The sequence below is a fragment of the Ochlerotatus camptorhynchus genome, unplaced genomic scaffold (genome assembly GCF_037179485.1).
Source record: "Ochlerotatus camptorhynchus isolate MF236.1 unplaced genomic scaffold, CSIRO-AGI_Acam_v1.1 ptg000088l, whole genome shotgun sequence".
Classification (NCBI taxonomy): domain Eukaryota; kingdom Metazoa; phylum Arthropoda; class Insecta; order Diptera; family Culicidae; genus Ochlerotatus; species Ochlerotatus camptorhynchus.
The window spans coordinates 708,167-780,255 of record NW_027040578.1 but is presented as its reverse complement, the minus strand read 5'-3'; the positions used below and the strand labels follow the sequence as shown (position 1 = coordinate 780,255).

Below are 72,089 nucleotides of genomic sequence, written 5' to 3'. Positions count from 1 at the left end.
GACTGTAACAAATTGGAAAGGTATCGTTTGGATAATTTCGTAGCGTTTATATTATAATTTCATAAATTGGGACCTACCGGGCTTTAAAGAGGTTTGCTTTTACTTGAAGCAGTAATTTGGTACATTCCTGAGTTGAACTAAGATCCTGAGCGTTGGTCAAAATTCATTCCCGCAGACGCTAAATATTGCAATATTTAATTTCCAAATGGGTATGTGCGTCTCTTAATAGATGTTATACCTAATTGAGTCTGAAAAAAATTAACCTTCGAGTAGATTGGTTCGTCTGCTCAATCCAGCTGTGTCCAACAAAAATCAATCCTTTGAGCGCCTTTGAGTAAATGCGTAGTAAGAGTTAAGAGAAGAGGATGTTTTTTTTTTCTTGATTCAAATACACGTATGCAAGAATTGCCTTGACAGCATAGAATGGCTTTATTGAGTATTCTAGGTCTTCCGGCTAGCTCAGAAAATTAGCTTCTCAGTGAAGTTTTAGTATTGTCATGTTGCTACTATTGCAATTGAGATGAAATTAACTTACAGAATCTTGGAGATGAAAGTGCTGTGGAACTGGGTTTCGAAATGTGCTCAAGTGAGAAAAAATATAATGGGATTAAAAACAAATGTATCATATGTAAGGTGTAGGAGAACTGGGTGAATTTCTGCCCCTAGCGTTGAGTTCAGAAACAGTCAGAAAAGAACTTGTAAGGATGTGAAAATTGCCATGCCAAGGACCTCTTCTCGTATCATGGAATTAATCGAGGTAAAAAACGGATGATAAACTTTCTGAAAACTTTTAGTAAAGCATTTCTTTTTTGATGAATTTTATTGAGATGGTTGCAGTTTCCTTCACACATCGATATCAATCATAGTAACATCCTGGTTACTGCTTGAACTGATTACCTAGCGCTTCCCATGTTTAAAATTAGTTAATTTAGAAAAATGCGGTGCCTTCCGGTTTTTAGCAACATGCAATTATTGTCTTTTTTGCATTCTATAAAATGTATCGAATGCTTTATTCCATTTGCGATTATACTGGACCACTTTCATGGGTTGGAGTTCCATGTAGTATTTCATGAAAAAATGTATAGAAGGGCTAGTACCTATCTGAGGAAAGTAATAGATGATGAGCTCGTGTTGCAAAAACCGGGTAGGCATGACATCTAAATTTTTTTTTTTGGAGATTACTGGAAAATCAGGGAATATCAGGGAATTTGGTTTTCTACATTGAGTCGATATCCTGCTAAACAAACGAAGTCTTATTTTTAGACTACTCCTAGACCCTAATTTTACACAAAAACACTGTAAGTTGTGATTTAAGAATAATTTACCGTCCATACCACTATGAACGAAAGCGCAAAATTTCACGATAAAAATCAATATCTCGAAAACTATGCACTAATATGCACTTTTTTCAAAATATTTTTTTAAACTTTATTTTTAAAGTTTAGGGATACTTGCATCTACAAAGTTATAGATAATTGAATTTCAAGCTCAACAAATCAAAATTCTATCCCATCAACACATCATTCGATGTACATTTTTGAAATTTAGTTAGATTTTTGTTAAGCTTTATTAAGGTGATTTTTAGCCGCTTCTGAGCTAGTTCATCACTAAAACATTAAGGTATGGTTTTTCTGATAAAAAAAAATCCATTTTTTTTGCTGTAGCTGCATTATTTCGATTTAATTTTGAGAACTATCTTCAATGTATTTTAAGAGCATGTGAAGACGCATATTTTAAAGGTTGTTGAGAATTGATAGATGTTGTTTTACGAAAGTTATTACCTTTTTTTTTGTGTAAAAACTATATATAATGTTTTTCATTTCAGTCATATTTTTCCATCAAGCGCCCGAACGCAGGTAAAGAAAGGAATGGGTAGGATTGTGTTGACGTAACACTCGCTTTGATGGAAACCGAGGAGTCCTCTGCACTTCCACGAGCAATAACTGAGATGTTGGTTAAGAGGGTTGGATTTGCAGCAGGGTTCGCTTTGTTAAACGATAAGCTGAATTGATGTCCTAACTATCATATAACGCGAAAGAGCTTGAGATTGAACCCACGGTCTTCTGCTCAGTAAGCAAAAAAACGTTTACAACCAGGAAAATGAACTCCTTTTAATCATCGAGCTACTGTTATTACCATGTAGTCATATTAACAAATGAAACGATTGACGAATTTTATATGTGGATGGGTCGAGATTAGACTCATGATGTTCTGCTCAGTAAGCAAAAACGGTCGCTCTAAGGCCCCCGAGCCCCTCATATCACATCATGCCGTTACACGAGTTGTTGTAACCATTCATACCCGGCACCGACAATGACGACAAGTTTCGCAAAATACACGATAGACAAGCGATTTGACCATAAATATTTTTATTTTGAAAGGACCTGGGCCGCGTTTTTCTGCTCAACAGACGATCTTTCAAATCCGAAAACTAACAGCTACGAAAAAGTTCATTAATAAATACCAGCAACAACCACTTTTACCTTGCACTATAGTAGATAAGCGCTGAGCAATTTACCCAGTGAAGCTTATCCAAAAGTATCCCTAAATTAGGTTCAGAATTTAACAGCGATTGCGACTACTTCTGTCACTATTAACAAGGCATAAAAAGTAACAAAAATTAAAATAAAATGTGTTCCTTTGATTACTGAAAAATCCTGTTCCCCTAGTTTGAACTTATCAGAACTAGGGTAGATCTTACACCAGTAACGCATCGCGAAAAGGTGATCTACCAGCGTTACTGGTTTGTCTTATTTTGCCATCAAGGGTTCAATTGTAATTTTAGCTATTCTAACGAGGGTTTACGATAATTATTTACGTGTAAGCTTGCTACATGTACTATATAATTAATTTGCTTGATCTTCATTCGAAAATTGGTCTTCAGCAAAGTTACACCTGCAAATTCAAAGAAGTACAAATAGCAAGCTTACCCGTAAATCATTTTACCAAATGGCTAGAATGATGAAAGCGAAAAAGTTCCTTTTGACCAGTTTCAGATCAAATGGATAAAAAAAACTCGATCTTCTCCGATTTGCATGAAACTTTGCATAATTGTGTGTTAGGAGCAATCATTCGATTTTTTGTAAAAGTTCGGCCATTGTGAATCTTGCATTTTTAAATGGTGTATTTAACATTTTTCAGTAAATTATTCTCTGATCGAAATGACATCTGAGCCAAAGTTGTTTTTTAATTATTTTTTAGTAAAAATTCAATAAAGTTTTTAAAACTTAATTACATCAAAAATCATATATTCATGTTTATAACTGTATATCAAAAAGCATATCTTCAGCGGTTATAGTTGTTTTTTTAGAGTATCAAAAATGCTCGTTTTAGAGTATTTAAACCATGCACACTTGACAATTGACAATAGTCGTACCGGGGATATAAGATTTGCTTACAATAATGAGGGATTCATCATCGCAGGATGTTAGTGGAGACCGCATGAAGGAAGAATGAGATATACCGAGCTGCAATCCAATGCAAGAAAATGGAGACCAAAAAATGTGGAGTGTATAAGTGAATGAAATTAATTATGTCGAAAAAAAATAATAGAAAACAAGGTTGCGGGCTGGACTTCGAACCACGAACGTTGCGATTCCCAGACTTGTGATTTCTCCACTAAACTACGACTATCTCCATGCTTTGGAACATGGATAAACTAAAAGCGAATAAGAAGCACTCGTTTCCTCTCATACTCGATTTCGTAAACTTTTTCTGCTGAACGGGAATTGGAGAGAATCGTAGCAAATGTGTTATAAATAAAAAGCACGAGAGAACATGAATAAAAAGATGAAAAAAAAAATCCTTGCATCGTCTACAAGGTCAACTTACCGTATGCGTAATATTGTTTCTGTTAATTCCTGAAAGGGATAAAGTGAATACGGAGGTGTGTATCGGTATTCTTAGGAAGTAAGAATCATCTTCCGTTCCACAGTGTTGCTTTTTGCCGTTTTCGTGCGCTTTAGCTTCTCAAATATTGCAAAAGCAACACTGTACGTTCTGGCCGAAAGATATGTGGCCGAAATCCAGCCCGATCGTAATCCCTTGGATTATTCAGTGTGGCGCGTCATGAAAGCCAATTCCACTCCAGTACAGCAAGCCTCACACAAACATTGACCCGAGTCTGGAGAGATATGGATCCGAACTATATTATCAAAACATGTCGAGCATTTTGGAAGCGTGTTGAGGCTGTAATTGCTGATGATTAACATAGATTTAAGTTCTTATAAACATATACCTTATGAATAATGATTTTTTTCCATCCCGAACATTTTCAGATTTTGTTTTGTTTTCATAATGTTTAATGGTGCAAACATTATCACGCATACGGTATATCATTCGCTGCGGAGAATGATAGGAAATGCAAATAACATTCAATGTAATACATTTTTGGTTTGCGTGTAAAACATTTGGTCATATTTTCAATCTGAATAATTGTCAATAACACACAATTATGCAAAGTTTTATGCCAATTTTAGGAGAGGTATCAGGACCTGATTTAGAATCGATTAAGCTTGGTTTATATTTTCAACCTCCCTAGTATATATGGATATGAAGAAGAAAATTTTCACCTCGCTGCATTTTCTCAATCGGAAGGGGAATAGACGTATTCTATGACGGGAATAAAAACAAGTGTTTTTTTGCAAGGTGAAGGGGCACCGGATGAATTCCTGCCCCAAGCGGAAGGCCTTTGTCAGCCAGAAAAGCAACAACCCCAAGTAATATTGTAAGCTTTATGGAGGATATATAGCATTCTACAAGTTTAATTCATGATGTACAGAACCCTCATAAAGCCAGCATTGTTACTTGGGACGGAACGAATAACGCTGGTGTAGTGACTGGACTGGAGGTACATCGTTGGACAAGAGCAATAAGGAAACAGAAGAAGCAGCTGAGTTGCTGGAAAAAGAGGGTGTGCTTGAGGTCCCCCGAGACCGAGAAATACAATGAAGAGAAAGCAAGCTATGCCCAGAAACATTAGCCGCCTATTTTCAATAATCGGAATGATGCGTATATCTTGCATAATATTTGAAAAGGGCCTATCTTCGTGTATCGATTCTCTTCGTCGACTTTCTTTTTGGTTCACCACAACTACATACACGAATTTATCGCTATGCTCGCAGCGCAGTTCAACAGAAGATGATGTTAGCGTTTGCCCTAAACAACACACTCGATGGAAAATGAATTATGTTGTAATGTTATTCGCGAAAGAGAAAATCGATGAAAATAATCGATCAACTATAATATGGCCTTTTCCCGTGTTACGCGAGAAGTTTACAAATTTGGAATTGTAGATTATAAGAAGAAGCACTGGGAGGAAGACGAAGAGAAAGCCAAGTGGCGGCAGTGATGCCACATATACAAATTTATCTGTAATCATACAGATTTTTTTCAATATTGTGATACAGATAACTGTATAAACAGGTTACAGACTTTAGAAAAATATACAGATTTTGCAGATTTTTCAAATAAGGGGAATATGTTTATGTATATATATATTTTATAAATTCCGACAAGTAGTCGTTTCTTCATTTTAAGCAGCTTGAATTAAATCTTTGAGCATAAAACCGAAATCGTATTTTTTATTACATAAAATATGAATGAGTTGTCTTCAAATGGGCTTGGAATCATTTGAATGGACTTCTGATTTCTCATTGGAAGGGATATTAGTTTCCTTTTCTTTTTGTTTAATTAACCTTGTCACATGGTGACAGATACGATGGTTAATTCACTTTATTTTTGTCAAATCGGTAAACAAGCCATTTAACAAACTCATTGATACAGTTTATATTTCATATAAGAGAAAAAAAAAATGAATTATGTCTTCAATTTGACTAAACTTCTAGGAAACGTGTTAAAACTTAAAGAAAAATTAAGATGTTGACAAAATATAAATGTCCTGATAGAGATTTTCGTAATCTCAGAAATAAGAAACTTAAATTCTAGGGAATTGTTATTGTTACTTCATTTAGGAAATTTTCAGCGGGAAGCAGATTTGTCTCTCACTTTTGACTCATTTTTTTGTTTTTTTTTTACGGACTTGAAGAAAAGATACACATCACTCAAAATAAAAATCAAGATTGTAGAATTTCAAGATTTTTTAAAATTAAATTCTTAAGAAAGCAATCTTTAGTCATTTTTCAAGATTCTAAACTTTGAACAAACTTTTTCTGAACTATGTATGAACTCAATGAAAATTTACGTAAATCCGCTCTGAGACCACAATAAAGAAATTATACGGATTTTTGTCAACCATAAATCCACTGCAGTTATTTGATATATTGTGGTATACCCCGTGTCCTTAGTTTAGTGCATGTCGTATTACTCCATCACTATTGAGAAATGATGAAGTACATACTTAGAAAAAATAACGTAAATTTAGGTGCTCTGAGACTGACATATACGAGCGTCAATTTTGACATAAAATTGAGTCATAACAGACGCTTAACTCAATCAAACGTACTTTTCGTCAAGTAACGAACTTTTCAGTCTCAGAACACTTAATTTTACATGACATATTTGTTTACGTCTCATCCTTTATGTCAAAGATGTATTCCGTCACGTGTAAAATTAGTTATTTCTAAGTGTGTATTCGGTTTAGATACAGTTGTCATTCTTGCCTTTATCGCAAGGATTCGACTCTAACTGTATGGTTAGGTCAGGTGCGAAGTGTTGGTGCCCCCTTGTCAGTCAAACACTGATTCCTTCGCAACTAAATCAAGCAATAACACCGATAATGACCATGTATCAGAATCCTAGTGTTAGCCACTTCAAACTAGAGAACAGTGAATAAAAAATTAGGAATCACGTACACACTTAGAAATAACTAATTTTATACGTGACGGAATCCATCATTGACATAAAAGATTAGACGTAAACAAACATGTCATGTAATTTTAAGTGCTCCGAGACTGAAAAGTTCGTTTCTCGACGAAAAGTACGTTTGATTTAGCTATATTTCACGTCTGTTATGACTCAAATTTATGTCAAAATTGACGCTCGTATATGTCACTCTCAGAGCACCTAAATTTACATGGATTTTTCTAAGTGTGTAGATGAAAAATTACTAAATGACTATTTTTTTCCTTTGGTGGTAGATCTTGATGCCAGTAACGCACCACGAAAAGGTAATCTACCAGGCGTTACTGGGCTGTCCATATACCACGTAGACAGTTTTTGAGAGGTTTTAGGCATCCTTCCCACTGCGTGGACAATCATCCATATATTTAAACAAATCAACTATTTTCTTAAAATAAAATGATCATAACTTCTTGAAATTTTGCTCATTTTTAGTCGTACACACTTAAAAAAAATCATGTAAATTTAGGTGCTCTGAGACTGACATATACGAGCGTCATTTTTGACATAAAATTGAGTCGTAATAGACGCAAAACTCAGCTCAATCAAACGTACTTTTCGTCGAGTACCGAACTTTTCAGTCTCGGAGCACTTAATTTTACATGACATGTTTGTTTACGTCTCATCGTTTCTGTCAAACATGGATTCCGTCACGTGTAAAATTAGGTATTTCTAAGTGTGTAGTAAGGACCAACACTGTTCAACCACCAGCCACAATTTAAAAAAAAATATATGTTCACCATGTTTCAAAAAATGTCCTCGGTCAATTTTGAGATACACTGTAGGTGAATATGTGCGCTTGAGAGTTAATGTAAATAATATTCGGTCTAATTCCAGCAGTTTGGTTATCGGGCCTTATTTTGAGAATCAAAACGATGTCAGACCATACATAATATGGTCTTAGGTATTTTCTGCATAGCAGTCGTTTCCTAATTGTCAAACCACTCCGGAGCTCTATGTCAATACAAACAAGTCAGTTTGCTCAGCTGACAAGCGAGAATTAACTTCTCTTACTATCTGTTATGTTCAATATCTTAAATTTCATACAGAAAGATGATCTCAATTCCAGTTTATTTGTTTATTGTGAGAATATAATATTCACGAATAGCAATTTGCGTAATTGAAACAATCAATAACGTTAAAATATGCCCAGCACACTCGCAATGTTTTTTCTTCGCCTAGTTGCACTACTAGGAAGCACATTCCAATATATGTACACTCCGTCTATCCATTACGTAATCCGAATGCATTTGGCTAAACTTCTGTAAAAACCGTACATAGAAATTCTCGTTGTGTATCGTCGTCCATACGCTCAACATAACCAATTATCCACCCTTTCGTGCTCATAGCATTCGTCTGCTCCTCCGTGTGAATCACATGTTCCGATAGGTATCTGTTGCAAACGGCGGGCGCTCCTGCAGAACTAAACAGTGCACATTTACCTGTCTGTCGAGCATTGCAGAGGACTATTATCAGAAAACACTTGATTTCGTTCAAATCAACGGACGGTTCCGTATCCACTCATTTTTTCCTGTTTCCAATGTCTCACACACGTCAAAGACTGACGAGATTGAAGAACTGGAGTGACCATGACCGACTACTGTAATTACGGTGATTGATACGACCCCAAGCATGAAGGAACGAGCTAACCATTTTCAGCGTTTTTAAGGTCAGAAGAGAGGCAGCAACCGAATGAGGAAACAAATGGGGAACCGTTGGGGTAACAAGGTTCGTGTCAGAGAAGCAGAAGAAAAAAACGGAAAACAAGAACATGAACGCCGGCTTTCCGCAACACTACTGGCGGACTCGTTGAGGGTGGAGAGATTTTCCTTTTCAATGAAACATACAAGTGTGTAACGTACCAAGTGTTACGTAGAGTGGCGAGAGAGCGGAGAGAAAAAAATCCTTGTATGAACGGAAACCTTCCAACAGTGGTGACAGCATGGGCTGAACGCCCACAACACAAACTACTATACGGATGACCAGAGTATGTGTATGTGGTATGCCGAGAACGCAGTGGAACTCTTCAGCTACGTAAAGATTCCTCACGATTCACGAATGCTGTATCGGTTTGGAGGCACACTTCTCGCGGAAGGTCACCCGTTGATAGAACGAGAGAGTGACCTCTCGGGAGTGCAGTATTGCTAATACGTCCTGTCATCGTTATTCTGTATTCTGGTGTAGGTTGGTGAGTGGATCACAACTGAGTTGATGAGTGATTGGGGTGCGCTCTCAACGCTTCGCAAGAGTTGGTCTCCTTTTTCCTGAAAAAGCATTCCCCAACGCCAGAAGGATACCACAATTTTCATGTTTTCCTCGCAGTTATTTCCGAGTACTTTTTCACAATCGCGCGTACACTATACCTGTGTGGTATCGTATGAATGGAGTGCAAGAAAGAAAAATGGAAAAGCATGTGTGTGGTTTGAATCGTTCTTTTTGTGTGGCTCCCTTCTCAATACCCCATACTATATATAGGCAATGGAAGTGTTCCCATCTTTCGTACTAGTGCCTTGGTGCAGATGCCAAAATTGAGAAGTTTTTTCAACATTTCGAGTTTATACAGTAAGAGAACCGTTTCTCAATCGATGATTCACCAAAGAGTCACGGGCTGCTCTAAGATGGGTCATAGGAATGCAGACTACTAGGTCGTAAATTGTATGGAACTGGAATTTGTTCGAATGTTGTTGGTTTGCATGGACATGCTGCAATTCGAACAAAAAGGGCATTACAAGTTTTGTTTACAACACCTGATAGAGAGGTCCTAGGATATTGTAGACCCTAGAGAGGGTCTTGCATAAGAGAGGAGCAGATTCAAAACAAATTGCCTTGGCAACATATGCCTAGGTTATTTCGAATAAAGCTGACTCCTTCTTGTAGTACGTATCAAAGGACCACAATTATTGCTTAATTTCTAATTACTTATGTTTTAGCTATTTATTTTCAATTGGGGATTTTTTGTATTATAAATTAAAAAAAGGTCGTAGGGTCTCAGAATCCTCCTCCGTGGAAATTTTCATGGAAAGCATTTTTCAGTTTATGTTTTTTTTATGGATTGCTGAGATAATTTCCTTATCATTTCACTAAAATCGTTTTTTCTATGATACTTGGTTTATGATTTATGGATTTATGGAAAGTGCGTACAGTCAACTCTCCACAACTCTATATTAAGCGATGGATTAAGCGTTCAATTTTCCATCCATCGTCCTATCCGTAAGTCGATATTTCCACAAGTCGAAGCCTCCTTTAGTCGATGCCCAAGTAACCATAGGCCCGTTATTTCGCCTTTTCGACCATATACGGCTCAACAATGGCTATACCAGTGTTTGTAAGTTCTGATGAGGCCCTTTTATAGCCAAAAAGGTGAAATAACGTGCCTATGGTTACTTCGATGTTCTAAGTAGTGTTAATTAGATTATATAACTCGATATGTCTAAGGTAGAGCTTCTGAGTTCTGTGATTTTGATCTTAAAATAATAAGAATAATAATGGAAACATGATAACTGGTGTTATAGGGGCCTCCCTTAACTCAGTCGGTAAAGGCGCAGCTACAAAGCAAGACCATGCTGGAGGTGGCTGGGTTCGATTCTCGGTTCGGTCTAGGAATTTTTCGGGTTGGAAAATTTCTCGACTTCCCTGGGCATAAAAGTATGATTGGACTTGCCACACAATCATATCAATGCAAAAATGGTACAGGCATCGAAAGCTCTCAATTAATACCTGTGGAAGTGCATCTTAGAACACTAAGTTGAGAGCACGCAATAAGGTTGAAATGCGAAGAAGAAGAAGAAGAAGAAGAAGAAGAAGATGATGATAACTGGTGGTCATAGTTTGTACCCAAGAGCCATAGGCCTCATCAGAACATGTTTCTGGTGCCCTCTAGAAGCAACACCCTTTATGTGGAAGATCAAATCTCATGATTTTTAAATGATTCAATCATTTGTGATTATATTGAACTGCATATATACAGATTTTTTTGGGACCTTGGGACAAATGGAAGAAAACAAGAACCAGATCCTTACAAACGACAAATTAAATTTTAAGAATTGGCTGCATGATTTTGTTCAGTGTTGGAAAAATATCAAAAAATCAAATCTCACCAAAGAACAAGATCACGCTTGATAAAATCAACAAGCAAACAACTGCGGTTGATATTGCAAGCAGTGATATCGCAGCACGGAATATCAAGCTAACAAAGCTCACCAAGCTGTGGTGAGATTGAGTTACACCCGAACGCGACCGAAACTTCCATAACGCCTACCAGCAGTCGCTTTGTGTCTGCCATAGGTGAAGATAAAAAAGAGATGGCATTATTATACTTTCTCTTTCTAACAAAACGAGGTGAAACGGAATCATTTTTCAAAAATTCCAACTGAAATGCTCAAAAATCATGTCTTTCTCCTTTTTTGTATCATGAGCTATTTATTAGTTATTTCTCTTTTGAAGTTTGACTCCTTATTTGGTTATGATATGCTGTTCTTTGAAAGATAGAAATTTTCAAACGCTTCAACTGAAATCAAATATTATAAACTAACAATATGGTTCACTTCCCGAATTCCCATATGTTTCTGATAAGACGCAAGAGTAATACCAACCGGTGAACACTCGTGTTTATTTCAGTTACCATGGAGACGTAATTTGTGATTAGCCCCGGTCCCTTTCAAATTGTATCATTATTTATGAACGGCCTTATATTTGAAATGACGTTTCACATTCATCTAGTGATGTCCGATTTTCATTCGAATAATCGTTTAATCGATTAACGAACCGAAAAGTAAACTATTTATAATCGGTTAGATCTTGCCGATATAAGCATTAACATCTCCACAGGATCATCACCGATCGTTTCAAACATGTGCTGCACTCTCATTGGTGGAAAAATGGCAGCACAGCGAACAAAAAAATAATCGATTAGTTGTCAATCGAGTAATTAAAAAATGGGACATCTCTGATTTTGGTGTGATTTTTTTGATAAAAATGAGCGCAAAATTTCATCTCTTCCGAGGGGGCAGCAAAACCACAAAATTACCTTGAATACGGGGGGTTCTCCTTGGATGAAAGGGACCGTGAAAGAAGACACTAAAATAGAAAGTTTTTCTTCCGACAGTTTCATCTTAGTATTCATCTTTGGTAATACACTCTCCCGGTGAGAAAGGTGACCAATACCATTCGTGGTATTATTATTCATATGTTTAGTAAAATAGAAGGAGTGGCAGACAATATTAGCTTTCTCATGCATTCTTATACGCCTACCCTGACGTCATGACATTTTACTACGTTCAGACTATGTCACTTAATATAATATGATATCAAGAAAGCCTATATTTTGTGATATCAGCTATAGTATGAACGTACTATTAGCTTAAAGGCGAAACAAACAAATAAAAGAAATGCAGATTATATCTGCCACCCCTCTTAACATACCAGATTGGCAACTGATAGGAAGCAAACTGTCAACGAGCTAAGAATCGACGACCAAAATTTGGGTAGTAGATTTACACCGATTTGAGTTCACCAGTACATTCTCGAGCAGCATGTGAAAAAGGCATACAAGCCAAACGTAAACAATGCAGTTAAGCGTCGATTGTTCACGAATTGCAACACCCCTACATAAACTAACTATATCATCTGATAGAGCAAACTTTCTCTCAGATGTTGGTGTTGGTTTGCCAGAATGAGTGTATTCACGAGAAATTGACATTTAAAGTCATTGTTTACATTTGGCACATAAGTACTTTCCAGTCTTTAACATCCAAAAGTGATTTAAAATGAGTAAGAGTCAATTGAATCTAATTTGCTTCGAATTCGGGAACTCATAGACTTCAGCACCGTCCCGAGTACCGAAAATACTGTACGTGAGCTTCTGAATTGGAAGCAAATCATATTCAATTGACATATTTTACTTTATTTATTACTCTCACTCACTTTAATAAAATTTCAAACCTTTTTAAATTTTATTATATAACCGGAAAATTATAGTTGACTCTTATTTGATTAAATCTATTGAAAAATCCAATTGAAATAACCACACTTTTTCTCTCTTGTATTTCACTCCTTTATGGTTACAGGGGTGTCATCTCCTATACAGTATGTGCCTTAAAAAGAATTCAAAAATCTTCAAGCATTTGTATGAATTTTTTTGATTTTTTATGGCACATACATACTGTAGTATCGTCCATGTCCATCACATATATTTATTATGTGGATGTAATATTGAATTAAAAATCAAATGTCCGGGTCCGGATGGATGAATCGAGCTTTTTGAAAAAAAGGCTTGATGATGCAGATTTCAAAATGCTGCACAATGAGGTACACTGTAACATGAAAGTACCCATTAATGAGTACAATTTCACCCATTTTGGGAAAAGTTCGTATACCCATTAATTTTTTTAGCCTATAATGAGTAACTGTTACCCATAATGGGTACAATATACTCATTAAAGGATAACAGCTGCGCAATAATTGGTGAAATATTACCCATTTAATGTGTATACCCAGTTTTCCTCAAAATAGGTGAAATTGTACTCATTAATGGGTACTGCCAAGTTAGAGTGTATGGCATTGGAAGTTTAAATTGCTTTTATTCCTCAATTAAAGCATTTATTATTTCGTTCGATGATTCTACGGGGCATAAAACGCAAGGCCTGCTCAATAGACGTATATGGCTCTAATGTTGGCCTATGGATCTAAGATTGGACCCATCGCTAAAAATCATATATTTATCAATTTATCTAGAAGAACGCGTCATTGCGACAGTACTAATGGATATATTTTGGCCGCTATTGAAAATTTAGTCGATTGCTAAATTTATGTATGTGTCCAAACTAGGGGCATTTAGGCCGACATTACATCCATTTCCCCTATGTTATGTTATTATGTTTTTTTTTAATATTTGATGAAAGTGGGTCATTGGTATATTTCGACTGTTTAGCCCCCCACAGTAACACTCAAATTAATTAAAAGTACTTCATTCGAAAAATATAAGCGTTTAAAACTTCTCTCCTATACTTTATAGTGCAACATTTTGGAATCTGTCATCTAGCCTTTCTTGTATACGGTGTGCGGTTCTCAACCAAATATCAAATATTTTTCTTCATATATTGTAAATGTCACCACTGCAAGAACATCAGCTACCGTGGAGAAGAGAATATAATAAATTCATTGAAAACAATAGATCAAAATTGAATCGGGATGTCAAAACAAGTTCATATCTACACCATTAGGGTAGAGCGCTACTTCGTCGTAATCATCTATTTCCGTTCTATCGAGCAGAAAACAGCAGTATAATCAATGATTTCACCGTGCACAAATCAGTAATACGTTTGTACCGATACGTTAGATCACAAGCTACAACACAAAGCCTATTAGAGCGTATTGTGCGAATATTTACACTAATTGTTCCCAAAACAAAAGAAGCGCTCCTAGCGAACTCGCTTTTTCTACCTTCATCCGTAGGACGAAGAAAATCTAATTGCGTTTCAATGCGTTTGGACGGAATTGAAACTCGTAGGACGAATTTGGCAGTGTTAGATTTTTAACAATATCTCAACAATGTGTGGCTCTTTATCAAATTCAACGGTACTTATGAAAAGGGTAATAAATTTAGAAGTAATTTTTGATAGAAACATTTCATTTATTGTTAAGACCCGTTCAAGTAAGAGAGGTAAAGCGTGGGTAGTAGGACAGAAATTAGATCAAAAACCCTACTATTATTTTCACTTTCTCCATCATTCTCAAATATCGCCACTAATTTTTCTTCCTTCTTTTACTTTTTTTTCAGGTGAGTAACGTACAAACAAATATTGACATCAGATAAGTATGGTTTGTGAACATTAAGCAAACAATTCTCAAATCGCTAGAAAAACCCAAAAGAATTACAGTGATTTTTTGTGTTTGGTATTATTTTAAGTAAGTCAAGATTCACAGGGCTGTTACAACAGGCGTGGATCGCGGATTTTCTACGGGTTTGAACTTTCAGTCGTAAAAATCGCGGAAACATTAAATGATGTCGCGAAAATCGCAGAATTAATTTTAGTTCTCACGATTTTCTTTATATCGTGTATAATGATATACAGAGTAGTGATACCAACATTCCAGTTTGAAATCTTCCAGTTTTTCGAGAATTCCTCCAGTTGGCCTGGATGTGATGCCTAGGGAATCCAGAAGTAACAGTAATAGGGTTTGATTATTCACCTTTGAATCAAACTATTTGTTGGTAATTAGTTAAATATGACTCAAGTCAGTTTCAATTCCAATTTGTTTGGTAATTTGAAAAGAAGCATTGGTAGGGGAAATGACGGCTTCGGCATGACAGAATATTTTCGGCAACCCAAATTGAAACACTATTTTCACTGGATTTTCACTGGATTTTCTTACGAAAACACTTCGCTGAATGCATGCAAACGATTCTTTATGCTTTCAGCTTCAATTTGACTATATTTTTACCACTGAGAAAAGCAATCTAGCAGGATTTTCTTGAAATGAAACACACGCACTACAAATTGTAGCTGATTTCGAGTTGCCGATAATAGAACAGCAGATTTACATGCAGTTCAAATGGAACGGTTGCCGAAGAAAAACTGGTTGCCGACAATACTCGCTCTCACTAGAGAAGATTGGAGCTTTGTAAAAGCGTTTCAAAACAGTTTTTGACAATTCTTTGGACTGAAATTGTTAGAGCAGCTGGCAGCAAAAGATTGTAAACAAACCAATACTGCATATGTGTGCGTTCCATAGAGAAAAAGGCTATAGAAAGAAGGTCGCTGCTTTGGTTGCCGAGAATACGTAAATTCCCCTATATCAATCACATCTATGACACAAATGTCATTACCATAAACTTAGTGTGAAGCCGAAACATCCTGGTTCTCTGGTTCGATTTTACATCAATATTTGACAGTTGCTGCAAAAATTCGCAAGCAAGCTCTGTTCATGCGTGCTACGTTGTTAGGAAAGTTTGTCACGAGTGACGAGAAGGATTTTTTATAATCTTTGTTGTGTCTTCAACTTTAAATATAAGACAGCAATAATGTATAACGGAAAGGATAACTCGGCTCTGTAAAGTTTATTCGAGCCTGTACAAATAAAGTAATTATTAAAAAAATAGGCGCTGTTTACTGTGTTTAACAGGAATTATCGATGCCCAAAATGTTACTTACCTTACCAATCAGGCTAAGGCCTTGTTGTCCTCTGCTGTCCGAAGAAGTCGTCTCCACTCTACTCGATCCATGGCCACAGTTCGCCAGCCTTGTAGTCTGCGAAGGGTCCGCAGGTCGCCTTCTACTTGGTCGATCCATCTTGCCCGCTGCGCGCCTCTTCTTCTTGTACCTGTTAGGTCACTTTCTAGAACCATTTTCACTGGGTCGTCGTGCGGCATTCTTACGGCGTGCCCAGCCCACCGTAGTCGCCAAATTTTTGCAATGTGGACGATGGATGGTTCTCCCAGCAGCTGGTGCAATTCGTGGTTCATTCGCCTCCTCCACGTTTCGTCATCCATCTGCACTCCACCGTAGATGGTACACAACACCTTCCGTTCGAAAACACCAAGGGCGCGTTGGTCCGTGGTCTCGTGGCCGTAGAGGACCACCGGTCTAATCAGCGTCTTGTAGACAGTCAACTTCGTACGGCGGCGAATTTTATTCGACCGGAGCGTCCTCCGGAGTCCAAAGTAGGCACGATTCCCTGTCGTAATGCGTCTTTGAATTTCTCTGCTGGTATCATTTTCGGCGGTCACCAGTGAGCCCAAATACACGAACTCATCGCCCACCTCGATTTCGTCACCGTCAATCTGAACTCGGGGTGGGAGGCTAGCATTGTCTTCCCTAGAACCTCTTCCTCTCATGTATTTTGGCTTTGATGCGTTGATGGCAAGTCCAATCCGTCTAGCTTCAGCCTTCAGTCTGATGTACGTATCCGCCATCATTTCAAAGTTCCGTGCCATAATGTCAATGTCATCGGCGAAGCCAAGGAGCTGGATGGACTTCCTGAATATCGTGCCACTCGTGTCTATCCCAGCTCTTCTGATCACACCTTCTAACGCGATGTTGAACAGCAGACACGAAAGTCCATCACCTTACCGTAACCCCCTTCGAGATTCAAAGGGACTCGATAGTGTCCCCGATACTCGAACAACGCACATCACTCGATCCATCGTCGCCTTGATCAATCGCGTCAGTTTGTCCGGAAATCCGTACTCGTGCATAATCTGCCATAGCTGATCTCGATCGATTGTGTCGTATGCGGATTTGAAATCGATGAACAAATGTTGTGTGGGCACGTTGTATTCGCGGCATTTTTGCAGAACCTGCCGAATCGCAAAAAATTGGTCCGTGGTAGCGTGGGCACCCATGAATCCCGCCTGGTATTGCCCCACGAACTCTCTTGCACATGGTGACAGACGGCGACATAGAATTTGGGAGAGTACCTTGTAGGCGGCGCTCAGCAGTGTGATCGCGCGGTAGTTGCAGCAATTCAACTTGTCGCCCTTTTTGTAGATTGGGCATACGACACCTTCCATCCACTCCTCCGGTAATATCTCCTCCTCCCAAATCTTGGCAATTACCCAGTACAGCGCTCTAGCCAGTGCTTCTCCACCGTATTTTAATAGCTCACTTGGTAGTTGATCTACACCAGTTGCTTTGTTGTTCTTCAGCCGACCGATCTCCTCAACTTCTTGAAGATCAGGGGCCGGTAGCCTGTCGTCTTCTGCGCGTGCTCCAAGGTCTGTTGCCGTGCCACCTTCGTTTTCTGCTGCTTCATCGTTGAGGTGTTCGTGATAGTACTGCTTCCACCTCTCAATTACCTCACACTCGTTCGTGAGAAGGTTACCGTCCAAGTCCTTGCACATATCGGCTTGTGGCACGTAGCCTTTGCGCGAACTATTTAGCTTTTCATAGAACTTCCGTGTGTCGTTTACGCGGTAAAGATTTTCCATCGTCTCGCGATCTCGGTCTTCCTGCTGACGCTTCTTCCTTCGGAAAACCGAGTTTTGTCTGTTCCGCGCTTGTATGTATCGCTCCACATTCAATCTCGTGCGGTGTTGCAGCATTCGCGCCTGTGCTGCATTCTTCTCCTCTACTAACAGTTTGCATTCGCCGTCAAACCAGTCATTTCTTCGGTCCGGGATTGCAGTACCTAGTGCCACTGCAGCAGTACTACCTGCGCCAAGCTGCTCTTCCGTGGGTAGTGCAACTTCCAGCTGCTGCGCGTAGGACGTCCCGTTTATTTTTAAATTTTTCTTTTCAGCCTTAAACCATGGTTGTGCAAAATCGCTCAATTGTTTGTATCAGACATAGACATGGACATAGACACTAAATTTCCCTTAAAAAGATTTCCACTGTTTTATCAAATGGAGCATTACTTTGAATAATATTTTTTTTTAATTATTTAAGAGTCTTAATACTTGAGAACTTTATTACTGTCTTTTCACTAAAATCTTATTACAGCTTCTGACTAGGAATGTACATATAGTATTCACAAATGGTCCTAGTTCCTGTAAAGTCGCATCAAATTGTTGCCGCAATGGCAAACCACTCAATGTGTGCGGATAAAGCAGCATAGCGAATACAGGTCGTTTTTCACTACCGTTGCCGCCAGGCTGTAACCCGCAAGGGTTGTAGTGCTGAGAAAAGAAGAAGCATCTTTGTCATGTCGTGTATCCTCTGTCATATGACTGCTGTAGTTTTGTAGTCTGCTTCAACTACATATCACTAGGTAGGGTGGAAAATTACTTCGGTATAAGCGCATATTTCCGTTATATCGAGCACAAACATCAACATTAATATGATTTCGACGTAAATGAATCAATCATTCTTTTGACATAATAGTTTAGTAGTTACAAAACAGAATCTATAAGAACGCATACTATGAATTTTAACATCAATTATTCTCAAAAACAAAAGAAGCGCTCCTAGCAAATCGAATTTTTTCTACCTTCATCCGTATGCTGAAATGAATTCGGAATTGAAACTCGCATGACGGAATTGGAATAACAATAACACTATTATGGAATTGGAATAACAATAACAATATCTCAATAATGTGTGACTCTTCGTCAAATCCAACGATACGTATAAAATGGAGAATTATTTCGGAGCCACATTTGATAGGAAAATATTTTTTTATATTAAATGCGTTCGTAAAAGAGAGGTACCAAGCATTTTGTGCTTAATATGACGGAAATTAGATCTTAACCCTACTAGGCGTTAAATGGACTGATTTTGTTCGTAGCCGTTTCGCTGTGTTGCACTCTAGCTGTTTCCTGTTTGGAAGCTACAACTGGTATACCATTTTTCTGTCTACACAAACACACGGACACGGACGAATGAGATGTGATACGGCAGGCAGTCGATTGTGTATAGTTTATTTATGAATTGAAAATGTGGGCCACCAGGAGAATGCATGCCGGAATTGATATTTTGACGTGTAACAGAAACGATAGTACCGGAGCCCGTGTTGTGTAACTGTGTATTGGCTGTTATTAGACATTAACAGTGTTATAGGAATCGATGCAGCAGCAGCAGCTGCAGTGGCAACATCGGTGGCAACAAACAAAAATTGCCCTTGTATACTTACAACATAGGTATAAGTGTCCATATGAACATCGACAAGTACCTGTTTTCTTCCCGATAATAATGCTCATTTATTGTTCGGTTTGTTTGTTTTCCGGCCTTTTTCGCCCCCTGTTTAATCATAGCAGTTCATGTGAAGTACACTTGTTTGAGGCTGAAGAGTACATCGTTGATTTGAAAAGTGCGAATTGAAATTGAAAAAAGCATGGTTGGTAGCATGTGTAGTACCAGTCGTAAGTGACTGATGGTTCATAAATTATTCAAGCTTTATCGGTACAGTTTTGGGTTTCATGAGTCTATAAGATCTCACTGCTGAAAAGTGGTGAAATGGTCGAATCAATATCAATCAATTTAATTATAAGAACATATGGATTTTGATTAGTATTATTAAAATCTTCTTTATTTATGGTTTTGAAGTGTGGATTAAATGGTAGTACAGGGCAAGTTTTTAGCCAGCACTTCATCTTCTGACTAAAAAACACAGGCGGGACAGTAAGTCTGAGTAGCTTCGCAATAAAAGAGCAGTTTTCGCATTTTTTAAACATGACCCGTTAACACATTATTTGTAGGTAAAAATGTTCTGTACACCTTAAGAATTATCCAAACATTTTTTTTATTCAATGTAGAAGTAAATCTTCGAAAAAGTGGTTTTTTAACAATTCATTTATTTGGAAGGCACAATTGCGTTAGCTTTAGCGATATTTATTTGTTTGTAATTTAACAAGAATAGGTTAATACAACGTCTAGTAGGGGTGGACCAATTAGGGGAACTAGGGGCAACATATCGCTATGTGTTATTTACTACACAGTTTTGTTACTAATTTAGCAACAGTTGCACATTGAAGCAAATATAAATAATAACTTTTTTCTTCTTAAAAAAAAAAATTTGAAAATTTGTTACATTACACTGACATCGTAAAGCTAGCGTTGCAAAATGGACATATCTACGGGGTAGTATGGATACCTTCAGTCTACCCCAACGGAAGAACATATTTTATCGTTAGTTTTTGATTATTTTAATGTACCTACCGAAAATTAAACAACGATATATGTGGGAACAACAAAAACAATTAAATAGTCCACAATAAACGATACTTGCAGTCTAATTAGCTCCTTTTATTACAACACACCAATGATCGATTTATTGTTATTCCTATGTATTCAAATTGACAAATAAAGAATCTTGAATGTGGAGGGGCTTGAGATTAAACTCATGGTGTTCTACTCAGTAAGCAAAAATGGTCGCTCTAAGGCCACCAAGCCCTTGATATCACATCGCGTTGTTGTTGCAACTATTCAAAACCGGCCCCTACGTTGATAACGTGACGGTGATGTTGATAATGATGTTAAGTTTCACAAAACACACGATAATCAAGCGATGTTACTATAAGCCTCTTTAATATGATAGGACCTAGGATTTATTCAAACTCAAACTCGACGGCGGTGCCCTTTACACAAGAATTAGCCTCTACGACCGATGATCTTTTAAATCTGGAGACAAATAAAGTTACGAAAAAGCGCTTATGCCTTCATTAAATTCTACTTTTAAGTGACGTTCCGATTTGGTCCTTATGTCTAGGGGCACGCATTAACTCCAACGCAGGCAACGGCTGTAATTAAATTAATTCCATTAACTACTGCTTTAATTACATTAATTACACAATGTAGAAGATTAACTACTTTTTAAATCCATTAATTGCAGTTGAAATTTCGTAATTAAAGTAGATTAATTACATTTTCAATACTTTTAATTACAATAATTGCGGATGGATAATTTGAATTACCGTCAGTACCACTTCAAAACGCATTAATTACTTTAAGTATTTTTGATTGCATTTTAACTTCAACGCACCGGTTCTTTGTATTGCGTGCCCCTCGCCTTATGTAAGACGGAAACAAAATCCATAAAACTTTCACATTTTGTTTTTTTTTGGCTACCGTGCCCCTTACTTCACAAAGTAAACTACGAATGACTCGATGATTTTACCAGCGTACAAATATTACATATCTTTTAAGCTATCTCGACTGAACCCTATTGCGTTTTAAATCGACTGTTTTCTCCTCTAACTACCGTATCAAAACCACGGCACGGCATTTATTTTCTTAACGAATTATGCTTTAACATGATAAAAAAAAATAATAATGAAATATTCGTACGCACCTAACGGTAAAAAACGAGGAACATGCCTCAAGATGAAAATAAATAAATTACTCGTTCGAAGGGACGCATCCGCTCCCGCAAACAATGCATCCGACCCCAATCCAGCGCAACCGGCATCCCGTCCACGCATGCCAACACCACCATCAGATAGGGGATTTTTTCCCCTAGCTGATAGGGGCGCTAGCACGCGCTGCCTACAAAAGCTAGACACGCCCCTCGAAAATGCAATCGAGAAATGTATTAGAACAATCGCGAAATGTATAAGAACACATCGCTAAAACCTAACAATAGATCAGCGTGGTCGAGTCACATCGGCAACAAAGAGAAGTGAGAGCACATCAGGCACCTAAGCAACAGGGGAGGGGGGGGGGGGTGCTAACATCAGCACAAACCATTCCAAATCGAATTATCGCTCCCGGGACACAAAACTATTCAAATGCAAGCACCGAAAAACAGTTTACTACACGCCAGCACAAAGCAACCCGAGCTTTAAAAATAAAATAAAATAAAATAAAAGCACGCAGCGGAGCAAAAACACACAACCGTTCTCGAACGATTTTCAAAGCGAACTCTCTAATTACCGTCATCTGTTGCTTGCGATTTACTCGAGGTTAAAATGGTATTTTTTTTAAGAATCAGGAGAGGAGCATGGAAATGGGGTATCAGAAAAGAAATAGTGTAAATTAAAAATCACTAGATGCCTACCGTAAAAAATAATGTAATTGTGAATGCTCGTTTTGCTTCATATTGACCGCAATGTATAACAAAATGTATAGAATTGATAGATATTTCACAGAGGTTCAGCAAACTTCAGAGATCTTCAGCAGGTAAGGGTTTTAATGCGTTTCTTAACTAAAAATTGACATTTTCTCTCTCTCTCTCTCTCTCTCTTTTAATTTAAAAAAAATTAAAAGTTCATTACAATGCTTTTCGATGTAAAATTTGTTAAATGGTTTGATAGTATTTTTATAGGCAAACATAAGAGCAACTTATGATACATGAATCAAATTGCTACATTACCAGCTTCGTGGTCATGGGAAAAACAGATTTTGTTCGCCGGGAACTATGATTTGCCGGAAAAAAAATCGGGAAACCCAAATCACACCGGGAAAGATCATATATGCCGATCCCAAGTAACAATTTTGGTTTTGTCATAGTTTTGGAGGTTATAATTTGGGGAATTGGGAGGAAATGCTATACTAATATCAACATGAAGCTTTAGTGCGATAATTTATTAGCTAGAGAAAATTCTGAAGAGAAGTTCTGGGTTCACTCTAATTATTCTCATTTTTTTCAGTTGCTTCCGATCGTAAATTCCACTATGACACTTACTCTGATTAGCTCTAGTCAAGGTTTTTCGTTCATGGAAACTTTTGAGAACATCGTACACAGAGGATTTCAAGATCAATTTCTTCTTTAGTCATCAATCTGGCAAAACTTTATTTTTTATTCAGGAATCAGGAGGAAATTTTCAGCACTGAAAGAGGAGCTCTTTCAAAACAATCTTCTGTCAATATCCATAACCTACCACTAGGATCGATGCAATACATTAAACTGTGTTGCGTGATTCCAACTGAACTTTACACTGAAAACGGAACTAACTTAGAGAGTGAGTTACTTTTACTCAGTTGTGAGTCACTTTTACTCATTCGTATGGAGAAATTTTAAAAGAGTAGGGCATTCAGCGCATGAGTAACCTACGCTTTTATAAATGTCTTCATACGAATGAGTAAAAGAGATTCACTCTCTGAGTAAGATTCGTTTTCAGTGTACACTTGAGCTGGATATATTCTAGAAACATTCAAGATTTTCTAGAAATACCTTTAAAAAATCATAGATGTTTGAAATGTTGATACTGTTTATGAACCGTTCCAACAGTTTACGTGACTTGAATCAAGCCTAGGGCACTGGTTGTGGGAATCCGTTTGATAATTTTATAACATTTATTTTCTAAAGGAGTAAACACAGAAGAAGAACAGAAATGACCTTTTGTTCTATCCCAAAGATGAAACCATTAGTATTTAAATAATTCCTCATCTTTCTAAATTGCAGTGGCAATGTTTATTGTCTTTCCCCTGTCAGTTAGGTGTGAAGTAAAGTTGTTTAACATGGGATCCATAATGATGTTATTAAAAATTCGCTGCCATAACATCGTCCAATGCTTCAACGCTTATTTTATAAAATTATATTGAACTCATGCTGTGATAATCATCGATGTTATTGTTGAATCAAATATTGATTGACTCAATCGAACGGCCATCGGCATTAGAACTTGTGACCGCGAGATGTCATGTCAAGCAACAGCGACGACCCTGGTTGCTGATAGGCGATTTACAAAGTGTTCAATCGTCGATGTTGGAATAAACCTTTTCATTTTAGTTTTCACATTTCAACATCGACGGCGGACAATTCGGACAGAGTTCCATCAGCATGACATTGATCCATGCTTGAAAATTATGTTTTCATAGCTTTCACAGCTGGTAACGTATAGCGGAATTGATTTGTACAGTATAATATAGTGAAACGAGAAACTTTTCGTATTGGCAATGGCTCAAAAATTGTGTAGTTCAGCTGCTCGTTTCTTATCTGCTTCCATAATTGTCATACATGATAGATGAGCGACGGCGACGAAGCTCATGGAATAGTAAATGCGACTCAGTTGCATGATGGGAATCAATGTTTTTTTTTTTATTTTAAAATGCTACACTTCAAGATGAACAAACGGCTGACATAGACTAATTCAGCATAGCATAACTGATTTAATCCGCCAAATGTAGTTTTTACATTTAGCCCAGCAGTTAACATAAGTATTCCCTACCACGTGTATTTTTCGTCCCATCCTAATCACCACGTCTGAAGCAAACGTACCTTCACAATTTCTCCATAAATTCCTGTAATCTATGCTGTATGAGAGCATAATTCACCACCGATGGAATCGGTTTTCCCACCCCGAGCCTTTGACGACCTTCTATGTCGGATAGATTCTAACCTCCTAAGTATGGCCTGTGATGCCGAACAAGGCTGCGGATGTGCTTTCGCGGCATCTTTTCATTCCTTCTTCATTTCAAATTCACGATGAATCTAGTTTCTCTACATGCTTCCATTGCTTGATGCGATGATTCCCACCCTACATATCAGCAGTTCTATGTGAGAGTGATACATATCGTAGTAGCACTTCGCTTGGGTCGGGAAAATGCAGAAAAAATAGCGCCGAGGTCGAGGCAAGCAACATCGACAGTGCATCATCGGAATTTACGATGTTTGTCGATAAATATAATGGGTACGCTATAGTACTCTTTCCTGGATTTCAACCGGATAGCTGCCTTGTTCGGATCTGAAAATAGTGAGGGTGAAACGTGATCTTCTGGGGACTGAATTGCGGACTCACAAAAACGAGTCTGCTGGAACCATGATTATTTATCTAAAATTGGTACTTTTACAAACTTTAGAGATCCTAAGCTTGGAGTACTTTAAAAAATGTTTCGGAGAGAAATATTCAAGGTTTTAAAAATAAATAACCAAGATTATGCATGCCTTCGAAGAATTTCCAGGATTCTAACAATTTGAACAATTTTCTAGAAAATTCTGGTGAAAGGAATTTGGATAGGATGTAAACTGATAATTACAAAGGAATTCTGGAAAAAATCTAAGGGAATTTTAACCTGATTTCAAAGGTCTCATAAGTGGCTTCAAAGGGAATTTTGTAGACTGGACTTGACTTCTAAAATTATTTTGAAAAGAATTCCAAAGGAATTGTGGCGAAGAGCTTCAAGAAGTACCAGGTAGGTCTGAGTTAAATTCAAATGTGATTCTGAAGAGAATCAGAACTCAGGGAAGACGATGTGCAAAGCGCGAACATGCCCCAGCGTTTTGCTATGGAGGTCATCATAAGTGGCCCAAATTAATCGAACTCAATGTGTTTTTTTTTGTGAATGGTGTTGAAAACGCATCAAGTCGTGGGTGTGTTGCAATAATTGGTAGTTGTGGAGTTATCCTTCCATTCTTGCATATTTTACAGTTCCTTATCACATTAGAATAGTATGGGAAATGTATGTTATGTCGGCCATAAGTGTCCCTAATTTGGGCCCATACATAAATTCAGCAATCGTCTAAATTTTCAATAGCAACCAAAAATATCCATTAGTATCCTCCCAATGACGCGTTCATCTAGATACAATTGATAAATTGCAGATTTTTAGCGATGGGCCATATCTTAGATCCATAGGCCAACATTAGAGCCATTTCCCCTATATACGAATCCGTGGAATGTAGTACATCTGGCACAGCTTATTGATAGTGGTTTCATGATTCCTATGGTGATATTTGTAGTGGGAATGGGGAATAGCAAGGTTTTTGGTGGGATATTCTCGTGGTAAGAATAATTGGCTTCTTGGCTGTAGCATATTCGAGTCTACTCCTCACACTCGTAACTCCCTTATCGTCGAGCCTAGGACCTCATAAACGACAAACTTTTCCATATAAGCCTTCATACTAAAAATGCTTCGTTTAGACCAGCGCAATGAAGCCCTTGCTATTTGGGAAGAAATTACCCCGCGTTTTTCCTTACGTACAATTTCTAAATTCATCGAACGTGAGTGACTCAGTGATGATTTGCTGTTTTTAGCATTACAACGGCAGTAGGTCTGTCATGGTGGTTACTCATCGTTACTCAATAAGTATGGTTACCCTTTTGATAAAAACAATCTCGGCGCAAACATATTTATCTATATTCGCTTCTTTTATAAAAGTACCAAAATGCTTGAGGGAATTTGTAGACGCCGATTAATTAGTGTGCGCCTATATGATCAAAATTACGCTGCAAACGTAAAGCATGAGCGCAGATTCAATCAGCGCCTTTAAATGTGGAATTCAAATATTACATATTCAAAAACAAACGGTTGAACGTTTGCCTACAAATGTGCTATGAAAAATGTTCTGCACTCATCATATTGTATGTTGCACCCAAACAGTTTGATTTTATTTGAGCTGCATTATGAAAGCTCACGTGCTCCTGTCAAGACTGGTACCTAATGCAATTAAAAAGAAGTTATGAAATATTGGCTATTAGTGATAACAGAAATCGATTGAAAAAATTATGCAGGATTAAAAAAAATCTGCAATTGAATTGCAATATAACTTAAAAAAAAACTCTGAGAAATTCAGAACTTCAGAAAAAAAGAAGCTGAAAACTCTCTTGGGCAATTTCTAAAACTTCAAGGATGTACCAAGAACTTTAGGGAATAGCCAAAATATTCAGAGAAGTATAAACAACTTCAGGGAAGTTCCGTGAACTACAGAAAAAACCAGAACATTGGGGACGTTTTATGATCTCTAGGGCAGTTACATAAACTTCAAGAAAATGTCAAGAACATGATAAAGCTCAGATAACTATATGACAGCGTTAGCGTTGTTATGATATACTTCGTAGATTGGATACTAGCGAAACTCACGACTCTTTTGAAATTCTCAGTCAGACTACTCGTCACCGTCAATCTGAACTCGGGGTGGGAGGCTAACATTGTGTTCCCTAGAACCTCTTCCTCTCATGTATTTCGTGTTCGATGCGTTGATGGCAAATCCAATCCGCCTAGCTTCAGCCTTCAGACTGATGTATGTTTCCGCCATCGTCTCAAAGTTCCGTGCCATGATGTCGATGTCATTGTTGATGCCAAGAAGCTGGTTAGACTTCCTGAAGATTGCCACTTGTGTCTATTCTAGCTCTTCTGATCACACCTTCTAATGCGATGTTAAATAGCAGACACGAAAGTCCATCACCTTGCCGTAATCCCCTTCGAGATTCAAAGGGACTCGAGAGTGTCCCGGATAGTCGAACAACGGACATCACTCAATCCATCGTCGCCTTGACCAATCGCGTCCGTTTATCCGAAAATCCGCACTCGTGCATAATCTGCCATATCTCATTTCGATCGATTGTGTCGTATGCGGATTTGAAATCGATGAACAAATGATGTGTGGGCACGTTGTATTCGCAGCATTTCTGCAAAGCCTGCCGAATCGCGAAAATTTGGTCCATGGTAGCGCGGGCACCTACGAATCTCGCCCCACGCACTCTCTTGCGGTGACAGGTGGTGGCATAGAATTTTGGAGAGTACCTAATTGACTTGACTCACTTCCTCTGATAATCGAGAGCTGCCTGAGTCTCTAAACTCGGCACAAATTATTCAATGTTTATAACAAATCTCACGAATCGATTTTTGAACGCGATCGATCGCTGGATTTCTATCTGAGTTTTTTTTTATAAAGGAGTCTTGAGCTAGTTCATATTTTTTGAATCGTGTACGGTAAGCCCCCAGACAGTCAGTCGAAGTCTCGTTGAGTTTGGCGCTTCCGGTTAAAATTGATTTTCATTTTATTCACTGCACGCGATTCGATAAAGTTCTCAAATTATTGTGCATTTCGCATCAAAGTAGACTCCTGCGGTAAAAATAATCCCTCAGTTTTGTTTTCGCTCAGCCCAATAAAAATAAAATTTAACAATAGAGTATAAAATCGACATATTTACTAGTGGGGATAGAACTTTGAAAATTAATAATAATAAGTGTTTGAGGTATTTTTCAAACGCAGGAGTCAACGCAATATCATCACCAACTAAAGGAATTTCACGTTTTCCACACCTAGTACACTGCCTATAATCCCATATCAGTCCCAAATGGAGAAAATAGGCATTGACAAAATGGCACTTGAAGTTAAGAAGTTCTATTTCCATGTAATTTCCGTGTAAATATTTAAAAAATCAAAGTAAATTAATCGATAATTTTGTCAAGTTAAAATCAGTTGCCATGAACCCTGCAAGTTTTGTTATATCATCAAAAAAATATGGCGATTCAAAAAGCAGAGCTGTAACTTGACTTCTGGACGATTGAATTTCATTATGTGACTGATATGCGATTACTTTGCTTGATGGGACAAACTGACTTGATGTTGTTTTCATGTTTTTGTCCGTAGTTTGATCATGTAATATGAAAGAAGGTGCCAATTGATAGTAGATGGCGTTATTATCTTAAAATTGAAGAAAATCCATATGGGACTGATATGCGATTATAGGCAGTACACTTCATACAAATCACTAAAGAAGCGCAGCAGCAAAACTAAAATCAGTTTTCCAGTGTGGCCTTCTTTGGTCCATGACTTTTGAGACAAAGCTGATCACACTAAAGGCCTGTGTAGAGATCAAAGCGAAGTAAAAATTTCACATAAAATACTTGTTTTGTCACCAGCGTGTAAAATGTAATTAACAAAAATTTCACTTCGCTTGGAACTGTAAACAGATACGATCCAGCAAAAACCAATGTTGTGGATCTCATCTTTTTCCCATACGTTTACTTTTTTTCACGCATGCATGCACACAGCCTAAGCACCAGCAGAATTCCGAATATATGTTGAATAGAAAACTATCTTCGTAGTTTAAGGACAGTTTAATGCAAGCATAAGTTCCAGAAGAAATACACTAATTTAGAAAGAAGAAGAATCTTGCCGTTCAGTGGAAGAGTTTGAATTGATCCACTAGGTAGCCAGTATACATCTTTAATGGTAATCCACTGCTGCAAATTTCAAAGAACGGCTCCTAATGAATTGTCTTACATATTTGAAAGCTTACCACTTTATTTAATACCGTCCTACCGAAATGAGTAATCTCTCAATCTGGTACCGACCGTACACGGCCCAGCTAACACGGCACAGCGGCGGGGGCGGAAACTAATTGTTATCCAATGAGCGATGTTGATTCAATTAGAGCAAATAACCGCTAAGCGACACGGTGCATTAGAGAATTAGAGAAACTACCGGCAGTAGTAGATACGGGAATCGAGACGGGATATAAATGCAACACATACAACAAATGCCCGGATGCCCTGGACTTATAAACAGCCGGTAAGTCCAGTTCGCTCTGTAGGACCATTCCTGTACTGTACATATCTCCAACGACGCCAACGACGGGCAACACGGCCGGCGGTGGCCGGTGGTAGCTTTCTGGCTCGAGTGCATGCATGCATGTTTAGAACTAGATCAGCAGAATGACACGAACGAATTATCCTTCGACGGCAATAAAAAGCGACAAAATTTGAACTCGATCCACCCGACCGACAGAGCTGTATGCATATCTACAGCCATACGCAGACGACATCCTCCCCTATAAATGCTGCGATGGTCCAATCTATCGAGCCCAAGAGGCGTCCGTAGGCCGAGCCTGCTGCACTATTATTGCTGTTTGTTGGCGATGCATACGAGAGAATCTCGCAATTATTGCAATGTCGTCGCCAATATACACCGAGCGAGGAGACTGCTTGTCCTGACTGGATGCATCATTCTCTGATGCCAGATCCGCATTTTTTTTTGCATCCTGCATATACGTACGGAGTTTCTCCTTCCAAAAACCGATGATGGCCTCGTAGTTGAACTATCTAGCCGACGAAAAGCAATAATACGACGAAGTCGATACTATTAAAGTGCATACATATGCTACCGTGTGACTCCACATCCTCTTAGGTATTCCCTCAACACGTGGAAGAGCCCGGCTCAGCTTGGGATCCCACGTGACGCGAAGTCTTGTGCTTTGCCGTTCATATACTATAGTAAAGTGAATGTTTTGAAGTAGTATACGTACACGGTAAAAATCGGTCCCATTAAGGTTTCATGGATTTTTCGTCTGCCCTTGAATCATCCTGTCAGGATATGCACCGGAAATTGGAGGTCGGACTTTACTGTGTACAGTCTCGTGAATTATTGACCGATGTGACATCAATCCCCGTACTACGCAAGAGTGATATGAATATAATTATTATTTGCACATCTGTGTACGTACACCACCTCCGCTGGGGGATCTGGGCAGACTATCTGATGTTTTCTTCCTGAATGAAAGATAAATGTTGTTATTTAATACACTCGCTTCACCGCAATTGTACTCTGGAACCTGCAGAAAATGACCAAAACATACCTGATTCTGTAGCCTGAAAGGAAAGGGCAAACTTCAATAATTTATTTATTAATAAATTAATATGGAATCTTTTTTCAGCCATGAAGTATACATAACTATCTCCACGCGTGGTAGCTTCCTACCGTTTTTATATTACGGGACGGATTCCATTCTAGATAGAGAATCCCTTTCATCTGACGGTCATGCGGCTGCTGCCATCGCCAATGGTGCACATAAATGATTCAGTTTTTCAGTGCCCGGAATTGCTTCATTATTTCATGTCGTGGAATATTCAATAATAAAAATAGTTAATAGCGCAATCATGAGTGTGCAACCACAAGCGGGTGCATAATTGGCATTTATGTGACTTAAATGAGAAATGAATGGTAGCGCTGCTGGTTTGATCTGCCAATAAATGAAAATCGACGGTCACGACAGAGACGTGAATCTGACTTAGAGATAGACTGGAGTAAATAGTTTCTTTTTAAAATTTGTTTTGTACTATATTTAAGATCCACTTTTGCAGAGATGTGGCAAAATTGAACTTTTTTATTTTTGTAAAACAAAAGTAGGCAAATTTTTATACAACTAAAAATAAGTTTCCGGTCATGATTATTTTTTGTCAAAAGTGAAATTACGCTCTGATGAGACAATAAAACCTCACCTCAAGCTTCTTCCCTGACTCAATCCATGGAAAATGTACCCCTCTAACCTCGGGTAAGCCATGAGTATTCGACCCAATATCTACTAGACATAGAAATTAGTGAATTTTGTTACAAACAATGAACAATGAATTATCGGCTCCGTAAAACTAACGCTATTAAGCATTCAAAAGAAACGAACTAGATAAAAAAGCAAAGTTTGGTCTACAGCTAAGTAGTTGAAAAAAAAATCATAACAACTACAAAACTACAGAGAATTTCCATACCAACTGGCAAATCGACACCACGCTACCTTCTCTGATTTTTTTTTTATCAAACAATGCATAGAGTTTTTCTATCGGAAATAGCGTGGTCAAGTTTGTATGCCGATTTACAACTACCTGGTATTTCGATCTGTATTGAGGTGCCCAACAAAAAGCTCTTCCGTAGCGAACGTCAACCACGTTAGTTCCAATTTCCTGGGAAACAAACGTAGAAGGATTTCTGAGTGAAAGTTACAAGAAATTTCTCAGAGGAGCCAAAAGAAACTTCTAAGGAAAAAGTTTGAATTAAGGTGATATGACATGCACAATAAGCTTTGCAATATGCAATAAGCTTGACATGCGAAGAAGAAGAAAGAAAAAGAAGTATCTGCTAGCAGAAAATATACAATAACAAAACTGCTTCGCAGCAAATATGGTGATGCAAATTTAATGCCTGAAATCGCAATAGTGTCCGAGGATATCTCACTAGAAAACTTTAGCAGACGACATTTCTATGCGAAGCCAAAACGACTAATCAAGGAAGTCGGAAGAAACTACCAATGAAAGTTTTAAGAAATTTTCTGAAGAAGTTGGATGAACCTTCCAGTGGAAGTCAGAAGTACTTCTGGACAGGCATGGAAAATCATTTGCATTCATTTCATACATTCATTTACATTCATTTGCCTCCAACTTTTTTCATCTACAGCATTCCGCAAAATGATGTATAGAGTTTTGTAGGTTTTGTTATTTGCTACAACTTTTGCTCATAACTCAAATCTTGATCTCCTATGCATCACGAACTAGAGCGAGCAGACCTTGTTACTGTTTTTCAGTGAATGTAAAATACGTTCACTGAAAAACAGTAGTGGCTTCTGTTCGCTCTGGTTCGTCATGCATAAGAGATACGGATTTGACTTGTTAACAAAAGTTGTAGCTAATAACAAAACCTACAAAACTCTATACATCATTTTGCGGAATGCTGTAGATGAAAAAAGTTGGAGGCAAATGAATGTAAATGAATGTATGAAATGAATGCAAATGATTTTCCATGCCTGTCCAGAAGTACTTCTGACTTCCACGATAGCTTTTTTTGACTTCATTTTGCGGAATGCTGTTTAAGGAAAAAGTTAGAGACAAATTAATGTATATGAATGCAAATGATTTTCCATGCCTGCTTCTGGAAGAAGCTTCCGATCAAATTAGATGAAAATTTTGAGGAAAGTTGGGAGAGACTTCTGGGACAATTCGGATAAAAAAGTCGGAAGACAAAGGCAGCTTCTACAGATGCTAAACAAAATTAAATCTGATGATTAACTTTATACTTTTCTGATTTCAGAACTAAAATATTTCCTGATTCCCGAAAATTCCGGAGAAGAGCCATCATCTGTTTCCCGTTTCCCGGGAAACCAAAAAATCAGAAAATGTAGTTAAAGTTCAGGAAAGTTTCTTGAAATGTAGAAAATTCTGAAGAAGTTCTGCAAAGTTTATGAAAGTTTATGAAAGTTTATTGAATTTTATAGCATTTAAGAAAACTTTGTTAACGTTCAGTGAGCTTTATAAATTTTTCAGCTAAATTTGTGCATATTTTTTTCAAATAGTCTCATCTATTACCGAAGACACCAAACCGATCGGACAAACAGTTTTCGAGTAATAATTTTCTGAAGATAAGCTTGATATTTTTCAACCAAATAAAAAAATACAAAAATAAACTGATTTGCGAATTCGTAGGGAATTGCTCATACTGAAAAGATCGGATAACAATGCTCTATAAAGGGTGAAACGGTCAAAAATTGGTCGATTCAAATTTGAAGATTTTTTTAAATCGTGCATTTAAAAACTTGAACACCCCTCATTTTGTAGGTCTGTTAAGCAGATTTAATTTTAAGCAGAAAAAATTGTCAAAGTTCCCGAAAAAATACTTGTTTTGGCAGGCTATTTGCACCTGGCGGCTGAGGAGCGAAATTTTATTGACAACATGAATTGTCAATCAAGATATTTATGAAAAGAAATGTTTGCAAAAACGATTTTTGCATTTTGTTTAAAGAAACACAGTTGTTCCGTGCTGCTTTGACTAGAAATGCCTTGCTGTCACTACGGGAAAATGGCTCAGGAACGGTATACCGTCAACAACGTGCAAGTCGTACCCAAAGACAAAAACCCTCCAAACACGCCGGAGCTGCACCCAATTGAAAAATATTGGGCAATCGTTAAGCGGAACCTCGAGAAAACTCAGAAAACAGTTGGACATGAGAAACAGTTGAAAGAAAATTGGCGTTCAGCATCAAATAAGGTTGATACAACAGCGGTACAAAATCTGATGGAAGGTGTGAAACGTAACCCGACAGTTCGCATTTGGAAAATCGGAAGGCTAATCGATTATTTTTTTTCTATATTTTGTGATCATTGAACTTTAAAAAGAAATATAGATTGATCATTTATTCAATAACATACTCAGTGTGCACTTAATCATGGTTGACCAATTTTTGACCGTTCGACCTTTTACTTTTTAACGCTTAATCAAAGCTCACAAAGTTGTGGTATCAATTCAAATTAGACTGTTTTTTAACATCGTGCAAAATCGCTCAAAATGATTGTTGCAAAAACGATTTTCTTGCCTCTGCTTTCTGCTGCTCTGTTTGTAACAAATGTGCATACATTCAACAGGTTTGAAGTATTTATTCCACATAATATCATTGATTATGCTAAATTTAGAATTCGTTCAAATAGTTCGTCCATTTCAATGTTTTTTGCAATTATTATTCAAACATATCGTGGTAAAACAGTTAACACATTCTGTAATATTCAGTAATGGCATTTATTGAGCATTAATGACACATATGTATGGAAGCTTTTAGCGAATAAATTGGCTGCGTTTATTTACGATCTTTCGAGATCTAGTAACATAACAATATTGAGCCATAATAGATAAATCTTACACAAAACAATCTAACATGCTGTTACTGACCTCAACCTTTGCATGAAATTTTTTAGATCGTTTTTGTTATGCTAGTCATGAAGATTTTTGTATAAAATTTGATGAAAAATGGACATGCCTTGTATTTAGAGGAGGGGAATAAAAAATATCGCAGAAATTTACATGTTGTACACAGTGGTAAGGAATCAAGAAAAGTTTTCTTTAGTTAAAATCAATAATCAAACAGTAGCGGCTCCGGTGGTGTAGTGGAAGGGAAGGTAGGGAAGTAAAGCCGTTGGTCCCCGGTTCATGAGTTGATGGGTCGATAGAAAGGGTCCAGGTGTGGGAGGTGCCTCCCTGGCGTCGGTAGCATTGGTGCTCAGCATGGAAAACAAGATTGACGGAAAACAAGAAAAAAAAATCATACTGTGGTTTTTGGTGCAACAACTAAGCTAAAAATATTCAAAAAAAAAATTATATAATTTTCTATTGATTTGGTTGTTCGACTGGTTTTATGGAGATTTCGTTTTTATGGCTTTCTCAGTCTAGGGTAATTCAAAGTTAGTTTTGTATTGCCCTGAAAAAAAAGGGCAATGCAAAACTAACTGTTTGAATTACCCTAGACTGAGAAAGCCATAAAAACGAAATAATTTTCTATTGTCACGGGTGTTTCTTTAAGTGTACTTTTTTTTATAGTATACACTGTTCTCCACATTTCACGGCAACTTTATCACAAAATTACTTTTCAATGCAAAAATTTTCGAAAAAAAAATCTTCAGAAATAGACCCTTCCTCCCAGAACATGACCCAGTCCCTGTTTGACCTCAAATCGCTATAAGTATCTAATAAATAATGTTTTTGACGAGTTGGGGTAGTTTAATATTTTTGGCCAGTTAGAATGAAAAAATATCCCACTGTGCATCGTAGAAGTTCGGGAACCATAATAGAAATTTAGAAAACAAGGTAGATATTATGGAAACTTCGTAGAGCTTCAAAGATTCAGGGAACTTTAAAAATTGCCAATGGCTGAAAGTCTCGAAAAAATATTGAAAACTACTGTGAAGAAGTGGAATCTTTGTGAATGTCTATAAAGCTTAATACATTTTCGGGGAACATTATTTAATTTCACGATACCTCAAAAATGTTCAGAGATCTTTTGTAAGGTCAGATGTATTAGTATTAGATTAGATGTCTCGACGTAACGCAATTACCGTATACGTTTTGGTTGCCGAAATCAGTCGATGGGTGTCGAAGCCGACATTTACCCTACTTCAGGGAAATCCAAGTTCAATAAACTTTCTGGAACTTTTTGGTAGTGCAGCGAGCTTAGCAGCAGTTTGAAAAACTACATAAAACTTCAAAAATATTTCGTAAAAGTTCATCTAACTTCGTAGAAGTTCGTCATGCTGATCAGAACCTCAGTAAACTTTATATAAGCTCAGGATTTTTTTTGAATAGTTCCGAAAACTACTTATGGCTTCAGGAAACTTCGTTTCAGAGATCTTACTCTTTCGGAACTTCCTGGAAGTTTATGAAAATTCCATTTAATTTCAGGGAGCTATTCAGATGATCAGGAATATTCGTTCAAAATGTTGAGGGTCTTCCCGTATCTTTGAAGAAGCTCATAAATGTGCTTGTTAGAATTAAGAGAGCTTAGCAACATATGTAAACTAGATTAAGTTGCACTACAAAAATATCTACACATAATTTCACAAGTCTTCAACATGAAGACATATCTTCAAATTTGGCATCCTTGGGACGGGTAGCATCATGAAACTACAACAATTAAGCTAGGCCTAAGTTTTCATGATATTACCCAGAGTTTACTAAAAATCTTACGGCATCGAACAAAATTTTACTGTGTTCGTTACTGCCATAATCAATTTTGTGACTTTGTTTATTTGCGGTTTCTTGATCATTTAAAATAATATTTGTATTCTTGCTCAAAAATTTGACTAAATCAAACATGATGGAGCTATTTTTCTGGTTGTTAATAGCAGGGTGGCAAGTGAAATTTAATTTTGAAATTCCTGGTTTTTCCCGGTTTACTCACAGATTTCCCGGTTTATTTTTTTCCTTGATTTGTTTTCCGTGCTGAGCACCAATGCTACCGACACCAGGGAGGCAGCTCCCACACCTGGACCCTACCTATCGACCCATCAACTCATGAACCGGGGACCAACGGCTTTACTTCCCTTCCGAAGAAAGGCGTAATCAGAGATGTTATGACTCAGAATATCCCGGCGGCGCCGACTGGGATTGAACCCAGGCCTGCTAGGGTGAGAGGTAATCACGCTTACCAAGAAAAAGGAAAAGAAGAGGCGAAGAAGGAGATTTGAAATATGAATTTTAATACAAATATATCACTATTCATAAAACATGAACTTATTTCTATACAACTTGACACCAGGAGTTTAATTATACAATTATTACAAAAAAAAACATTAAAAAACCCACACACACAAAATATAAACTAAACACAAAGTCAATCAAACTACAGTCTAATGTTAACATTCTTCAAGAAAACCTATAAGAGTTTCATAAACTCCCGATCGCGTCTAGCCAAAATATTCCGAACTGGAACATTTGGTTGTCTACCTCGAGCCCTAAGGGAATCGTATAGCTCAGATCTGACTCCACGATGCTCAGCACAAAACTAAATAATGTGATCTGCGTCGTGGTAACCTTGTCCACATTTACATAGATTAATGTCCCCCAGCCCAAACGGGTTCTTTGCCATCGCTCCAAACTCCCTTCATTCCCATTTATTCAGCTGACGAGCGACTGTTGACGATAAATGAAGAAAAAATCATTGTAGGCGATTTGTCACTCGTTGATATCGCCATCAATAGCGCCCACCTTTGCAAGTGAGTCCACCAACTCGGACCGTGGACATTCGGTTATGTTGACGGCGTTTCGAGGATTCAATCTAACGCCTCAGCCTCTACGATAGGGATAGGACGCTCGCTCAACTGCTGTACCAGTGTGTCGATTCTATCCATTAGCTGGTGAGCTCTCAGTCGGTGAAGCTCAGAAGTTTCCATAATAGCAGCTACATGGCGGCACACAGAGGATCTTCCGCCTTTCATGAACGTGATCAGTCTACCAATCGCAGTTCATTTGGCCTGGATCCGCCGTTCTAACTTACTTTTCCATCCTGATGAATGCGGGCGTCTTAGTGGAATACCTGTATTTCGTCTACAATGTGCAGACTTCTTCATTGTCTTGTACTAATACTCGACTTTTTACTTTTCCATGTTGATTTACGCCTTTCTGGGATTTGTTGGGACGTGTCTCCTCTTATTAATTTGTTCTGAAACTCTTTACCGGATTTCTTTCGATTATCAAAAAATTCCTTAGAATTGGTGGATAAAAAGAAGTTGGGAATCATGCTGAATATCGTAATCAGCATCATGCATGGAATCATGCATAATTAACAAGTGTGCAAAAACGAAAAAATGATCTAAGCAATTGTTAAAGAAATCTTAGATCTAACTGAGATCCAGAGAAAAAAACATGTTTCTAAAGATGCCGAACAGTAACAATTTTTACAGAAAACCCTTATCGTTTACTAAAGGGAACCTCTCAACACTTCTACCTACTTACATTTTGCAATGAACAGGTTGAGCATCGGAAAATTCCCAGGGAAATTCTTTTACCACATACCATATTTCAATTCGTATCAAGATTTTACACTAATTGCAAAATTGATATTTATTATCGTGTTTAAATTTACTATGACAAATTGGTTAACAAATTTCCCAGTTAAATTAGACCACGACATGGTACGTTCGCTTTGGTTTTAAAGTAAGCTATTATAGAAAAATGCACTATGGAGGTACTTCATCGTACATTACGAACTGCATAATGCAAAACCATATACATCTGGTCGCTAGACCACACCGAACGGCAGCCGTTGATATGGAGTTAATTTTTTCCGCTGTACATTCCCCCGCAAACAGCTTTGATTATCTTATGTTATGCACTAGCTTTCGTGTCACATATTGAAAACACGAAACGCGGTGCACACGAACGATAAGGTACTTCGTCGAATGTTATTTTATTTTTGTTGTTGCTTTTTCCTCCATTGCTCCTTTTCTTCGTCTAAGCGCATCCGGCAGTGGTGTTCGCAGGTTGAGCTTTGTTTTGTTTCAAGGTTTAAACACAACAGTAGCTAACTGAACAACTCTGCCGGTGTCCTTAACTTTGTGAGGCTCGTTCATAGCGATACGGTTGTAATCAAAGTCTTGCCATCGAAAACGGAATCAAGCGGAAGTAGCACTGCACAATAAATTTGTATGATGTCCAGCTCCTCCTCGTTTCGTGCAAGTTTCCATCGTGTTAAGGCGAAAAACACTGACACTCGAAACATCTAGACAAACATGTGAAAAAGGTGATAGAGTAAACTTCCTCTACCCGTTGCTGCTGTTGGCTTGCCTTGATAAGTCTTCATCCGCGAGAAATCGTCGTTTGAAGTAAGTTTTTACAGTTGGCTCATTGACCCTTTTCATATGTTCGTCTAGATATGAAGGCTATTTTCGAACAGCGTAACAGCGTTTACTCGAAGCATGGCTAAGTATAAAAATTAGGCTTATGTTTTGCGTACTACTGTAGTCGCAGGTGTAGCAGGTGGTAGGTATGCATTTTCCGGAAAGGTTATCCAAATTGCTTCTAGGTTTTATAACATATGTGGTGTAGTAGGTTTATAACCATGTTTTCTAATTCATAAATGGCAGCAAAAAAAGATTACCACCCTTCTCTGCCATACATATTTAATGACGAAGTCGATGACGCAGGACTATTAAACCATACGTCATCGTTGACACCATTCCTGTGTGACATTGGTGATTACAACATTTTATAATGTTCAGAGTGACGAAAGCTTGATAGCAAATTTGTTCATCAAAGCAACATATATCTGTTCAACACGAAAGAGCACTCTTGTGGGCCGCTTTGAATCTCTCATGAAACTCACCTGTTGTACCTAGAGTTGATTAATTACAGCAAAAAAAATATCTAACAGTTCAACAACCGACTCCACTCGGAAATCAACAAGGTGGGATACATCGGCACCTATTAATACCTTGGTTGACATATTTCAGTTGCGACCACTATTACGGCAATCCGAGGTGGTTGGGAGAAGACAGGCCACTTCCGACCTCCTTCTGTCTTTCGTTTTTCCAGCGTCGTTTATAACGATGTTGGTATGTATATAACTAACACACGTAGGTACAAGTGGCTCACCATGTCAACCACGGAACGATTTAAATGCCTATTAATTTATTTAAACATGCTACCTAGCTATTGCATGCATTCGTCCAATAATTTTTCTTTCACTTTCGGGCTGAATGTCTTGAGGGTTGGCATGTTTGCCGCGTTGCTTTGACTCGACACGGTCACTCTAGCCTGATTGTGCGGGGGTTATTCTTCATACATTGTGTGCTAGAGGGTAATTAATAGAAAGATGTCATAAAATATTAGGCTGTGAAATGAAAATGTTAACTGTTTGTTATTATTTTGCTTAATTTTTGAAACTGTAGAACATAAAGAAACCCACACAGAAAAGGTGTCGTGCTTTTCCATTGGGTTTCATTTCGATTCTTGGTGGGGGATTTTCTCGACAAGCTTGTCTCTATTTTGGCCAAAAGATGCCTCAAAACAAATCGTTATCTTTTCATTCAAAGTGTTTTTATGTTACTTCATACGCGAAGTTAACGATTTTCAGAGTTGGTTAGAAATACTAACATGAAGCTTTAGTGTGATGATTTATTAGCTAGATAATGATCTTTAGAAGAGGGTAGGTGGATAGTTCCGTTAGAGTACAGCAGTATGAAAATTGAATAGAAGTTGAAAATGAGCGAAGGGCCATTAATGCGACAGTTTTTCAAGATAGACGCACATTTTTGCCTAACCCGTACGATGTACGCGGGGACTTGAAGTATGTCTCCAAGTCCACAGGCAAAAATGTGCGTCTCTCTTTTTGCTCATAAACTGACTGCGGCTGTGGAATAGTTCTAGCGACGTTTTCATCACTACCTAAAGCCCCACGTTAACGGCGCCGGTGGTGTAGTGGTAAGCGTGATTACCTCTCACCCCAGCAGGCCTGGGTTCAATCCCAGTCGGCGCCGCCGGGATGTTCTGAGGCATAACATCTCTGATCACGCCTTCCTTCGGATGGGAAGTAAAGCCGTTGGTCCCCGGTTCATGAGTTGATGGGTCGATAGGTAGGGTCCAGGTGTGGGAGCTGCCTTCCTGGCACGTCGGTAGCATTGGTGCTCAGCACGGAAAACAAGATCGACGGAAAAAACAAACCAAAGGAAAAAAAAAAAATAAAGCCCCACGTTGCGAGAGCATTTCCAGTCGAAGGTGTGTTGTTATAATGCAGTTCTTCTTTACCCAACTATTGTGTTCCTCCTCTCGTCATGACCAACGTGATCATCTCAGAGAGAAAGCAGTAGGGTGGTTGTTGCGTGCTGTACCATCATCAGCATTGTTGACGGCTACTCCCGCCTTGAGTTGTTACATTCAAAGTGTTTTTATGTTACTTCATACGCGAAGTTAACGATTTTCAGAGTTGGTTGGAAATGCTAGTGACAAACCATACTGTGGGGTGACCCCAAACTTTTGATCGATGACTTGAATAGCTACACCCAACCGGGGGATGTAAGATTCGCTTACAATTATGTGGGATTCATCATCAGAGGAGACCGCATGAACCGAGGATGTGATATACCTAGCTGCGGTCGAATGCAAGAAAATTGGAGACCGAAAAATGTAGAGTGTATTAGTGAGGTAAATTAGTTATGTCGAAAAAAACAGAAATCAGATTGAAGATCAGACCTGTGCTTTCTCCACTGCTCTCTCCATGCTTCTGAATTGGATAGCCTAAAAGCAAACATGAAGCGCTCATTTTCTCGCATACTCGACTTCGTATGCTTTTTCTGCTGGAGAGATTCGAGGCAAGTGTGTGCGTCGCACGCCGTGTCCGAAGTGGCGGATTAATCAACTTTCATGTACCTCGGATTTTTCTTGACCAAAAGTAAGTTTGGGTGCTTTTAACAATCGATTGGTTTTAAAATATTCTATCGGTGGAAATTTGAAAAATCTTGATTTTAAATTTTGGATTTTTTACCGTTTTTATAGTAGGTTTTGCATGGAGACGCAATGTACTTTGGGGAGAGATGGATTAATCAACTTTCATATAGGGTAGAGAACTACTTCGGCCTAATCGCCCATTTTGGGCTTATCTAGCAGAAAACATCAAATAAATCCATGATTTCAGAGTTAACAAGTCAATTATGCGTTTGGTACGATACTTTAAGCTACCGAACGAAGTCAATGAGAACGCGTGGTATGAAGGTTTGCACCCATTATTCCCAAAAACGCTCCGACCGAATCAATTTTTATCATCATCCGATAGGCCAAAGTGAATTCAGTGGCGTTTCAATGGAGTTTCAATGCGTTAGGCCGAGTTTATAATCCATAGGCCGAATTTAGCGTCAAGAAGCAGTGTTAGACTTTTGACAATATCTCAACGATTGGTTTCTCTTTATAAAATCTTACGGTACGTACGCAAAGGTAAATAAATTTAGAAGCCATCAGTGATAATAACATTCCGTTTGGTGCTAAACTACGCTAGATTAAGAAAGGCTAAGAGCGGGTTGTGTTTATTAGGCCGAAAATGGGGTAGTTAACCCTACCTCGGATTTTCTTCACCAGATGTTAGTTTTGATGCTTACATTTTAAAATCGGTTGGATTGAAAATAATCTGTCGAGGAAAAATTTGAAAAAATTGATTTGAATATTTTGCATATTACTTAATTTGGCTCTAAAATTTGTAATGTTTGCTTGACACAAGTTGATCTTGGAAAACCACATAAATGCAACAAGTACACTAAGCTTCAAAATCTTTCGGTTAGGGCGGAAGGAAGCCAAGATCATTTGGTTTCAACGGCTATACGAGAGAAATTGTCAAAAGACCAACCAAAGGGGAAAACCTAGTCGTATCAAGTTTATAAATACAAAAGAGAAGGAAAACACGGTACCAATTTCTCATGAGGATGTGTTTAGTTGGAAAGCTGACCTGGATTTTAGCACGCGCAAAGTATGTTGTACAGAAATTAATACTAGTTCTTTGTTAACCCATGTTGGTTCCTGAAGCTGGCACGTAACATTCGTCTCAAAAACCGTAAGGCAATTCAATCTGGGTTGTGCACTTCAGAACCGAATGAGTGAGCTTGAAGATTTCTTCAAATTCCACCAAAGGGAAATCTTATCTTGCTGAAAAACGTCCCGTTGTTATGTGTAACAATGTTGAAGGTCTTATCCAATACATTAAGGCTAGAAGAAATGTGGATGATTGTTATCTGAAGATAGGAATTGATGCTCTTCAACACACAATACTATTTTAATTGACCCTTGAATTAAAATAGTATTGAGTGTTGAAGATAAGCAGAGGTAGCAATGCAAACAAGAATTTAAGGACTCAGGGGTTCGTCAAGCCCTGATCTTTGCTCTTGCTCCTGGTATACAAGAAAATTATGGAAACCTATCTAAATTTTGGGGACATCTAAATTTGACTTCGCTTCAATATTTTGTCGCAGGTGAGCGTTCATAAGATTAAATGTAACATCATTGCCAAATTTGTTATATGATACTGATAAATTATATTTTCAGGTGATCTACAATTAATCAACACACTGGTGTAATGGGCAATAGTGCGACTGATCCATGTGCATATTGCACGGTGCATAAGAAAGATCTAGCTACTACCACAGGTGAACCACGAACGCTTGATTCGATAAAGCAATTTGCAGAACGTTGTATGGCATCAGGTGGAATGGAGAAGGAAGCTAGAGACTTCTTCAATTGTGTAAACAAACCTTTATTTTGCGGTAATGACTGCACGAAAGTATTGGATGTATGTCCACCGCCATCATTGCGACACACATAGCTAAAAACTATCCAAGCATTGCAGAATTATGGGCTAAGGCTGCAAATGCAACTTGGCATGCGCAATTTGGTTTTGCTGGAAGACATTGTCGTGGTTTACTAACCAAAAAAAGACGTTTTACTTGATGCTGGTCTAAAATAATATGCCCTTACGATGCAAAATCTTGGCTCGGTTATTGAAAAATGTTTTGGCATGGAACTTATTGATGGGTATCGTCAATCTATCGACGAATTTTGTGACAGTTGGGAAGCTTTAAGACTTTCAACAACTCCGAAGTTTCACATCATTAGATTCCACGTAACTGGATTTTGCAGTAATGCACACAAAGGACTTGGACGATATTCAGAACAGACAATCGAAGCAATTCACCACGATTTTGCCAAAACATGGATGAACTATAAAGTTCCTGAAAGCCACAACAGCTATCAACGAAATCTGCTTAAGGCAGTCATCGTATACAATAGTAGCCACATTTGAGACCAATCTAGGAATGAAGCTTTCCTAACAATTATGAATTGAATTAAACTTTGTTCATAGCACCTGTATAAACAATTTACATCATTTAAATGAAATCAAATATTCGATATAATAAACAATCAAAAATTAAATACATGTATTTTTTATGATTGTCTACAGTTAAAACGCTGCTATTTAGTTAGAAGACTTCCCTTGTCATAGAGTATCACTATATTTGTCTAACTCTACGAATGCAAAAATGGTACAACTGTGCAAGTGCTAAAACCACAAAGTTGAGAATAGACGTCAAGTTTCGTGTGTGACGTAAATGAAAACAAAAATAAAAAAGCAAATGAAAAATAACTGTTCTAAGATACATATGAATGTATAAAATTTAAATTATAAACATGTGCCTAAAGTATAAAGTGTATTGCGTCTCCATGAAATGTATAGAAACGGTAAAAAAATTCAAAAAATTCAAATCAAGTTTATTCAATTTTCCCCCGATAGAATATTTTAAAACTAACCGATTTTTAAATGTAAGCACCCAAACTTACTTTTGGTGAAGAAAAACCCGAGGTACATGAAAGTTGATTAATCCGCCACTTAGGACATGGCGTGCGTCGTTCTACAATGTTCTACAATGTGCGTCGTTCTACAAGCTTACTGGTATAGTCGAAAGCGTAGATAGAACACGATCTCAGTCCGCATCGTGCTCTCTTGCCGTGCGGATCTATTTGCTTTTTGCTTAAGGAAGTGTTACTACTACCTAAAGCTACAACAAATTTAAACAGCACTTTTCAGTGCTCAACCTGTAAAAATTTTCTACCTTTTCAACTCCTCTTATTCCTCTTCGATCCTTGTTTTGACCCTACCCGAGGTAATCCTTCTTGGATACCGATTTGGAAAATTCCTCTTCGATCCTTCAGATTCTTATAGTAATCTGCTTGGAAGTCGATTTGGATAAAAAATTTACTGCCGCCATGGCGCCTAAACGCAAAAGAAAGGGGCAAACTCTTGACCCCCCTTCTGAAGAAATTAATTTGAGTAATCAATTTGATTTGCTCACGGATGATGAGAATGATCTATCATCCAAGAAAAATTCTAGTAAACTTTCCCGGCTTAATGCCAAGAAGGAAAAGATTCCCCCTATTGTGATAACCACTACCGATTTCCATGCTCTTCGCATGGAACTTTTGAATTTCGTGAAAGTTAAGTTTTCACTACAAATTGGACGTCGGGGTGAATGCCGTGTATTGGCTGAAACCTTGGACGGATTTAAATGTCTTCTCAAGTATCTTACTGAGAAGAAGCACAAATTTTTTACTTACGACACCAAAACTGAACGTGTGTTCAAGGTTGTCATGAAAGGACTGCCCAGTGGTGAATCCCTAGATCAGATCAAAGATGAACTGGCAAAATTACTTGGAGTTGTGCCACTCCAAGTAATCAAAATGAAAATGAAATCCCGTCCTGGCGATTCGCGCAACGGGATTTCTAATGATTTTTATTTAGTTCACTTCAAGTCTAGTGAACTAAACAACCTTAAGGCCTTAGAAAAAGCTAGCCTTATGCTCCATGTCCGAGTGAAGTGGGAACACTTCAGGAAGACTGGAGGAAATTTCCAAAACCTCACTCAGTGCCAGGGATGGGGTCACGGAACTAAAAATTGCTACATGCCAGCTAAATGCATGAATTGTGGTGATTCCTCTCACGCAAAGGACGACTGTCCTGTGAAGGAAGATCCTAAGAAATTTAAATGTTCAAATTGTGGTGAAAACCACAAATCCAATTTTTGGGAATGTAAGACTCGCAAAGCGATCCTACAATCTCGTTCTAACCGACAGGTAGGAAACGCTCCACGTTTCCGACCAGGTACAAATTCCTCTGCTGTTAACAACGGTCAGCGAGGAACAAATTCTACATTCGTACCCGTAGGTACAAATATCACCCCTGCTTCAAATGTTTCATCTGTACCTACTCCCCTCGCTGCTAACAATGTTCAGCGAGTTAATGGAGCTACCTATGCTGCTATTGCAGCGGGTAGAAATCAAAATACTAACCAACGTTCTAACGGAAATTTTGACAATTTTGACTTAGGAAGCATTACTGCCCCTAAAATGGAATTTTTACAGAATTCATTAATTGACATGATTTCTGATATGCTTAAATCTAACTCCATGTTTGATGCTATTCAAACTGGAATAAAATTTGCTAATAATATTGTCATGACTTTAAAATTCAGTAATGGATTTTAAAGCATTAAACATTTTAAATTGGAATGCTCGATCTCTTAAAGATAATGAAGACGAGCTATTTAATTTTTTGAGAGTTCATAACGTGCATATTGCCGTTATAACTGAAACGTTCCTTAAACCTGACCATAAGGTTAAGAAGGACGCAAATTACTTGATTTATAGAAATGATCGTCTTGATGGACCCTGTGGTGGCGTTGCCATCATTATTCATAGACGAATCAAGCATAAAATTCTTTCTTCATTTGAAACCAAAGTTTTTGAAACTTTGGGAGTTTCTGTTGAAACAAAATTTGGACAACTTACGTTTATAGCTGCCTATTTGCCATTCCAATGCGTAGGCCAGCAAAAGAATTTTCTCAAGGGTGACCTCCAGAAACTTACCCGTCATAGGTCTAAATTCTTCATTATTGGTGATTTTAATTCAAAACACCGCTCATGGAATAATGCTCAAAGCAATTCCAATGGTAATATTCTGTTTGATGATTGTTCTGCAGGTTATTACACTATTCAATATCCAAACAGCCCAACATGCTTTTCTTCTGCAAGAAATCCCTCAACTATTGATTTGGTCTTAACTGATTCATGTCATCTTTGTAGCCAATTGGTTACCCATGCTGACTTCGGTTCTGATCACCTTCCAGTAACTTTTGAAATATCCCAAGAAATAATTTCTAATCCCAACAGCTTTACTTTCAATTACCATAGGGCTGATTGGGAGCAATATCGAACATTTATGGAATATAACTTCGATCCAAACATTCCTTTGCAAACCAAAGATGAAATTAATTATGCTCTTGAATCTCTGACTACTTCTATAGTTGAAGCAAGAGCTGCCTCAGTACCAAAATGCGAGGTTAAATTCGATTCAATTATAATAGACGATGATCTTCAGCTCTTGATCCGTCTTAAAAATGTCCGTAGGAGACAATTTCAAAGAACACGCGATCCTGCCATGAAAGTTATCTGGCGGGATTTGCAAAAACAAATTAAAAAGCGATTCTCTGCCCTGAGGAACAAAACTTTTGAAAATAATGTTTCTAAATTAGACCCGAGTTCCAAACCCTTTTGGAAACTCACAAAAATTTTGAAAAAACCTCAAAAGCCAATTCCAGCGCTTAAAGAAGGTGGTAAAATTTTGATCACAAATTTGGAAAAAGCTCAGAAACTTGCTAAGCAATTCGAGAGTTCCCATAATTTCAGTTTGGGTCTTACTAGTCCTATTGAGCATCAGGTTGCTCGGGATTTTCTGAATATTTTCTCTCGGGAAAATATTTTTGATGATTCCTGGGGGACTGATTTGGACGAAGTAAGGTCTATAACTAAAAAGTTTCAAAATATGAAAGCTCCAGGTGATGATGGAATTTTCTATATCCTCATCAAAAAACTCCCAGAGAGTACCTTGTCTTTCTTGGTAAAATTATTTAACAGATGTTTCCATTTGGCATACTTTCCTGATAAATGGAAAAATGCAAAAGTTGTTCCAATTTTGAAGCCGGATAAAAATCCAGCTGAAGCTTCTAGCTACCGTCCAATAAGTTTGCTTTCTTCAATAAGTAAACTTTTTGAAAAAATAATTTTGAATAGAATGATGCTTCACATCAATACGAACTCAATTTTTGCAGATGAGCAGTTTGGATTTCGCCATGGGCATTCAACTACTCATCAACTCTTGAGAGTTACCAATTTAATTCGTTCAAACAAATCTGAAGGCCACTCAACTGGAGTTGCTCTTCTAGACATAGAAAAAGCATTCGACAGTGTTTGGCATGAAGGTTTGATTGCTAAATTGAAAAAGTTTAATTTTCCACTTTATATTATGAAATTAGTTCAAAATTATTTAACTGACAGAACTCTGCAGGTAAATTATCAAAATTCCAAATCTAAAAGAATACCTGTTAGAGCAGGAGTTCCTCAGGGTAGCATTCTTGGGCCTATATTGTATAACATTTTCACTTCGGACCTCCCTGATTTGCCTCAGGGTTGCCACAAATCTTTGTTCGCTGATGACACTTGCATTTCCGCTAAAGGAAGAAGTCTTCGTGTTATTTGCAGCAGACTGCAGAAAAGTTTAGATATTTTCTCTTCTTATTTACAAAAATGGAAGATTTCTCCCAACGCTTCCAAAACTCAACTTATAATATTTCCACATAAGCCCAGGGCTTCCTTTTTGAAACCTAGTAGTAGTCACATAGTCACTATGAACGGAGTTCCAATTTCCTGGTCAAACCAAGTGAAATATCTTGGATTAATACTTGACCAAAAATTAACTTTTAAAGATCACATTGAGGGCATTCAAGCCAAATGTAACAAATATATAAAATGTTTGTATCCTCTTATTAACAGGAAATCCAAACTTTGCCTGACGAATAAACTTCTAATATTTAAACAAGTTTTTAGACCGGCCATGCTTTACGCTGTGCCAATATGGTCTAGTTGTTGCACTACCAGGAAAAAAGCACTTCAAAGGATTCAGAACAAAATTCTGAAGATGATTTTGAAGTTGCCTCCCTGGTACAGTACTACCGAAGTACATAGAATTTCGAATGTTGAGACTTTAGCACAAATGTCCAACAAAATAATTAATAATTTCCGGCAAAAATCGTTACAATCCTCAATTGCAACGATTAATTCCCTTTATACTTAGATAAGATTTAGTTTTAGTTATTTAGTTTTAAGCTATCAATTGTTATACTGACATGCAGGTTTAAAAAACCTGTTTAAAATACTGAATTGCCAAGACAGGAACAATGTAAAAACACTTAGATATATATCATAACAATTAAGGCTGGTAAGTTACTGTGGTAACTGGAGCACCTAGGTTAAAAATGAAATGTAATTTATTTTGAATTTGGAACAAATAAAGAGTTAATAAAAAAAAAAAAAAAAAAAGATAGAACACGAAACAAAAAAGACAAAAAACCATTACATCGCCTGCATGGTCTCTTTCTAACATTCGTTGCGATGTTCATAAACAGAGGATGATAGGAAACGAAACTAACATTCATTTTAATAGATTTTTGGTTTGCGTGTATTTCATTGATTTAAAGCATATTCTAAAAATATCAACCAAATATTTATAATTGTATCTCGATGGGTATAGAATAAGGGTTTTACTACTACTTTTATTTCAGAATTATGCGGACGCAATTCTGAGGAAATCATTGATGAATATTCAGTGTGAATTTTGAGAAATGTTGTATCTTTAAGATATGTTTAAGTATACAAAAATGATAAAATATATTAAATGGTAAAATATATTAAATATAACCGGAAGCAGCTCTCGTACAATTTTGAACCTCGCACCGTCGAAACCCCATTTTGGTTTCTGGTATGAATCACTGTTGTTTCAGACAGAAATCGGTACTCAAAGTGTTTGATCACGCAAATGCAGATATACACGTTAATCACAAATTACTCTGCACGCTATGATTAAATAAGCCGTATATAGATTATGTTTACTCAAATTGGACGTAGACTGGACGAACCAAAACACGGGAAAAATTATGTCAATTTTGCATAAAAATAAATCATATATTGACACCATTTGGGTTTGTTCGCTATGCACCCAATCAAGATAATTTCTTTGTGCAATCTAAGTAAATTAATCTTACCGTGCAAAGTTGTGAATACGCAGTGAGAAAAAATTAGTTCACCCGCTGACCGCCTTTCTCAGTCAGGCACCACATTTTTTTGCCAGTCTCTTTTCTGAAGTAGCAAATCTATGTTTTAATTATCTAAGGGTTTGATGAGATGAGATGAGATGTGAAGAGATGTGAAGAGGACAAGTGAGAGTGAGATGAGATGAGGTGAGTTTAGGTTAACTAAGGAGACGAGTGGCGAGGTAAGATGAAGTGAGGTGAAATGAGTAAGGTGAGATGCAAACCTAATTACATGTATATCGCTTTCCGGCAACGCTGTGGCGAAGATTTCAGTTCAATTGATCATCGGAGAACAGAGGTACAACATTTAAAAGTTGACTATGTTGTGTGTAAACCGGCCTGCGCTGTTATTATATCGATCAGCTATACACAGCTATAAACAAAAAATATATTTTTAATTTATTTTGAGTAAAAATAATTTAAAAAAAAACATTCTAAACCCAAATATCTCAAAATGTCCTTGCCAGATTTTTGAAAATATAAAAACCATAAATAGCTTATGAAAATGGCAAACTTTAAGTATCCATTATAATCCATGTAATAGGTTGTAAGTGAATCTTCAAGCGATATCAATACTTACCACTAATTTAGGCAAACCAATTGTAAACATTGCAAATTGGAACCGCTATTGAGTGTCTCCGCTGATCTCTTATTCTAGTATTTCTAGCTGCAACCACATTTTTTTGCGTTAGCATCGAATGACTTTGATTCAGAAGTGAAAATTATCATTTCGGTAACGAAGTTTCTAGCATGCATTAATTATGTCACGCTAAATCGAGCAAAAAATTACCAACCCCCCCCCCCTTATCGTGACGTTTTTCCTATACCAGATGCATAGCTTGTCCCAAAATTAATTCGGAGGCGAACCAGCCTAAGGCTGAAAGCCTCCTAAATAAAGCTAAATTAATTAATTAATTGTCCCAAAATTTTAGAAAAGAGCGTGACATAATATATGCATCATCCCTAATAGGGATCCATAGGATCTGAATTAATTTCAACTAAAATGCTAGGCATAACTTTTTTTCTAAGAGTTTAAACTTAAATGCTTGGTATAATTTATTATAGATTAACAAAATGCACTAATTAAAGTGAAGTAGGGGAAAAGTTTTCTTCGGCAATACCTTAACCTATTATCGTCAGCGGGGTAAACAACGTCCTTGAGAGCTCAATTTTGGCATGTGGATACATTGTGTTTCAGAGCAACTATTGGCCAAATTTGAGTGCTCTAGAACTTTGTTTACCCCCCTGACGATAATAGGTTAAGGTATTGCCGAAGCCAACTTTTCCCTAGTACTTTTTAGAAAATGGATTGAAATATGCTCAGTAATGAATGCATTACTTACAGTTCATCGGCTCTGGAAACAATAATATTTATTTACTGTGCTCCTTTGGTGCTCCGCTTGACAGTTCGATTGGTTGTTCTGGCACAGACAAACAGACGTAACTCTTTAAAAAAGTTTTTCTTGAAACCATAGTATCTCAAAACATAGGACCTTAGTAACGACATCTCTCGGGCTTCTCGTAAAAAACAAGCCTGCTCGCTAACTAGCAAACAATATTGCATAAAAGTTCTATAGAATGTATGGAAACGTCAAAGTGATCCGATGCCAGCGCTGCGGCGAGTAGTTCGTGGAACTGATAATATTCAAATCAACCGTTAAATGCGTGAACGAAGATACACAATGAAGTGTTCCGTCTGTTTGTCTGTGGTTCTGGTTTCACTCTATGCGTGACTCTTATAAACATTGATTCTGATGGAATATAATAGGGTGCTGCACCGTCGGGTTAACCTCACTTTTATGATATCTAGTGGTGGTGTTTTATTTACAGATTTATTTTTTTGAATATTTTTAGAGAGGAAGATTTTTTAAAAGAACATAGACGGATAACATATCTTTTAGTCCTTTTTATTTAAATTCTCGAATCCACTTGAATCGACTAACAGGCAAAGGTAAACAAAGTACCACAGGATGTCAAAGTGATGAACGCCGCTTCATCGCGTTCATTCGTGACGTCAACGTTCAGTTTCCTATAGAGTAAAGCGAAATTGAACATTGCAAAATAAGAAGTAGAAACAAAACTACTAGAAGTTCAAATTCAAAATAAACCCCGTTTATTTATATAATTTTGATTTTGAATGTCATTCAAGTTGGCGGGTCAATAGGACCAGACAAATTGAAAAATAGCATCGTTCGTTCATGCCAACAGCAAATTATTTACAGATTTTTATTTTCCGGCAGATTCGAATCGGCAGTAAAAGAATGAAATCGGTAACAAATGAATCGGATGATAGAATCTCTCGTTTTGTCGTTAGTAAATGTTGGTGTTGGGTATGGAGATAAAGCCAATAATTTCATCAGAGAAAAACATTACAGCTCAAAATTAATTGAAATCCTTCGGTCGCAGTGCTTGTTGTGTCGTCGCGTGACGTGACCTGACCATGACAAATATAACCCGAAGATGGAAAATTGATATGGAAAATCAACTGAATAGATAAACAGGATTTGATCGACATGGAACGCGCGCAGAGTGTGAGGAAAGATAGAAGAGGAGACAGGAGAACACGACAATCCGGGTCAGTTTCAGTGATTGAGACACTTCCGTTTAGACTGGGAGTCTTGTTTCAAATCGATATATGTGGGTATGCACAGTACTGGCCGTAAGTGTGGAACATCATAGAGTAAAGTGGAGCAAGAGTATGCAGGCGGAAAAAGTACGCACTAAGGCAGGTAAACGAAATGATGGACCCATGATTATGAGTAGGATTGAAACCTCTAATGAGTACATGCTTACTAGAAACTTATTGTGCATTTTGAATAATCTAAATAGGGTTATTTTTTGTCACTTCTATTATCAATTTCTCAGTGTCACGCACACATACACACCAAAAAAATCTGAATTTTACTGGTGATGTAAACATCCATGCATGCAAACATTCATGCATGTTAACTTCCTTTTCACGTAAACTAGCAGCTTGCATGAAATGTTGCAAACAAAGGTGGAAAGTTGCATACAATATATGGAATATTGCATGACATGTCTCATAAATTTACACGATTTATAATGTAAATTTGTATGATTTATGACGCTCCATTTATGTGCATCATAGTAACGGAAATTTACACTACTTTTTTTTAGCTGTGTACATATGACGGGTTTGTTTGTTTACATTTATCTGCTGCTTACTAGTCTATCCATTCCAATCAGACAGAATTGTCCAAAACGGGTTGAAAACGTTTTTAAAACGCTCCAAACTTCTCAGGTGAGTGTGACTATTGTCGGCAGCCTCTTTTTCTTCTGGAACCTTTCCATTCGAACTGCGTGTTAACCAGCTGATCTATTATCGGTAATTCGAATCAGCCGTACTTTTAGTGCGTATGTTTCATTTGAAAAAAAAAAAAACCTGGCATAACATGTTTGCTCAGTCGTTAAAATGTTAATCACATTGAAGCTGAAAGACTAAGGAATCGTCAAATTACATTCAGCGAACTGTTTTGGTGAGAAAGTGCAGCGAAATTAACGTTTAATTGGTTGCAGTCAATGGGTGCTGAAGCCATCATTTACCCTATAAGTTATCACTAGAAGTATGGAAATTTCTCGATTTTTACATCGATCTTGCATCTATAATTTAAAATTTGTTGGAAGCGGTATTAGGATATCACGGAAGAAGATTATAACCTAAGTATTCGTGTATTATGATTGGTCTATATGCCAGTTAGTTTGTGGTCTATATCAACAGACGATATAGGAAAGACGTAATTAATGGGAGACCCTTTTCCTTATTAACTTCGAGTGGTGGTCAAATCATTTATATTTTTTAGTACACTGGAGTCGCTTTTTACGCGGGTGATACGTCCCGCGTAAAAAAAAACCGCGTAAAAAAAAAACCGCGTAAATTCCGGAATCCGCGTAAAAAAAAACCGCGTAAATTCCGAAATCCGCGTAAAAAAAAACCGAGTAAAAAAAGACCGTGTAAGGAAAAACCGCGTAAAAAGCGATATACCGCGTAAATTCAGAAATCCGCGTAAAAAAAAACCAAAATCCGCGTAAAAAAAAACCGCGTAAATTCCGGAATCCGCGTAAAAAAAAACCGCGTAAATTACGAAATCCGCGTAAAAAAAAACCGCGTAAAAAAAAACCGTGTAAAAAAAAACCGCGTAAAAAGCGACTCCAGTGTACGCTTTAGTGCAATAATTTGCCGAATATATTAAATACGTCAGCTTTGTACGTTTATGCTAATTCCCACCGCTAAAAAATAGCAACTTTCAACACTTGAACAAAGAAAATAGTGCGTAAAGATGAGGAAAGGTCCAAATTGGGTTTGCTATAAATTACGAAAGCATTCATTCAATTAAAATAGACGTTTCTGGAACATATAGTAAGATTTCCATTCTTCCCGCACCAGTTGCCCTAATAAATAAATACCATAAACGAACCATTACCCAAATAGTCGAACTTTTCCAGAAATGATTTGGATGGTACTCCAAACACGCCGTTAAGCATAAAGTACGTGGTTGGAACTTTAAAAAATCTTACTTAATCAAAGATTTAAGAAGAATGTCATGATTTTTTAAATAGCTATTAATAAGCGATTGTGGCCAAGTGTCAAGGAATCGACTCACGGTTATAAACTAAAATTTTATGTTATGGTGCGTACCCTTGCCCCACTTTACTCTACTTTTGTTTTTGCTCAACGGAAAAGTTTAAAGAGTACTATACGATGCTGGTATGTTACAAAAACCTCGCATAACAGCACCGTGTATAATCCCGGTAGATCTTGTTTAACGAATGTGAATAATCGCGGAGGACCTTCAAGAATTAGACGTAGTGGTATCTACTGGATGGTCTATAGACCGTAGATCACTAGCCAACGGCTTTCTTCAGTTTGCGGTCTTCCCAGAGGAAGTCGCATGGAAGTCAGAGTCGTGTTTGAACACGAGTTTATTTCATAAGTGGACCCTACACGTTCGCTTTTATTGACAATAATCGTATTGTCAATACATTATATATTGACGTCAATACATCGGTATGGACCATAATTCTGTATTCACATCATCAATATTATTGTCAATAAATCCCCTTCGCGTCAATATATTGATACGTGTGGGGTTCGCTATAAGTTTTACAAAGTTTATATAGTTGAAAACGGCTTCAGTATTTTCCATGGTTACTTTGGACATTGGACACTTTATACTGCCCTTTCTGGTTCTTTTACTTCGAGACCTTTAGGTGCGCCGAGTCAAGAAAAAGAAAAAAAAACAGCAAAACACTTGTTCGGTTCGTTTGCATGCATTTATGACCCTTCTCATTCTATCGCGGTACTATGTGGATATGAATGAAGTAAAATGTGGGTTAACGGTGACGTTTGTAAATTGAATTGCGGATACGCTTTTACTCTACTAATTGATTGATCAATCTATCAACCTATCTTAAATTTCATTTTCATCAGTTTTTTACCAAATTTATTTCGATGCAAGGTTAAAACGCAACATTTGCCATATATCTACTCAAATTATGACAATGACAATTTATTTAAAATTTGAGTTAGGCCCTAGGACCAAAAACTGGAGAACTAGTTTAATAACTGACACACTTACCCTACATAAACATTCTATACGACATCAAGGGCAATACCATAAGCTACAAAATGGAACCAATGTTTCCAATTCGAAAACAATGCCAAGAGTAAATTTAATCATTATATTTTACTATCAAAGTTACCCGCATTATCACAGATACCCCGTTTTACGGCACTTCAATAATCATTCTTAGAAAGAGTTCTTCAAACAATTACGTTTCATTAAAATCTTTCGAAACTTGTAACCCGCTCAGCCAATTTTGCTCAAAACTTGACCGATGAATCTTGAACCATTTTACCATACAGCAGCCAAAATATCAAGAATTTTTGTGGACATCCGTAAATTTTGCGTCTCTTTACTTATGACCAGCACTGTGCGTATGTATGTATGTGTATAATGTAGAAACATTCAGTGCAGGTCTCTTTTGTTCAGATGGTCGATGGCGGCGGCTCACTTCCGGTGAACAGGTGGAATACACTTTCTGAGCTTCTCATGTTTCTGATCCAATCGATCAACAAGTGAAGTGAGGTTAGATTGATTGACTCTTGGAGAGAAAATAGCCAACTGTTTGCGATTATGTCGCGCTGGTAATGGATGAAACTACTGATTGCCACCATCAATGTTTTGTTTTCGCTAATTGCCGGTTCATAATTTTAAAAGGAGATTACATCTACCATGTTTTGAAGCCAGCTTTGGCGATTTTTTTTTGTTAGGATAATGTTTTGTTAGGGTGTAACAGTTTTTGGACCTTGTGGTCCTCTTATTGGTCCTATCTTAAATTTAACATTTTTACATTATTTTCAAATTTCGTTTCGATACAAGGGTAGAACATATACTTGGCCAAAAATCCACGAACATTAAACCATGAAAATATATTTCAAATTTGAGTTAGGCCCTAGGGCCATAAACTGGAGCACTAATGTCATAACTGGCACACTTACCCTATACAACATTACAAAAGTATTCTCAGATTCACTGTTTTTGAATAACTGCAGCTCATTATATTCATTACGTTCTAAACATTCACTCTATTGGATAACAAATGTATTGGCAAACAACACTCATTTGTCATGAAATATTGGAATTAAACGGATTTTGTTTTGTCTATTAAAACGTCTAAACATCGTTTTGTATACTAAACCATGTTTAGACGATTGTTTTAATAGACATAACAATATGCGGAAGAAGGTTAGAAAAGGTAAAACACTGTTAAACTTTCAACTAATGGAGTCTAAAACATTGGTTTCAATGTTCGGCATTCGAAAAAAATTCTAAGAGGCTGTTCATATAATTTGTAGACCGTTTTTACCCTTCTTACAAAGAAGGGTATACCCTAATAAACGGGTACCATACTCTAACGATATCATAGATGGTACGACTATCCCACATAAAGTTGGGATGATATCCCGAATTGGTGGTTAGGCGCTTCTTATGGTTATTGTTTATGCGGGTAGATATCACTTGAAAAACCGACTATCGATCCGAGGCCCGGAGGGCCAAGTGTCATATACCATTCGACTCAGCTCGACGAGATCGGAACATGTCTGTGTGTGTGTGTGTGTGTACGTGTGTATGTGTGTATGTGTGTGTGTATGTAACGAAATGAATGCGCTCACGTTTCTCAGCAACCGCTCAACCGATTTGGACAAACTCGGCGCCAAATGATAGGTCTTGGGGTCGCTATTGAACGCTATTGAACGGTTTTGGAATCGGTGAAACGGTTCCGGAGATATGGCCGGAATAAGATCCGGTGAATATGGGCTTTCACGCTGGATTTAACGGAAAGCGTATCAAAACCATCATGCGACACATCAAATTACTACAGAATTCAAAAATAAGATCAATGCAAGTCGTGTTAAGTGTTCCAGACCACATTGGACACACTTGGACATGTTCCGGGTACCCCGGGGAAGTTGCTTGAATATGAATTGAATTAAAACCCATTAAAATACGATGATAAGGTGATTGGTAGCCTCACCAAATAGACTACACCCGGATATATTCCGGGTACCCCCAGGCAGTGGCGTAGCGTCACTGGATGACACGGGGTGGGGGGGTTGGTCACTGATAATGACAATAAAATAAATAAACTTGAATAAGTAAGAAGGGTCTGATCACACCATAGGTGGATAAATTCGGGTTTTTTTTAGAGGTATTAGATCCCCCTCCCGCACAAACAATCGCTCATACAATTGTTTTTGAAATGTATATGTAGACAATCACTTACCAAAATCGCCTAACTCTGAGCTGTTCAAATTTTGACGATTTTTTTAAATATCTAAATTTCATTCTGAGGTTTTGCAAAAATGTCTTATTCAATAGTCTTGCAATTTACTTAAGCTCCAATATATAGAAGTTCATATTTTTCGATTATTTTATTAATCTAGAGTAAAATCGTTAAGCCTCGCTCGTACAGAAGATTTTTCGTTGCTTTGAAATGAAAAATGTGTTTCTGAAAACAAGTGCTAGATCCAAACATATTCCGAATGGTTTAAAATGATCGATTTCGTTGAAAAAGCTTTCGATTAAAATCAATACTATTTTAATTGTTTTACAATAGTTGAACTGTTGAAAGAAAAAAAGGTATGAATGAAAATAATGGGCACACATACAAGGTTAAACCGTTTAAAAACAATATTGCACTTGAAGAAAAATAATGAGACATGTCCGTGGTTGAATATGCCCAGCTGATCAATTAAACCGCGTTTTACAGTACGAATGAATCAGCTGCGTTCTTCTTTTTTTTGTGATTAGAATTAGAAAAAAGTTATAACAACTGACAAAAAAATCAGCTCTACAAATCAATGTGTGAATAATTTCCTCCCATACAAAAACAGCATATCATTAGCTCGTTTGTTTTCCATAAACAAATCATAGAAGTGCTAATTTATAACGTCACCTTATTGTGTGCCGGTGTCAACATCTAATTTTATGACAACTAATTTGTTTAATTTCCAATCAAAAGCACTCTGCCTACTTAATAAACATCCTAATACACACACTTGATGGTAGTATCCATTCCGCTGCGTGATTTAACTAAACGGATGCATTTAAAGCCGTTGTCTCCGGCGAAAAGCTATGCTAATGTGCTGAATCTTATTTAACTTGATTACTTTTTTTCTGCCGTTGCTGTTGACTTGGCTGTTGTGCAGTAGCTACTACGAACGAACGGATATCATGTACGATGGATATGTGCTTCCATTTAGGTGACTATCAATGATCACGCTACTATTTGCTATTGCTTTAAAGGAGCATCCATTAAGTACGTCATGAAAAATTCTGGGAATAATAAACCCTCCCTCCTCTCCTCCCTTTCGTCATGTTTTTCCTATAACTTATACATTGTTTGCCACGGATTTCTCTCCCTTACGAGCGTGACGTACTTAATGGATCGCCTCTTATACGTAGCACACCTCCCCGTCTCTCCATCGCACCGCTAGAAGAGGTGCATAGCGCATTATTCAAAGCAACTCATGACATGAGTGCGATCACAAACTACATACTTATTTCCTTCCCCTGCTACACTTGACGCTGATGGGTTTGGTGTAAATGTTGCGCAAATTATGCGAGTAGAATGTTTCCATTAAACTTATGTTGCATTACTAATTAACACATTAGTAAAAATGAAAGCTACCGGCTTGAAAGCAGTTGTCTGCTCTTATTACATTTTCCACACTATGGATTTCGCTTTCTACACCTGTTTCCCATGTCCAGCCGGTTGAGGCAGTTTTTTTTTCGATAAATAAAAACAATTATGGCTAGGTATCCATTAAATTATGTTGTGCAAAAGGATTTTCAACAAATGGACTTCTAACAATTACCAAAATCTTGTACAATAACTTTGCCAATAAGTAGTCTTTTCACTCCCACCATTCGCTAATGGCTGTTTGCCATGGCCCTATCTTTTTTTTTGCAAAGCGTAATTAATTTAACTACTGCGGATTACCCGAGTTATCAGAGCGTTCCGGAAATTTCTTTGCAAATTTAATTTTTCGACTACGTCGCTGGCTGCTACCACTATCTGCTGTAGAAAAGATGCACCACAGTAGATAGTGGTACTCTCGTTGATCCACGTGCTGTGCCACTGCCACTAATCGGTTTCCTTTTTCTATTTCTATTTCATTACAGTTCTACACACATCGGCAAGTTTAGCGTTGAACGAAAGCTGGGATCCGGACGTACGGTAAGTTGTTTGTTGTTACCAAGGAGTTCAGTAGAGTTTTCGGGAATTTAGTTCATTCGTGACGATGGAAAATGAGCGGAACTTTACTCTTCACTAGGGTAAATGTGTAATTTTATGGTTGGAGTGTTTCAGTAGTTGAATTTGCTCTTGCAGACTGGAAATCAAATCCCCCCCCCCCAATTTTGGTCCTATTCAGCAGAAAACATAAAATATATCCATGATTTCGGCGTAAACGAGTCAATTATATGTACGATACTTTAGATCAAAAGCTAGCAAACAAAAAACCTATAAGAACGCTTGGAATGTTCAATTCATGCATATTATCAAAGAAAAAAAATCTGCTGAATCGATTGGTGGTAGTCTCATTGGCCGGAGACTTTTACGTACCGAGATAGAGCCGGGATCAACCCGAGTTCCCAGTAAAGTAGGATACCTATGCCACTATATATCGACATAATTGTACACATTACTTAACTTATATGACTGGAAATTGATAGTACTAAGTATATTTGGTGTAAAGACACCATATACGCCCTCAGGGAAACTCTACTGGCCAAAAAGAGGATCCGGAACGATAGATAGAGTGGCCACATTATAAAAAATGTCCTAGAACCTTGTAATTTTTTCTATGTTGTTCAGAATCAAGAGATCAAAGCGTAATTAATATGGAAACTATATTTTGGGGTATAGCGGCCATATTATGGTTCTCCAAATAATCTGGATTGACCGATGAAGTGGCCACATATCAAAGAATATGTTAAATACGCTTTGATCTCTTGATTCTGAACAACATAGAAAAAATCACAAGGTTCTAAGACATTTTTTTTATAATGTGGCCACTCTATCGGTCGTTCCGGATCCTCCTTTAGGCCAGTAGAGTTTCCCCGAGGGCATATAAATATACGTTAACTAATGTGTACAATTATGTCCTTAGATAGTGGCATAGGTATCCTACTTTACTGGGAACTCGGATTGATCCCGGCCGTCTATCTCGGTAGGCAAAAGTCTTCGGCCAATGAGACTACCACCAATCGATTCAGCAGAGTTTTTCCTTTGAGAATATGTATAACATGTTGACTGAAACCGTTTGGCAGCCGAGATATTCAATTTAGTCGCGGTTTTGTCAATTTTTGCCCACTGTGCAATGGGTCTGGGTTCAATCCCAGCCGAGGTCGGTGGGATTTTTTCTGAGGCTTAAAAATCTCTGGTCACGTCTTCCTTCGGAAGGAAAGTAAAGCCGTTGATCCCGGACCATTTGTTGTGTTTGAATGGGTGCGATATCCTACGCAGGAGTGGAAGCTGCCTTCCAGCACATTCGATTGCCGTCAATGGATGGCAATCGATGTCCGTCTGTGATTGGCACTAGATTGCGGAACAGAGACCGATGTTAAAAAAAAGAAGCGCTCTGACCGAATCCATTTTGCATTACATGTTTAACTTTATCCGTACGCAAAAGTGAATTCAATGGTGTTTCAATGCATTAGGATGCAATCAAAATTCGTAGGCCGAGTTTAGAGTCAAGAAAGGGTTTTAGATTTTCAACAATATCTCGACTCCTTATCAAATGTAACGGTATTTATGGAAAGGTAATGAAATATGGAATACAACTACAGTAGGAACATTCCATTTGTAAAAAACATCCGCTCTAAAAACAAAGACAAAGTGTAGGTTGTGCTTAGGCTGTGTTTCATTTGGTGAATTTTCACTTCATTTTGACTGATGGAAAAGTTTCAAATAAACCTGGAATGCTAGCAAACTTATTTTTGACAGACAAGGAATCAGTTTTGACTGACACCTTCTCGTAAATTGGCCGATGCACAATAGAGGGATTTTCAAACATTTTAATATATTTTCGAAGTGTAAAATTTAGTGAAAATTCACCAAACGACTTAGCATGACCATGATTGACCGCCCGCGGATGTTATTCTGTATTGCCAGATCAGCTGAAATTACACAGAGAACCAATAGACGATGCTTGGGACTAGCATTCATCCTCAATATGTAAAAACTGGTGATCTCAAACTAGGCAATACCAGCGCCGGCCGCGCCCGAACGCAGGTCAATATAGGAATGGGTAGGACTGTGTTAACGTGACACTCGCTTTGATGGAAGCCAAGGAGTCCTCTGCACTTCCACGAGAAATCACTGGGATGTTGGATAAAAGGGTTGGGTTTGCAGCAGGATTCGTTTTGATAAACGATAAGCTGAATTGATATCCTAACGCGAAGAAGCTTAGGATTCAATCCACGCACAGTGCACAGTGATCCAGAATGCAGATAATGATATGTTTTGAACCTGAAATTGAAACTTTAGGCTAAAAGTCTCTTCTACAAAGTTGTTCCTTGTAGTTAGGCCCTCATTTTTATGACAATGACTTCTAGGGTAGTTCTTATTATCATGAAAAAAATTAAGGTATACGGCAGCAAAGTTATAGCTGAGCTAATTTCAAACAACAGTTGTTTTACTCTAGTTTTCTTATTTTAAATTTCTCAGCAAAGGTGTCTGCAAATAACATTTAGATCTTTGGAAGGCACAAATTTTTGCTGCAAAGAGCTTGTCGATATCTTTCGCCGATCAAGAGTTTTTTCTACTAAAAATATGCCCTTTTCAAATGTTAATATCTCTAGTTGGGGCAAAGTTTTTTTACGGCATTTGAAATGGCGTATGTTATTCTCAATAATATGAAAAAATGAAGGTATTTTATTTTTTAACTCGTATGAAATCAGTGCTCCGAGACTGAAAAGTTCGAAAGTACGTATGATTTCAGCTCAATCAAACGTACTTTCGAACTTTTCAGTCTCGGAGCACTTAATTTTACATGACATGTTTGTTTACGTCTCATCCTTTATGTCAAAGATGGATTTCGTCACGTGTAAGATGACTCAATTTTATGTAAAAATTGACGTTCGTATATGTCAGTCTCAGAGCACCTATATTTACATCAATTTTTCTAAGTGTGTGGTCGCAGCAGATGAAAAAAAAAACCAAATTTCCTTATAACTAGAAATCCTCTTCTTTTCAGAATTTTTTTTTCTACTTCCATCGAAAGTTTGTCTGACTTTACTCGGAAGATACTTGCGTGTTTTCTTGGTAGTTTCATTTGATTCCCGCTGGGATTTTATGACAACTTTCCAATTATCCCTTGATGTTCAACCCGGCATTCTCCAGAATTATTTCTGGCATTGCCCGGTGTTCTCTTCTAGCTGCTCCTAGAAATTTCTTCATTCGAAAATCTTCCTGGCTTGCGCTGAAAGATTGTTTTGCCATTCTCCATAAGATTCCTCTGATCTAACCCAGGAGGTTCCTTCCTGCTTTCGTCTTCTCTGGGAAGCTTTTACAACTTCCGCAGGAAGTTTCTTTCCAGCACTACCAGATGATTAACCGACTTCCTCAGGATTCCTCCATACTTCTCCCGAACGTTTTATCTCGTAAATGTTTGCGGCCCTAGTGGTCATTTAATTTTCAGGTTGTTTTGTTTCATTTTTCATTCTTTTCTTAGCTTAATTTGATACAGGGTTAGAACATTAATTTTGCCATATATCTACGCAAATTGAATCATGAAAAATATTTCTCCTGGAACTGTCTTCCGAATCCAATCAGAAGTTATCAAGCTTTTTTAAGATTTCCCCATGAAGTTTTTTCCGTACACCCCAGAACTTTATTACAATTTTCCACAAAAGTTCATACCGATTTTGATCGGATTATTTTCGGATTTCCATCAGAAGTGTCTTCTAATTAGCTCCACAAGTGGCTTCCTGTTTCCTCCGGTTAGTTCTTTCAACTTCCCGCAATAACTTCTTGAAAAAAAAATCATCTCAGACATTACAGCGTAGCTACATGCTTTTCACAGTCGTATAATACCTCCACATATCACTTTGATCCGCGCATTGCAATCGATTTATAACCTAATATACGGCTTAACGAGGTTTAATTTTAATTTTTCAGGGACGATATGGAAATGATGCTAAATAAGATTGTACCGGAAGGACTACCGTACCGACATTCCTGCGAAGGTCCAGACGACATGGTAAGTATCCTTGGCGCTCCAAAAACTGTAGAACGATCGCTCATGGGATTTTTTTGTTTTTAGCCCGCCCACGTGAAAGCGTGTTTTCTCGGCAGCTCACTGACAATCCCAATTACCGATGGTAAACTGTCTCTAGGCACGTGGCAGGGCGTGTGGCTTTGCGAGCACCGTGATCACGCTGGCTCCCGCAAGCTGGTGATAACGTTGTCCGGCTGCCCCCGGGACTCTGCCCGAAGTCCACTCTCGCCGGTATCGCCAATTGCGTCCACCTCCAGTTAGGGACGGCCACGCTCTGCTCGCGATAGTCGGTAATCGTGGGTTAGAGCGGTGCTCTGCTGTAAGTTTCATACTAATAAGGGTCATAACACTATTGGAGTAAGCTCTAAGAGACGGAGGTTAAAGAAGGGGATGATAACCTATACATAATTATGTTAATTATAAAGTGATGGCAGAAAACCAGAAATAATTAATGAAGGAATGAACAATTTGCCGCAGATTTAAATAAATCAATAATGACGCAAAACGAATACGGAGCAAGTCTAGGTAAGACAGAAAACTTACTAATAAATCTAACGAGTAACTTAGATACATGAACCGGGGAGCGAAGGAAACATCAAAAAAGAATATTTAATTTACAATTTATATGAGGTAATAGATACTTAGATATAAAAAAAAATAGAAATCGCTAAACAAATTTCATATGAAAGAAAAAAACGCAATGATAATAGCATTTAAGATGTCTACATGGAAGTTAAAGAAAATGAAGAGGAAAACTCGGAAAAGAAATAATTTTTACCAGCAGAATTAGGAACAAAGAATACTAGGTTTTTACTTTTATGATTTTTAATTCGTCAGGAATCGCAACATGAGACAACTAGTAAAACTAATGAATAGCTGAAATACCAAACCCAAGGTTAGATGTAGATACGTAATGTTTTGTTTTGCTTTATTTCACAGATTTTTTGTTACGTTCATTTCAGTCCGACGGTATTACAAAGGGTACTTATGATATGCACAAACTGTAACCCTGAATATTGTTCCCCGAAGTTCGAATCCACGGGAAGTGGTAGGTTACCAAATGCCAGTAGCTTTAGCGCCTCCTTCAAAATGAAGGGCCACTGGTACTGTCGTAAGTCCGGCCAGAGACTCTAAATCAGGGCAGGTTTTTTTTCCCTAGACACTTCCACCCACATTCTAACCCCGAAAACCAATTTCACAGGAAACCAAATTCGATTAAAAATTAGCTAACTAAAGAATCAAAGCTGTTCTAAAACTTTTAAAACTGAAAATTCGAGCCCTTTCAATAAGTTTTGTTTAAATCAAGCAAAAAGCAAAGGCAGAAACTATTAACCTACGGGTATCTAACAACTAGTATATTTACAAAGTTTTCAACTTTTTCCTCTAATTTTCAGAACTCATTGAATGCGAACAAAAGGAACGTTATTACTTTGGCTGGCATAATGGCGTTGCCGCATGAGGTTGTTCGGACTGTGGTTGGAATTGTCGTAATCTAGTGTGGCCGCACAGCGGATTCGATGGGTAAATTTTCACCCGGAATCAAAATGCGGTGGTTACGATGCTGATTGCCACCTAAGTAGCGACAACCGAGTGTGTCTACGGCGACTTTGACACTCCAGACTAGCACCCACGTTGAATGGTAAAAGCCACCTCTTAGTCCAGCCGTTTTCTCTTCACATTTTTTTTGACTCAATTCCACAATGAAAAGCACTTACAGACTATCAACCATTAAGCGTTTTATAAAAAAAATAACACAATCGAATCTAGGTTTGCTTAACTTCAATCGACCTTACTTCGCCAGCGGTTTCCACCTGAACCCGATCAGCTATCGTTTTGTGCCTTTTTATTTTTGTTTAAATATGTTTTTTTCACACATACATTGAAACACAAAATGAAAGGATATAATCATTAAAATGACAATACATATAAAAGAGCAGCTCTTACAGAATATGTATTTATTTTCCAATTGTAGGATATTCTCATCTGGAGTTAAGTCCTGGAAGTAGTTGCCTCTAACTTGAACCATCTTGTTGTTCCGTACACGATCCCATTTGTTTCGGAGATGCTCTGATCCATTCTTTCCTTATACACAAGCTTCCTTGTCCGTCACTACAGCAACGCTCAATCTTACTAAAACCGTGAAACCCGTACGAACAACATCGCGCAATGCTACCGGACGCATTGTCTGAGCTCCGGTTACGAGTCTACATTCAACCGCCTTATACAATTGGCCTTCAGCAACATATTCAGAGCTTCTTCGGGTCCTAGACGTATCTTGCCGAAGATATATTTGAGGATACCAGTATTTTCTCTCCACATTTCGGTCACAGAATAACTTGGATGTTGCTCCTTCCACAGCTTTCATCGTGAAATGATGCTAATGATGATGATGATCTCACCTCTTACCCCTACAAAGATTTGAGCTGGACGATTTATCTTTAAGATAATTAAATATAACATTTTAACAAGGTTAGCAAACAAAATCGAACGGGTTACAGTTACAGATATGAATTCTCTCTAGAGTTTACAGTTGCTAAATTATCATCACCCATACGATTGTACAGGTGCCACGTAGCCTTTGCTGACCAACCAAGTTTTAGCACTCCTTCTTTGACATGTTCTACCTTAAGAGTTGCTCCCAAGACTTGAACTGGAGAGGCATTCTCGTTCACGGTATACTTGCGAGAAGGAGGCTTTGTACGACTGTCTCACAACACCAAAGCAAGCTATGTCCATAACAGGCTTCACTACACGCTAACTTGAAAGTACCCATTAATGTTTGAAAAAGACCCATTTTGAAGAAAAGTGGCTTAACTCATTAAATGAGTAAATTTTTTACCCATTAATGAGTATCTGTTACCCATTGATGAGTAATTGTTAATCATTAATGGGTAACAGATACTCATTAATGGGTAAAATTGTTTAATCATTAATGAGTTAAGCCACTTTTCTTCAAAATTGGTCTTTTTTTACTCATTAATGAGTACTTTCAAGTTAGCGTGTAACCCTTTCATTTTTCCGCGGTCAAGTTTGTATGGTGGATCATAACCACCTGTTCCCTAATTATTACTTTCGATGAGTAATAAGGTCCTCAACAACGGTGTCAAATTCAGGGCTGTTACAAGATCTTTAAAATTTGATCCGCGAAATCCGCGACTTCAAATACTAATCCGCGACAGACTAAAAACTGTTTTCATTGCTTGTAAATACCATTTGCATTACTACTACATGGTCTTTCAAGCTTATTGCTTATAGCATATTAGTTGTTTGCTTGCTCTCAACTTAGTGTTTTGAAGCGCTTCAACATTTTAACCGAGAGCTTTCTATGCCTGTGCAATCCTATGCCCAAGGAAGTCGAGAAATCTTCCATCCTTCCATCAAATCTTCGTAGCTGTGCCTCTACCAACTGAGCTAAGGGAGTGTGTACCATTTTGAAAAACAAATAACAATGTATCATATTCAGTTATGTTCTTGGTAGTATAAATTCTGACTTTTTAGTGAACATCATAAAACACATTATGAGATTCAAATTAATAAAAGCGACATAGCTTTTCTGAAACATTATTTGAAATGAAAATTAACTTGAAAATCATCATTAATCAAAACGAATTACCAGGCAATAAATTTAATTTGAGGTTTTCATTTTGAACAAAATTAATACTGCTTAGGAGTTTTGATGAAATTTTTATGGTAATTACAACCAAAATTCAAAAAAAAAAAATAAATTCGGAATTCCGAAGATAGCTTTAACAACATCTTGACGATCATTTCTAAGGAATTCTGAGGATTATTCCTAAAATATTCCGGCGATAATTTTTAGAAAATGTAAAAGAGATTTCCAAGGAAATTGTGAGAGCATTTCAAAGAATTAATGGAAATTCTGAGCAGGACTAAAAATAAACTCCTATGCAAATTTCAAGAAAATAAATACTAAGGAGAACTTCAAGTGTTTTTTCAGGTAATTTCAGCATTTCCGAGTGAATTCAGAGAGTGTTCTGCAGAAGGTTTTCAAGTGTATTGTAGAGGAAATTATTAAAGAATTCAATTTTTCCACAATTGGACACAGAAAAGGTCAAAGATTCAAGGTTTGGGAAAAAATTGAAATCCCGAGGCTAAGATTTTTAGAGATTTCATGCTTAGAAAATTATATGATGCAAAATCCAAATCTTCATTGCTCAGGGTGTTTAATTTAAAATTAAATATTCCGGACATGGATTAGGGAACGTGAGAAGTTTTTAAGTTCCAAAAGTAGAATAAATATTTGAATCATCGAACTTTGAAATTTAAAGTTGCGGGCTTGAAATATCTCAAATGACTGAGACTTCATTCCTCTAATTCTGGGATTTTTCAACTTTGAAACTTTTTTCTCCATGTTTACCCGTTAATTTGGAAATGTTTCCGGTATGCACAACACATATAAACTAAAATTAAGCATAGACCCGAAAAACGAAAGGATCACTAGGTTAAATGGGTCATTACTAAGACAGCAGCATTTTTCCTGAGACGATGCGGACCTGTGTTCGAATTCTTCAAAATTTGTCTATAGTCCAACATCCCTGAAGCGCAAAAAACCTTTACAGGATTTTATTATAATATTCTCAAACATATCCTTTTGCACCTTTTCTCAGCGTTTATTTCAGAATTCTTCTAAAATAAGATTGAGATTATCTCTGAGATATAAAAAAATATTTATAACAGTCTACAAATTTTACAGCTTTTCTAGGAAGATTCCTGCTAAAATTCCACTCAAAATTAGCATTAATTCTCATTTAAATTCCCAAACAATTCACTTCAAAATTATCTTGAAATTTGGTTAAGAATTATCTTGTAATTTTGTTCTGAATTATCTTGGACTTCTTCTCTAAGTTCTGTTGTAATTTTGCTTGGAAATTTCCTTAAAATTATCTAGAAATTCATTTCGTGATGTCCTTGGAATTAGCATACGTAGACACCCTGCATAAGAACTACAAAAAATGTTACTTCAATTTCATTAAATAAATTCACAAGAAAAGACGACGAAGGCATAAGAAGCCTACATACTTACAAATAATATTGGTAGATAAGAGATAAATAATTAATAATGACGGCAAGATTTTTGATGGTTCTGAAACTTTCTGATCTGTTCCAAACCCTCAACATGAGGTAGGGTAACTTTGACATAAACTTATTTTAACTGTCATAATACCGATCCTGCAAAATGCGTGTCGTTGCTGTGACACAGCCTACCCGTCTCGATACCGTGAAGCGAGTAGTTGTAATTCACTTGCAATATTGCATTTAAATTAAATACTGCATTTCCAGATTTCAATTCTAATATATAAGTTTAAAGTGTAAGCATCTGAGTCATGCTGTAGTAGTAATCATACTTCAAAATATTTTGCAACTAATAATGGAAAACTGGATGAATTCTAAAATAACTGGAAGATTTCAAACATTAACTGGCATCACTGCTCTGTACATCATAAAACACGATAAATAGAAAATCGTATTCCGTTTTCGTAGCACATCAGTCCCTTCGTGATTTTCGCGACATTTTTTAATGTATCCGCGATTTTCGCAACTGAAAGTTCAAATCCGCTACAAAACCGCGAAAATCGCGGAATCCGCGAAATTCGCGAAATCCGCGCCTGTTGTAACAGCCCTGCAAATTTGAACGAATTTGGTTATGATCCGGATTTGTGGGAGAAGTTTATATTTTATATGGGAAACGATACCCGCCTATTCATTTGCTTGCCAAAAATTCAAATATTGCTCAAATTTCAATAAATCTTGGAAATATATTAGGATTATTATGCAGAATAACTTCATCGAAGACTGCAAATCGCTTAGACTTCTGGGAAAACGCTTATTATTATATTATTGTAGACCAATTGCTCTGCGCATACCTACAGGCGTATATATGAGCTTGTAGGTACGTGTGGAACACTTGGTCTAAGATTGGTGAAATTTGAGCAATATATTGATTTTTCGTTTGATGATTGATCGTTTCGTTTCCCATACAAAATTTAAAGTTCTCCCGCCTATTCGAGATTATAATTAAATTTGATCAAATTTTGCACAGTTATCGGGAATCTCAATACGCATTAAAAGTGCAGTGGAGAACTGGGGGTTGTAAAGTTGACCCACCCTAGTGTAACACTGCCCAAATAATCGAAGTCAAACAGATGGTGTAATGAATTATGATTAAGTCGTCTTCACGAAAGCCGCACATCATTGCATAATACTCGTGAAGGTGTAAATTGAGCATTCGCATTTTCCGGTTCGCTTTTAAAGCACGCTTAGCAAGGTCTCCTGACGAAACGTCATCTTCTTGAGGATTGAAGACCTTGCGCCTCTTGGCAGCATTCGACATATCAACGTCCTTTGCTACCGGTAGGTCAGCTGGCATCTTGCTACTTTAGATTAGATTACTTATTTTTCCAAGGGAACAACAAGGTTTTAAACAATGCACGTGTTTGTTACCCAGGGTTGTCAGGTTGTTTGGACTGTTTTTTCCCGATGTTGTATGTTGGACATATTAGGAAATGGGAAATCATCTGGCTTAGTAATTTGATTTAATCCGGAATTTAATCGGGAATCCAGGCAGATGTGCTATTTGTACTTGATTTTACAGGTAGAATTGGATTCAGACAATAAGTGGGTCCACTGAGCTCTTCAATAACTTCAAGTGTTTTCATCCGGTCTACTTCTTGATCAACATCGCCTACTACTTTGAGAGAGCGCTCCTAAATAGAGATAATAATAATAATAATAATAATAATTTGAAAGAGCATTTTTACATGGGTAATTTTCTTCTTAAAGTGGCGTTAGGCAACATGTCTATTCGAAGCTTAATGAGGCTAGAAAGTCACTCTTCTGTACGAGGTAGTATTTTTAAGGCTTCAAATACTTTCAGCTTTTGCTCAGTATTGAGGGTATATTCAGGAACGATTTCATCAGGATGGTTTCAAGGAGCTCTAGGAAAATCTAATGACGGAATTTCTTAACTCGGATCACTTTCCGGTACTGGATTAGAAGGTTATTTAAACTAATTTTCAAATGGATCTTCTGGACCTAACTTGAAAACTATTGACTGATTAATATTCGCTAATTAGTCTTCTATAAATAGCAAGTCAATTGCATTTCCTACTTCATCTGTTTCGAACGACCTTACCTGGATGAGGATCATGAGGACTACGAAGTTCAAATTTAAATTGTTTAAAAAAGTTCATTCCGAGGATAAGATGCCATGACAATTACCGTAGGAACGGCCTGGGTAATACTACCGCAGGTGTAAAGAACTTGGACACCTTCAAGACATTCAGGAGTAGTGCCATCAGCTGTTTTCAAACTTAGATCAACTTTGTGAATTGTTAAACCTCCTAAACCTTAGTTAATTATTGAGATAGCCGCCCCCTAGTGTAGGCTAAAGCTGCAACCTCAATTCTTATCATTTTTACTCTGATTTTAGGACATCTATGTGGTTTGAGATTTATTTCTAAAACGTCATTATAAATAGGAAAATCATTGTAGTGTTCAGATTTTGGAACCAACGTTGGATTAGGAGAAGTAGTTTGGTTCCTTAAACATTCTCCTGAAATCCGTTTCATGGTCCCCTTTGCATTGGTTTACGGAATGATTGTTGGGACAATTGACAGATGTCTTTCCAACATATCTACAAACATGACAAAAGATACGTTTTTCTTCCGAACAAAACATCCAAATGTGATCCTTTTCACGACAGTTACATTCGAAATTCGCTGGTTGGGCTTTTAATACATGGGCTGCTTTTTAGTTGAGCCTCCGCTGATTGGGACAAGACCCAAATAAAAAGCAACTGTATGTCAAATTAGATTTGACAATCGAATTTCAATTCTTTCAAGGGGTGATCATATGCGTTTGGACTGCGCATTAAAAGTAATGATTGTGAACATTTGGTATTTGCTCGATACTTTTGAGTTTTATTTTAAATTCTAGAATGAAACATAAACAAAAAAAATGCACACATCATATATTTTGGTTTTTTAAAGTCAGTTTCAAGCAACTTGTTCCAATCCGCTGTAATTGAATCCATTCTTCTCAACCACAACAAAGGATACTCATACCCCTCAACAAATTGTAGGCTACTGTCGGTTGATCCAACTAACGAATCGAGGTGGTGGCCTAAGCAGCGAATTTCAACTGTATACTGAACAAAAGGTGTGCATAAGTTTTAAGTTCTTCTGTTTTAATTTCACATGTTGCAAAGCATATCCATCGATCTCAAGAAAGACACCAAAGGAACCGCATTATTGTCGCATTATTGGACAAGTTCCAATTATTTTGCCTAAATGATGAGGTTGGTTTCTGAAATTTCGCGGCTGTTCGAATTTTTGGTTTTTAAAAGGATCGAATGGATTTCTCAAATTATTATTTTCGTCATTTGAAGATGTTTCAAAGGGATTTGGAGCAGGTTTGATTGGATACCCTTTGGTTAAAGAGATAATTAGGTGTTCTATTCCCTCTTGACAGGCGTAATTTTTAAATTTCCAGGAACCACGGAAAACTTTCGTAGTTCACTACACAGTAGACTGATGCAAATTTTGACATTTTCGCTCCACAGTGCTCAAACGGTTCCAAATCGGGTCCTGATTAATCTCCCAAAA

The 72,089-nt window shown here is 37.4% G+C and overlaps 1 protein-coding gene across 1 annotated transcript; it reads left to right on the top strand.

Annotated features, from left to right (window-relative positions):
• The first annotated feature begins 33,519 nt into the window (after positions 1-33,519).
• On the top strand, positions 33,520-65,542 carry LOC135698503 (UPF0047 protein YjbQ-like). The gene is made up of 4 exons (XM_065218507.1): positions 33,520-33,742; positions 59,366-59,420; positions 63,366-63,447; positions 63,511-65,542. Exons 1-4 carry the CDS (start codon positions 33,520-33,522, stop codon positions 63,724-63,726), a joined length of 576 nt encoding a protein of 191 aa, XP_065074579.1. The 3' UTR covers positions 63,727-65,542.
• Positions 65,543-72,089: the final 6,547 nt, after the last annotated feature.

Excerpts from the sequence above, each read along its gene's own strand:
- LOC135698503 (XM_065218507.1), top strand. The coding sequence starts at position 33,520 with ATGGCTCAGGAACGGTATACCGTCAACAACGTGCAAGTCGTACCCAAA. Across the intron at positions 33,743-59,365 it reads GGTACAAAATCTGATGGAAG|TTCTACACACATCGGCAAGT; the intron begins GTGTGAAACGTA and ends ATTTCATTACAG. Across the intron at positions 63,448-63,510 it reads GCGAAGGTCCAGACGACATG|CCCGCCCACGTGAAAGCGTG; the intron begins GTAAGTATCCTT and ends TTTTGTTTTTAG.